The sequence below is a fragment of the Portunus trituberculatus genome, chromosome 6 (genome assembly GCF_017591435.1).
Source record: "Portunus trituberculatus isolate SZX2019 chromosome 6, ASM1759143v1, whole genome shotgun sequence".
Taxonomy (NCBI): Eukaryota; Metazoa; Arthropoda; class Malacostraca; order Decapoda; family Portunidae; genus Portunus; species Portunus trituberculatus.
This window is the reverse complement of record NC_059260.1, coordinates 2,467,954-2,539,384: the sequence shown is the minus strand read 5'-3', so window position 1 is coordinate 2,539,384 and position 71,431 is coordinate 2,467,954. Positions and strand designations below refer to the sequence as shown.

Below are 71,431 nucleotides of genomic sequence, written 5' to 3'. Positions count from 1 at the left end.
TGTGTGTGTGTGTGTGTGTGTGTGTGTGTGTGTGTGTGTGTGTTTCAAGATAGTGTTTCGAATCTAAATCTAAGAAAACAAAACGAAAACAGAGAGAGAGAGAGAAAGAGAGTTTTGATTAAGTGTTTCAAATCTTAAAAAAAAAAAAAAAAAAGCTAACGTAACGAGTGTTGGTGTGTTGCGGTGTGTTGCAGGTACAGCGAGGCGGAGGTGGAGAAGAAGGTTGCCCAGTTTCGCAGCATGTTGATGGAGAGAGAGCAGAACAGCGCCACCACCACCACCACCACACCCAGAGACCAGTTTGGCAGACCCGCGTGAGTGTTGCCTTGTGTTGCCTCCTGTGTTGTGTTGTGTTGTGTTGTGTTGCTAATGCATGTATTATTATTATTATTATTTATGTTATTTTTATCTTTTTTTTCTTTTTCCTTTTGTTTTTCTATTTTCTTGTATTTCTATTTTTATTTATTTTTTATTTATATATTTTTGTCTTTTTTTCGTGTTTTTTATTTCTCTTTCTTTTCTTTTCATTTTTCTACATTTTTTTTTATTTTCTTTCTTGTTTTTTCTTTGTATTTTCTTGTGTTGTTATTATTATTATTATTATTATTATTATTATTATTATTATTATTATTATCATCATCATCATCATCGTTATTGTTGTTATCTGTCTCTGTCCGTCCGTCTGTCTGTCTGTATGTATGTCTGTATGTATGTATGTATTATTGTTTGTTGATTTCCTATTATTGTTTTTCCCCTTTTATTTCTCTTCTATTTTGGATATTTGCTGATTAGTCTCTCTCTCTCTCTCTCTCTCTCTCTCTCTCTCTCTCTCTCTCTCTCTCTCTCTCTCTCTCTCTCTCTCTCTCTCTCTCTGTGTGTGTGTGTGTGTTTACCTGTACGCGTGACATTTAATAATTGAGAGAGAGAGAGGGAAGAATCTCTCTCTCTCTCTCTCTCTCTCTCTCTCTCTCTCTCTCTCTCTCTCTCTAATAATAATGATAATAATGATAATAATAATAATAATAACTCACCGGAATAAAGACAAGAATGGATTAGTTCTTCCTATATTGAGTCAAGAGAAAACGGGTTCGTGTGACATTTTCTATTGACAACAGATGGCGCTGGCTTGTATCTCTCTCTCTCTCTCTCTCTCTCTCTCTCTCTCTCTCTCTCTCTCTCTCTCTCTCTCTCTCTCTCTCTCTCAAATAAAAGTAAAAAACAAAAGAATATATAGATGCGCAGTATCAAAGAAAACGTAAATCTATTAATATCGAGTGTTAATTTTGTCACTTTTTTTTATCTAATTATCTTTTTATTTATTTATTTCTCTTTTTTGTATTGTGTATTTATTTATGTATTGATTCTATTTATTTATTTATTTATTAGTATATTTCGTGATTTAATTCAACATTGCCGTATTATTTCGTTCATTCTACGGAAAACTGTAACCTCGTTTTCTTTTAGCCTACGAGAGAGAGAGAGAGAGAGAGAGAGAGAGAGAGAGAGAGAGAGAGAATGCTAGATCACAAAATTAGACCAAAAAAGGATATAGAAAAAGCAAGCAGAGAGAGAGAGAGAGAGAGAGAGAGAGAGAGAGAGAGAGGGGGGCGTAATCCCACATAAGCAGCTCACGGCAGCTTAGAGTCAGAGACAATCCACTCTCCCTCCTCACCTGCTTCAATTACTCTCTCTCTCTCTCTCTCTCTCTCTCTCTCTCTCTCTCTCTCTCTCTCTCTCTCTCTCTCTCGTTTGGTGGGGTAAACTTTCTGCTTTTCTATCCTTCGTTCACACCAGGTAAGAGAGAGAGAGAGAGAGAGAGAGAGAGAGAGATAAGGAGAAAGTAAGTGAGTGAGTGTGAGAGTGAGAGTGTAAACACAAGGTAATCTGACAGGTAAACTTGTTATCTCTCTCTCTCTCTCTCTCTCTCTCTCTCTCTCTCTCTCTCTCTCTCTCTCTCTCTCTCTCTCTCTCTCTCTCTCTCTCTCTCTCTCTCTCTCTCTCTCTCTCTCTGTGATTCAAGTTTGTGTCAATATAGTTTATGGTTTGATCTTTACCTCCTCCTCCTCCTCCTCCTCCTCCTCCTCCTCCTCCTCCTCCTTCAATCTGTGTAAAGGAAGAAAAATTGCCATGATTCTGCTAGTGATAGGAGAGAGAGAGAGAGAGAGAGAGAGAGAGACTGTGTTCTGGTACTCCTTTCCTCTTCAATCAATACTCTCTCTCTCTCTCTCTCTCTCTCTCTCTCTCTCTCTCTCTCTCTCTCTCTCTCTCTCTCTCTCTCTCTCTCTCCTCAGCAGTGTTGGAGTGGTGTGGACAGGTTTGGAGAAGCTAATAGTTTGTTTTGAAGTCAGTTGGCAGTGTTGGAAGATTAACTAGCAGGTTTGGAGAGGTTCAGAGCAGGTTTGGAGGCGTTTAGAACAGGTTTGGAAGGTTTTAGAGGTTCAGAGCAGGTTTGGAAAGGATTGTGAGTGTATTTGGGATCTCTAACAGTGTTGGAAGAGATAGTAGCAGGTTTGAAGAAATTTAAAACAGGTTTGGAAGTTTTTACGTGTTTTTGAGGTTGCTAGCAGGTTTGGAAGGGCTATAAGGTGTATTTGAGATGCCTAGCAGTGTTGGAAGACTAGCTAGCAGGTTTGGAGAGGTTCAGAGCAGGTTTGGAGGCGTTTAAAGCTGGTTTGGAAGGGTTTTACCTGTTTTAGAAGTTGCTTGCAGGTTTGGAAGTGCTGGCAAATACACTGAAGGATATCTAGCAGTGTTGGAATGGTGTAAGACAGGTTTGGAATTGCTAGTACTCGTCTTAAAGTTAGCTAGCAGGTTTGGAGGAGATGGTAGCAGTGTTGGAAGTGTGTAAAACAGGTTTGGAAGTACTAGTAGATAAATTTGACTAGTTAGCAGGTTTGGAAGAGGTATTAACTGTGTTGGAAGTGTGTAAGACAGGTTTGGAAGTGCTAGTAGATATATTTGACGTAGCTAGCAGGTTTGGAAGAGGTATCAGCAGGTTTGGAAGTGCTATTCGATATATTTGAAGTAGCTAGCAGGTTTGGAAGAGGCATTAGCAGGTTTGGAAGTGCTATTCGATATATTTGACGTAGCTAGCAGGTTTGGAAGAGGTGTTAGCAGGTTTGGAAGTGCTATTCGATATATTTGACGTAGCTAGCAGGTTTGGAAGAGGTGTTAGCAGGTTTGGAAGGTGTAAGAGGAGGTACTTGCAGTGTTGGAGTAAAGGAAACGTCTTGAAGGGCAGGTGTGTGGCCCTAATTATTAATTGGGTCTTCTCACACCTGTCGTCTCCTTGTCTCATGTGTGGAGGAGGAGGAGGAGGAGGAGGAGGATAAGTTGATTGAAAGAAGAGGAGGAGAAGGAGGAGGAGGAGGAGATATGTAAGTTGTGATTGAAAGAAGAGGTGGAGGAGGAGGAAGAAGAAGAGGAGGAGGAGGAGGAGGAGGAGGAGATGAGTTGTGATTGAAAGAAGAGAAAGAGGAAGAAGAAGAGGAGGAGGAGGAGGAGGAGAAGATGAGTTGTGATTGAAAGAAGAAAAAGAAGAATAGGAGGAGGAGGAGGAAGAGGAGGAAAGATTTGACTGGAGGAAGAGGAGGAGGAAGAAAAAGAAAAGGGAATATTTGAGAAACGAAAAAAAATAATGGAAAAAAAATAAATAAAAACAAAAAATGAAGGAAAAAAGGAAACAAAGGAAATGAAATAAAAGAAATAAACCATAAAAGAAAATGGGAAAAAGAAAATGGAAAAAGGAAGAAAGAAAATGAGAGGAAGATTAAAACAGAAAATGGAAGAAAGATTGATGGAGAAAGTGTGAAGAGCAAGGATGATAATAAGAAGGAGGAAGAGGAAGAAGAGGAGGAGGAAGAGGAAGAAGAGGAAGAGGAAGAAGAGGAGGAGGAGGAGGAGGAGGAGAAGACGAAAAATTCCTTCCTTTTTATCTTTGGAGAAATTATGTCAAAACTTCACGATTAATGAGAGAGAGAGAGAGAGAGAGAGAGAGAGAGAGAGAGAGAGAGAGAGAGAGAGAGAGAGAGAGAGACGGAAAAAAAATATCTAGACGAAATTGGGAAACAAAACGAGAGAGAGAGAGAGAGAGAGAGAGAGAGAGAGAGAGAGAGAGAGAGAGAGACAAATGTGTGGGCTTATCCGGGCTTACCTCCCCGCCCGACCACAGGAGGTCACAAGAAGAGGAGGAGGAGGAGGGAAACAGAGGAAAGAAAAGAGAGAAAGAGAAAGAAGGAAAAGAAACGGAGGAGAGAAGGAATAAGAAACACACACACACACACACACACACACACAAAATGGTTTGGACACACTTGCGGAGAGAGAGAGAGAGAGAGAGAGAGAGAGAGAGAGAGAGAGAGAGAGAGAGAGAGAGAGAGAAGGGGGGGTGAGAGTCCCGCTGTTGCTGCCACTATTGATTATAAAGCAGCAGGAGGGAGAGAGAGAGAGAGAGAGAGAGAGTGTGTGTGTGTGTGTGTGAGTGAGAGAGAGGAAGGGAGGGCGGGAGGTCTGCAAGGAGGCTCCAGCAAGCTCTCTCCAGTGCTACCCTCGTCACCACACCCTAAACACACCCTGGACCTACACACACCACCATAGCACCCTGATGAAGTGACCAGCACCCCTCAGCACCCATCAGCACCCATCAGCATCCCTCAGCACCCCTCAGCACCAAGGAACAATGAGGGGAGGCGAGGAGACAGGTGCTGGTGTTGGCTTCAGAACCCCACACTCCTCCAGCACTGTGTATTTAGGGTGTATGGGTGCCCTGGTTGTGTGGTAGAGAGGTAGTGTGGTGGACAGATCCCCACGCTACACCCTCGCTCAACCATGTAGCCCCTAACTTCCCTGCTATTCCAAGCAACCAAGTCTTCCAATGGTGTGATGTAATTTTTAAGGACCAGCAACCAAGTCTTCCAAATTTGGGCCTTCGTATCTAAGTGCGTGTTTGAAGTGAGAAAAAGTGTGAAGTGTGACGTGTTTTGTGTACCCGTGCGCCAGCCAATCCTACAGTACTGTGTGTATGTGTGTGTGTATGTGTGTTTGTGTAGGGAGGTGCCCCTGTGTGTACCGTGCCTCGTGCTGTTATTGATCCGTGGCACTGGGCATTGATTTGGCACTCCCTGCTACTTCTGTTGACACTGAACTGCTGGCATTGGCACGGTATTGGTAACTGTTAGTATTTATTCTCCTTGTGCACTCATTCTGGCACTGTTGACATTGATTAGTGGCACTCCAAGCATTGATCTGACACGCCCTTGGCACTGGTCATTGAGTGTGGCATTGATCCTTCTTGGCACCCTTGGCATTGACCTGGTGGCACTATAAGTTCAGCATTGACCCTCGTGGCACGCTTCTTAGAGCAGTGGCATTGAAGCGTGACACTATAGCATTGATCTGTGGGCATTGCTCGTGGCACCGGCATTGATTAGAGCAGCATTGACTCGCTCCTTGGGCATCAACTGGCACCTCTTGGCATTGATTGGCACTGAGGCGAGGCACTGAGTTGGCATTGACGCCACTCATACCCTGAAGGAGAACGTGGCACTAGCCTGAGAAGCAGTGCCCTGAGATCTGGCACTGAGGGACGTCTTTGGCACTGCATACTTGAGTGCCACTAACAGAAGAAGAGAGAATCGTGGTTCTTAAACCAAAAATAAAGGAAATAAAGAAATAAGACAAAGATATAGAAGTAATAAAAAAAATAAAGAAGAAAGAAAAAAAAAAAAAATTAAGGAATATTTTGGCAGAATCCAGGAAATAATTTCATTAGGGTACAGTTTCCCTGACCACTGACCCCATAGCATTGACCTGTATCATTATACCCAGTTAACACGGTACAGAGCAGCTCCCTTGTATCCCGTGGGCGTGGAGGTGTCGCTGGCGTGTCCTCGCGTCTATGAGCCAGCCAGCGGGACAGCCAGAGGGCGGAGGGCCGTGGGAGCAGCTAGTAGCGAGCCTGCTAGCACAACACACAGCCCTCCTTCATAAGTTAGCAGCCGTCGCCCCTCCCTCAGCTGTCCTCCCGTGTACCCCCGCCTTGCAACACGCCCTCACGCCCTCACGCTCCCCCGCGCTCAGCCTAGGCCACCACGCACGTAGAAACTGGAGGAATAGAAGGAACAGACAGAGAAAGAAGCTAAGACGTTTGTACCACCACGCCAATCTCGAGGCGGGACCCTGGAGACGCCAAGACAGATTCCACTCTGCCGCGCCCTCCACCACGCCCGCGCTTCCCACACCGCCCCTGCCGCCTACTGATGACTCCCCTGCTTCCCCCTGCACCTCCACCACAACCACTACTACCACTACCACGCACTTCCGCCGTACCCTGCGCTCCGTTGTAAGGTACATGCGGTGCGCTTACTGATGGGGTTTTGTTTTTGTGGCGGGAGGTTAGTTGGTCGGGTTTTTTGGGCTATTTGGGGCTTTATTTTTTAGGGGGGGGTTGCGTTTGTTGGAGAATGAAAGGAAATTATTGTTATAATTTTGTTATTATTATTATTATTATTATTGTTGTTGTTATTGTTGTTATTATCATTATTATTTGTTATAGTTATTGTTTTTATTTTCTCTTTATTGTTGTTCCTTTTATCGTAATGGTTTGGATACTACTACTACTACTACTACTACTACTTTAATAGATTTTTATTTTCTCCTCCTCCTCCTCCTCCTATCTTAGTGCTTATTATTGTTGTTGTGATTATTATTGTTGCTTATCTGATGTTTAATTTCTTCAGACAAACTCTCTCTCTCTCTCTCTCTCTCTCTCTCTCTCTCTCTCTCTCTCTCTCTCTGGTAATCACGCAAAAATCAGCTGTTTAAGGGAATGTATCTTGCTACTAACACACCCCGCGTTCTCCCACTCACAGCGTCCGGGAGACACACGCACTAGCAGAAGCCCAACAGGAGAAGAACTCACGGCTGAAGGAAGCTTTTGGCATATCAGAGTACTTTGTCGAAGGTTCCTCTCTTGACCCGAACCGGAAGGCGAAGGAGGAGCTAGCGAGGGCGGCGGCGGAGGGGGCAGCGGCTAATCCTCCTGCCGGGGGAGAGAAGAAGAAGTACGGCTGGGTGAATACTCCCTCGCCGTCACCGGAGCGCACACCGTCAGCTGCTCCTCAGGCGAAACGCGACAAGAAGGATAAGAAGAAGAAGAAGAAGCGGTCGCGTGATAGGTGAGTGTTCAGGAGAGAGAGAGAGAGTATAATGAGAACTGTAAGGAATTGAGATTTATATTGAAAGAAGAGAAGAATTAGAATGGAGAGAGAGAGAGAGAGAGAGAGAGAGAGAGAGAGAGCGTAGGAAAGAAAAATAATGAAAATTAAGGAATTAAGATTTATATTGAGAGAAAACATGAAATAAAGAGAGAGAGAGAGAGAGACACTCCATCAGCCTTCCATTTTCTTTCACTTTCCCCTTTCTTTCCCCTCAGATCCTCCAGTGCTGAATCATCCAGGAAAAAACAACATAAAGGAAAAAAGGGAAAGCATAGCAGGTAGGTTCATTTATTTCCCCTCTCCTTCTCCCTCTCCCTCTCCCTCTCTCTTTTTTTCTCCCTCCCAAGAATATCCTTTAATTAAAACTTGCATTAATATTAGTTTGTAATCCTCCCATTCTCTCTCTCTCTCTCTCTCTCTCTCTCTCTCTCTCTCTCTCTTTCTCTTTCTCTTTCTTTCTTTGTTGAACTTTTTTATCTCTACTACTACTACTACTACTACTACTACTACTACTACTACTACTACTACTACTTTCCTTGCCTAATAATAGTTTTTCCAGCTCATATATCACTTCTGCTTGTTTGTGTCTGACTGACAATATATAATAATAAGGTAACTATGTGTATCATATAGCCAAAAGATAATAATAATAATAATAATAATAATAACTAATGCTTATGATGTATTATATTTCTCATGTTTATTATTATTATATACGATTTTCTCTGTGTCCACTACCACTACTGCTGCTGCTGCTACTACCACTACTACTACTACTACTACTACTGTTTTTATTAATGTGTATTTGCTAACAGTGTGTCTTTTATTGTATGTATTTTAAAAGAGAGATTCATTGATTCGCCAACCTCCCTTCCAAGTGCCAATGAGCTAATGATTTATATATTCCTTTTATTTTTTTCCTTACCAAGTCTTTCCTTTGCCAGAGTAAACCCAAAGGTAAACTTAACTCACACCTCACCTGCCTATACCACCATCAGTGTTTGAAAGTTTACTCTCTCTCTCTCTCTCTCTCTCTCTCTCTCTCTCTCTCTCTCTCTCTCTCTCTCTCTCTCTCTCTCTCTCTCTCTCTCTCTCTCTCTCTCTCTCTCTCTCTCTCTCTCTCTCTATTACTATTTATCTATTTATTCATCTCTATCTCTCTATCTCTTTCTTTTCCAACTATTTTTTTTTTTTTTACTTTACTATGATTCTCTTAACTTTTTCTCTAAACTTTGATTACGTAACTCTCTCTCTCTCTCTCTCTCTCTCTCTCTCTCTCTCTCTCTCTCTCTCTCTCTCTCTCTCTCTCTCTCTCTCTCTCTCTCTCTCTCTCTCTCTCTCTCTCTCTCTTTCTATATACCTCTTAATAATATTTTATGCTCAGCTAATCTTTTTATATATATATTTACTATTAGGTATTCATATATATATTGATATACACATTATTGGCCTGTGACGTGCAAGTATTCATTTATTATACATGGATTATGCTCACACACACACACACACACACACACACACACACACACACACACACACACACACACACACACACACACACACACTTTGATCTGAAAGACTAAAGACATGCATAATATTTTCCTTCTTATCTCTCTCTCTCTCTCTCTCTCTCTCTCTCTCTCTCTCTCTCTCTCTCTCTCTCTCTCTCTCTCTCTCTCTCTCTCTCTCTCTCTCTCTCTCTCTCTCTCTCTCTCTCTCTCTCTCTCTCTCTCTCTCTCTCTTTATATAAGTTTGCAGATGAGTTATGACTACTACTACTACTACTACTACTACTACTACTACTACTATGCTACCATTATTTCTACTACTACTACTACTACTACTACTACTACTACTACTACTACTTTTGCACATATAACATAATTCTGTGCACCAGGGAAAGTAGGCAACAGAATTATGAATGTAACAATAATAATGATAATAATAATAATGATGATGATGATGATAATGATTTATGTGCGTCAAATCCTTCGCTGGTGTTCCTGTGTGTACATCTGTGTGTGTGTGCATGTACGCGTTCCATCACACACATACACACACATACACACACACAGCCCTCTCTAATCTAACCTTTTTAGTATATATGTGCGTGTGTGTGTGTGTGTGTTTGCATGCCGTTGTGTGTACGTGTGCATGTGTGTGTACGTAGTAAGTTTTTCCGAGTGCCGTGTGCGTGTGTGTGCGTTTCCCGAGAGTGACATGTACATACTTACACACAGGAGTGACTCGCCCAAGAGGAAGAAGAGAGACACCAAGAAGAAGAAGAAGGAGAAGGCAAAGAGGCGTCATCGTTCCTCCTCCACCTCCTCCTCTTCCTCCTCCTCCTCTTCCTCGTCCTCTTCCAGCTCCTCCTCCTCCTCCTCCAGCTCTGAGTCGGACAGGTAAGATGTGTGTGTGTGTGTGTGTGTGTGTGTGTTGCTTAAATGAACAAAACTGTTTCCTAATTTGATATAACAATTTTTTTTTATTTTTTTATTTTTTTCATTATTTTCGTTTTTTTTATTTATTTTTATTTTATTTTTTTCACTTATAAGACTTTTTCATCCTTCATGTTTTATTCAGTTTTTTCAGTGACAGCCTAACCTAATTTTTAAGGTATTTTCTTGTATCTTTTTAAGCTACAACTCTTTAATTCTAGCTCTATTATTTATTTATTCTATTTTGTTCTATTCTATTTTATTTATTGATTTTTTTAAGATCTAGAGCAGGGATTCTGAACGTTTCCTTTGTTATTAACCCTCTGAGTCCTAAGACCATCTCCCTGAACCTCCAGTAATCTGCCACTGAACACAGTATTAACATAGTGACCCACTGACTCAATGTACAAAGGCACTGCTAAGGATGTTATTAGCTCAGCCATCTAAGGACCAATGGAAGTCTTGTGAACACCTGGAGACTCATGAACTGCAGGTTGAGAATCCGTAATTGAGCATAAACAAACCTAACCTAACCTATCCTAACCGAACAAACCTAACCTAACCTTAAAAAAAATAATAAATAAATAAATAAAAAAAAAACTTACCTAACCTAATAAACGTAACCTAAAAAAAAGAATGAAAAAATAAATAATAATAATAATAATAATGTAATCTAACCTAACCTAACCTAATTATCTCATTTTTCATTTTATTTATTTATTTATTTATTTATTATTATTATTATTTTTCTATTTATTTATTTATTTTATTTTTATTTATTTATTTATTTATTTTATTTTTTTCATTTGTTAGATGTCTACCCTTACTGTATTATATATTAGCTATTCTAATGGCCCTTGTTTTATTTATTTTTATCTATTATTATTTTTTTTACCCCTTGACAATTCTCTATCTTACACCTAAAGAAAATTGAATAACCTAACCTAACTGTTTTAATCCTTACATTTATTTATTTATCTTCTTTTCATTCAGTTTATTTTTCTTATCATTATATTTCATTTATTTTATTTATATTTATTTATTAATGACCTAACCTAACCTAACCATCCCAAACAGTGGAGTGAGAGCAGCGAAGGGCAGCAAGAGGCGCCGATCAGACAGCCCCGCCACCTCAGACACCCGCAGGAAGGTAGGTGGCAGTGGGCGGGGGGGGGAGCGGGATGGCGGCTCCCAGAGTAGGGCCGCAGGGGGGTTGCCAAGTGGGTGTGTGGGTGGTGGTGTCTGTGTCATGGTGGTGTGTGTAAGGGTGGCAGGGCAGTGCTGGGTGCTGGCCCTGTGCCCGCCCACCACACACAGCTCTCTCTCTATAGTGATGTGTTTAGGGTTACAGTGTTTGTAGGGGGGGTGTGGCCTTGTGTGTGTGTGTGTGTGTGTGTGTGTGTGTCTTATGTGCACATACAGGCACACGCACACACAAAAAAAGAAAGAAAGAAAGAAAAAAAAAAGGATTTAGTAAAACGTGAAATAAAGAAAAAAATATGACAAAACGAAAATAAAACAACAACACACACACACACACACACACACACACACACACACACACACACACACACACACACACACACACACACACACACACACACACACACACACCATTACCAAACAAAGCCCTTGACCTTTGACTTTCTACATGGGGACAGAATTAGACACAACAAGGGACACACACACACACACACACACACACACACACACACACACACACACACACACACACACACACACACACACACACACACACACACACACACACACACACACTACACACACACACACACTTTTTCTCTGCTTACCTCTCTCTCTCTCTCTCTCTCTCTCTCTCTCTCTCTCTCTCTCTCTCTCTCTCTCTCTCTCTCTCTCTCTCTCTCTCTCTCTCTCTCTCTCTCTCTCTCTCTGGTTGCTTTGAGAGAGAGAGAGAATGAGAATGTAAGAGAAAACTTGTATTTGTCCATGTAGGTCTTAAATAATGTTAGAGAGAGAGAGAGAGAGAGAGAGAGAGAGAGAAGCCACCACCTGCCCTACCAACACCTGTTAATCTTGCCCTATCAACATTAACACCTTTCAATCAAATACTAACGAACTGTGCCAAAAATCTCATCCACATATAAAAGAAACGAATATTGGCCTCAAAAAACACCCTATTATTTATTTATTTACTTATCTATTGATTTATTTATTTGTTCTCCGGGTAGCTTGAAAATTTTTAGTGTTGTATTTGTGTTGCCAGTGTTACCAAGTCAAAGTAATGAAGGTTTACTGTGGAACTCCCTGCCTTGCCTGCTTCTGTATTTCCAGCTTCCTATGACTTGAGTTCTTTTAAGCTGAGGTGGAGATATTTGTCCCTCTTATTTTGGATTACTCATGTGGCTTTTAAGGGAACTGGCATAACAGTGGGCCTTTTTTTTATATTTATTAGTTTATTTTATTTTATTTTATTATTAGCTATTATTATTTTTTATTTATTTATTTATTTGTTTATTTATTTTTCCTCTTGGCCAGTTGTTCCTCGTGCATGAAGGTAAATAAATAAGTAAATTGAATGAGTAAATAGGTGAGATATATGTAATGAGCCTCAGAAAAACCTAAAGATGACATCAGTGAAAACTCAAAATGTTAATGATAAGATAAATAATAATAAATAAATGAATTAAATAAGTGAATAGTGAAATAAATAATAATTAAATAATATCTACATAGTTACCTTCACAGATTACATGACAAAAACAGATAATCCAAATAAAGGTAATTGAATTAACTCATATACCATTAAATACAAGTAACCAGTTCAGAATCCCTTTGTAATCTTATATAATTAGATTCAAACCCTATTTAACTTCACTAAAAGAGGATCAGATTACATTAGTCTTAAGATAGGAATAAATTACTTTTTTTTATGAGTTAGCAGCAGCAGCAGTATATGCAAAGGAGAAAGAGAGAGAGCTGGTGTGTGTGTGTGTGTGTGTGTGTGTGTGTGTGTGTGTGTGTGTGTGTGTGTGTGTGTGTGTGTTTTGACCCATTTAGCAATCCTTATCTTGAGAATTATGCAATGAAGTACCTCTCTCTCTCTCTCTCTCTCTCTCTCTCTCTCTCTCTCTCTCTCTCTCTCTCTCTCTCTCTCTCTCTCTCTCTCTCTCTCTCTCTCTCTCTCTAACCCCCTTCTCAAAATACAGTAATGAAAGCAAGTATGGAGAAGTGGATGAGTGAGAGTGTACGAGACTGAGTGCTGTTGTTGTTGTTGTTGTTGTTGTTGTTGTTGTTGTTGAGTGAGAGGTTTACAATTAAGGTGATACATTTGACTTGATAATGACGGTTTACTTATCAAAAATGCTCTTTATGGCGGCCAGGTAAGGGAATTTAATTTTTTTCTCCTCTCAGATGACATATATTGATTGATTGATTGATTGATTGAATTATATTACTGCTTTTTGTTTGTCTACTAATTCCTCTTTCTCTCTCTCTCTCTTTTTTTCTCTTTCTCTCTCTCTTTCTCTCTTCTTTTCTTCTGAATTTTAATATTTTTGTTTGTCTGCTAATTCCTTTTCTCTCTCTCTCTCTCTCTCTCTCTCTCTCTCTCTCTCTCTCTCTCTCTCTCTCTCTCTCTCTCTCTCTCTCTCTCTCTCTCTCTCTCTCTCTCTCTCTCTCTCTCTCTCTCTCTCTCTATTTGTTTTACTTTCTCTTGTTTTTCTTTTCTCTTAGTTTTATTCTATTTTTTTGTTCTTGATCTTTTCTTCTTTTTCCATTTTCTTCTTATTCCTTTTATTTATATTTTTTCTTTTCTGTTTCTGTTTTTGTTTTTGTTTTTCTTGTGTTTTTCTTTGTTTTATTGTCTTAAATCTCTCTCTCTCTCTCTCTCTCTCTCTCTCTCTCTCTCTCTCTCTCTCTCTCTCTCTCTCTCTCTCTCTCTCTCTCTCTCTCTCTCTCTCTCTCTCTCTCTCTCTCTCTCTCTCTCTCTCTACAGTGTATCCATAAATTTGATACAGGATTGTGTCATTAATTTCTCGCAAGGTTGTATATACAGATTGCATTTTGTATTATGCCACTAAAGAATGCATACTTTCATACATACATACATACACACAGGTATATATGTATAACAGTATGCATTGGTCAGGTGTGTATCAAGTGTAGCCCCACCTTGAAGCATTATAAGTGTTTTTTGAAGTGTAGTGTGTCTCTGTAAGTAAGCAAGAGTGTGGTTTATGATGATTTAGTAATGTAATTTGATCAATATTTCTTGTTCCAATATTCTAAGTAATGATTCAGTGCTCAATATTTAAGTATGTTCATTTCTTTCTCAATTGTCTATAGAAACTTAGAATTTGATATCAATTTCATGTTTTTTGTATATTTTTTTCTTACTTTTTTGTAATCTTAAGTCAATTGTCTAATATTGTAGTGAAGAGAGAAAGTCACATTTGAAAAGTTGATCATTTAATTTTACCTCTTAAAAAAAAAAAAACTTGTTATATATTTTAAACTTATTCAGAACTTGTCATATCAAACCTTTAAATTATTGAAGACACAGAAAGTCCAACTATTTACCTTACAACTCAAAGCAATTCACAAACCAAAACTTTTCACAATGTATCAAACTTTGCATTGATAAAACCAAAGTAAAGAATAGAAAAAAGTCAAATGAGATACAAAAAAAATAAGACTAACTACTTTTAACCACATCAAAATAAGTAACAATTGTTAAAAAGCACAATGAGACAAAATAGAACCAGAGAGAGAGAGAGAGAGAGAGAGAGAGAGAGAGAGACATACTAATTATCGAGAGTGTTGGTTAGATTTACTGTTAGCGTAGCAATGGTTAAAATTTTGTTATTACCATGCCATGCACCCTATTAGGACCGAGAGGCGCGAAGTAAGTATGTTAGGGTCAAGTTGGTGCCAAGGCTGCCTCCCCCACGCCGCTGCTGAGGCGGGGCGGGGCGGGGCTCAGGCGGGGCGGGGGGTATAAGGGCCTCTGTGGGGTACACTTTGCTAGTTTTGTCACTACCACTCACTGTTACCACCACTGTCTGTCTGTCTGTCTGTCTGTTTCTCCTCACTGTTCTTGTTATATACTACTACTGTTGCTACTACTACTGTCTGTTGCTCACGGCTTTTTGTTCATCACCACCACTGCCACCTCCACTACCACAACTACTACTACTACTACTACTACTGTTACTTTTATTGTCATTAGTATATCATCACTTGAGTGTACTACTACTACTACTACTACTACTACTAACTACACTTTAGAGCACTCAACACACACACACACACACACACACACACACACACACACACACACACACACACACACACACACACACACACACACACACATTTATGTATTGTTTGTAGAGAGCAGCAAATTCTACTTTAGTGATTTATTTGTTATTTATCATCATCACCATCATCATCATCATCACCATTATTCTCATTACTCCTTCTAATACTGCTAGTTTCTTATCACTCTGTCAAATGTGTATATATATATTTCATGGGGTTTGTAGTATTAACATTTAAGATTCTACTCTTATTATTATTATCATTATTATTATTATTATTATTATTATTATTATTATTATTATTATTGTTTTTATTGTTACTATTATTGTTATTATTAAGGGTTGGTGAGTCATAGTCCCTTCCCATTCACCATTACCACACTAACGTCATTGATATATTGCCTCATTCATTGCTGTCCTGTATTTCCTAAGTCCTCCATCCACCTTTCACTGTTCAACTCCCTACTGGTCCACTATCCACTTGTCCCCCTCCACATCCTCCCCACTCAGTGCTATCCACCATTACTTCATTGTATTTGTTTTCCTTTCCTTCTTGATTTATTTTCATTTTTGCTTTTATTTTTATTTTATTTTATTTATTTTTATTTTTTTTTTCTCTGGCAACCATCTTCCTCTTCATAACTTTAGATCAATTCCTTTTCTTTTTTTTTTTTTTTCTTTTCATTCTTTTTTTTTCTTTGTCTTTGGTTTGTTTTATTGTGAATCTTACTTTAAATACCTTACTTTTTTTTTTTTTTTTTTTTTTTTTTTTTTTTCTTTGTGTTTTGTTTTGTATTGTGTATTTTAGTGTATTTTTGTCTATCCTTGTCTATTATCTATTTATTTATTTTATTTATTTATTCATTCATTCATTCATTCATTCATTCATTCATTTTACATATCAAAACCCATTTTAATCCCTACATCCATACAACCATTACTATTATTATTACTACCACCATTATTATTATTATTATTATTATTATTATTATTATTATTATTATTATTTTGTCTGTCCCTTTCAATCTTGTTCATTTCCTCACCTACCTCCCAGACCCTAGTGTTCTCCCTCCCTCCCTCCCTTCCCTCCCTCAAATTACATATAGATTACATTATATATCTTTATTATATATCTATAGTACCAGGGAACAGTCTAACCTTGTTTATTATTATTATTATTATTATTATTATTATTATTATTATGATGAGAGCTCACTTGTTGATGTTGCTACTACTACTGCTACTACCACTACTACTACTACCACCATTGTTGTTGTTGTTATTGTTGTTATTACTACCCCGTGGCCTGTGTTTGTTTGGTATCAACTCGTTTATAACATTAACGACCCCAAGCTCTCGTAATGACCCCCTCTCGCTAACTACCCTCCCGTCTGGTGCCCTAACAGAGAAACGACAGCCACCACCGTCACTCCCATAAGAGGCCGCACCACCACCACCACCACCACCACCGCCGCACCACTGCAGCCCACCACCGCCACCACCATGCTGAGAGGTGAGCTTCAGTGTGCGAGCCACCAACATCACCACCGCCACCGCTGCTGATGATTACTTGCCGCTGCCTGTGTTTTTTTGGGTTGTGGTAGATTAGGTGTTTGTGTGTGTGTGTGTGCAAGAATTTTTTTTTTTTTTTTTTTTTTTTTTCTAGTTTATTTTGGTGCGTGTTTGTGAGAGAGAGAGAGAGAGAGAGAAAGTGTGTGTGTGTGTGTGTGTGTGTGTGTGTGTGTGTGTGTGTGTGTGTGTGTGTGTGTGTGTGTGCGCGCATGCGTGTGTGTGTGTACGTATGTATGTATGTATGTATGAATTAAGTATAGTCACTAGATTTAGACACCTCTCTATTTTGTATACCTTAGCTAGATTAGTGTATTAGTGTTTGCAAATCTTTGAAACTCAGTGTATGTGTATTTTGTTGAGTTGAGAGCATGAGTATTGGCGAAGAGCTGATAGACTGTAGCCGTGAGAGAAGTACAATAACCTCTTAGACACGTACGATGCTTTGTGTACTTATTATCATTATTATCATTGTTCGTGCCACCTTTCCTTAGAGATTAAAACTATTAGTATTTATCAAACATTATTATTTTAGTTGTTTTTTTTTATTATTTTATTGTCATTATTTATTAAACATGATTATTTTGTGGTTACTTTTCCTTATAAACAAAAAAATATTAATATTCATTAAACATTATTAGATTATTACTATTATTATCATTATTCATTAAACATTATCTTGTGGTTACTTTTCCATATAAACAAAAAGCATTACTATTATTATTATTGATATTATTATTATTCATTAAGCATTATTAAATCATTATTTTTGCCTTATGGATGAAATTATTACTATTATTGTCATTATTCATTAAACATTATTATTTTATGCTATCTTTCCTAATAAACAAAAAAAACATTACTATTATTATTGTTATTACTATTCTTTAAATGTTATTATATTATCATTATTCTTGCTTATATATAAAATTATTACTCCTATTCTCTAAACATTATTATTTTGTGGCTACCTTTCCTTATAAACAAAATGCATTATTATTATTATTATTATTATTATTATTATTATTATTATTATTATTATTCATTAAATACTATTATATTATCATCATTTTTTCATTGTAGACAAAAACCCATTACTGTTATTATTTTCAAACATTATTATCTTCAAATGACAAAACTGACAGAGAAAGTACAACAATATTAGCTGAGGTACGACACTTTCCTGCCTCACCACTGCACCACTGCTATTGTTGACCTTGGCTGCCTTGTATGGACGCATCATTATTACCATTATTACTCCTTACCCTTATTTTGTTGAAATTTATGTATATTTAGTTCATGCTTGCTTCTCTCTCTCTCTCTCTCTCTCTCTCTCTCTCTCTCTCTCTCTCTCTCTCTCTCTCTCTCTCTCTCTCTCTCTCTCTGTTATTCTTGTTTATTTTCCCATTTTTTCCTTTTTTGTATTCTATTTCTGTCATTTCTCTCTCTCTCTCTCTCTCTCTCGTTTCTTTTGCCAGTTTTTCCTTATTTTTTTGTATTTTTCCTTGTTTTTTTGTATTTATCTTGTATTTCCTTCATTCTTTTTCTTATTTTTATTTATTGTATTTCCTGCAGTAGTGACTATAGGAAGTAGAGAGTGGTGGTGCCTCCCTGTACCCACCACCACCACCACCACCACCACCATCATCGTTCTGTACTCTGACCTCACTCCAATAAACATGTTCTCTATGCTTCAGTTTTTGTTTTTATTAATTCTTTCTTTATTTTGCTGCGTTTTGGTGTGGTTTGAAAGTTATTTATTTATTTATTTTCTCTATTTTACTTATCTATTTATTTATTTATATTTTATTTGACATGTTAGCTTTTTTACTTGTTTATTTATTTGTTTGTGTGTAAAAGTTTGAGTATATTTGATCTTTTCTGCTTCTTTTTGTCTTTTCTTTTTTTCTTTTAGTTTGAGAAAGCAAATAAACCCTTTTTTTTCATTTTTCTCCAATTTCAGTAGTTTTTTAAGTCTTGACCGTGAATAAATTAATCTCTCTCTCTCTCTCTCTCTCTCTCTCTCTCTCTCTCTCTCTCTCTCTCTCTCTCACTTTTTCCTTTCACATTTTCTACTTCTTTAGTGTGAGAACAAATACATCACTTTTCATCATAATTCCCATTTTCTCTTCATTACCTTCAAGTCACTGTACTGCTTGAGATTCACCAGTGTGTGTGTGTTTATGTGTGTGTTACCCCATGCCTCCCTGACTGACTGCCCCCTCCCCACAGCTCCCCAGAAGCCCCACGGCCCCGCACCAAGCGCCACACATCCCCAAGCCCCGAGGCAGCCCTGCAGGATAGCCCCAGACCCAAGAGAACAGGGCAGGATGCAGAGAAGGAGGAGAAGGATGACTGGCCGAAGGAGGAGGCGAATGTGGAGGAAAGAGGCAGCACCGGTGACCTGAGCCCTCCCACCCCACACCTTCCCCCACAGAAAGCCCCAAAGGTCACCCCAAGCCAGCCACCTGCGGATAAACCCAGCAAAGCCACTATCATCCCTTGTGGCTCCATTCCCCTGCCTAAGCCGGCCACCAAGCCACCGCCACAGGATAAGACAAGCCCCCAAGCCGCCCAGACCCCAGTGGCAGCCCCGCCCCGTCCCCCGGACCCGACACGCCCCTTGGAGCTCCCCCGCCCGCCTCAGAATGGACAGCACTTAGCAAGAAATCCTGCTGTGAAAGTTAGCAGTCCAAGATATCGAAGGTGTGTGTGTGTGTGTGTGTGTGTGTGTGTGTGTGTGTGTGTGTGTGTGGACATGTATGCATTCACATTCATGTACGCATAGATATACTCATGTAGGTTTTTGTTACTAAATTCTCTCTCTCTCTCTCTCTCTCTCTCTCTCTCTCTCTCTCTCTCTCTCTCTCTCTCTCTCTCTCTCTCTCTCTCTCTCTCTCTCTCTCTCTCTCTCTCTCTCTCTCTCCTCTCTCTCTCTCTCCCAGCAGGCCCCTCTCCAGCACTACCCTCTCTCCCGCCCACAGTCCAGACTCCCGCAGCTCAGGCTCTCCCAGGCGCTCCTCCCGCTCCTCCTCCTCCTCCCGCTCCTCCGCCTCCTCCCGCTCACCCTCCCGCTCAAGATCAAGGTCACGCTCCAGATCCCAGACCAGGTCACGCTCTCATTCAAGGTCACTCAGGTAAGGGGAGAGGGAAGGGATGAGAGAGAGAGAGAGAGAGAGAGAGAGAATGTTTGTGTAAGAAATTCAGAGTGAGGGAAAGAAAGTGAGAGAGAGAGAGAGAGAGAGAGAGAGTGAGAGTATATGTAAAGAAAAATATGCAAATTAAAGGAAAAAGTGTAGAGAAAGTAAAAGAGAGAGAGAGAGAGAGAGATTAAAGAAAAAAAGTTATGAGAAAAAATGAGTGAGTTAAAGAAAAGATACAAATTAAAGATAAATGTGTAGAGAAAGTGAAAGAGAGAGAGAGAGAGAGAGAGAGAGAGAGAATGAAAAAATACAAACTAAAGAAAATAAAATTGAAAAAGAGAAAGAAAATAAAAAAGGCAGACAGACAGACAAACAGACACCCCAACCCACCCCCAATAACCCCCTCCTCCCCAACAGATCAGGGTCAAGGTCAGCCTCCAGGTCACCCTCAAGGTCACGCTCCAAGTCCTACTCAAGGTCACACTCCCGCAGCAGGTCAAGAGGTCGCTCCAGGTCACGCTCCAGGTCGTATGGAGGCCGGTACAGTAGGTCAGCCTCTAGGTCAAGGTCGCGGACGAGGTCAAGATCGCTGTCCATACCCAGGAGGAGGGGGTCACCTTCTTTCCTGGACAAGAGGAGGATAACAAGGTAGGTCAGGTCAGGTTAGGTTTGGCTAGGTTAGGTTATAGTCTTCCAAATATAAATGTTTTTTGGGTGTGGCCTTTTAGTGGACTCCCAGCCTTCCAGCAGTGCCAAGTCCTTGTGAACCAGCCAGTCAGAGCTTCCTGTGTGTGAGTGAGAGGGATGTAGAATGCTTTAACGGAAATCCAGCATCATCAAATCCAAGAAAAATGATAATTAAAAGAAAGGTTAACATTCCACGCTTACGTTATTCACATGACAGTAACAAATATCGGCATCTGTGTGTGTCTGTGTGACTGTTGCTGTTAAAATGTTAAATCTTTTTCACCATTCACCATCGTCCTTAGTAAGACAATTGGTGCAATACTGTGTTCCAAATACAATAGAAAATAAATATATCAATGAAATGAAGTATTTTGTGTAGAAGGTGAAATATTGTTAACTCCATTCACGCGGCAACACTCATTACCGTCCAGCCTTGGCCGCACCGCCAGACACAGTGAGGGACAGTGCCACGTGTCACACTGGTGTACTGAAGCTGTTCCAGACACAATATGAAAGACTCTGATAATACAATGAGCAGCTTCTTCCATTAAAGTGGCTGTCATAAATACAGAACTCATTCAAATGGCAACACTGATTGACACGAGGCACACAGGTGAGGCCACTGCCCACCCTCAGGTCAGGTCAGGTTAGGTACTGCTGGAAGACTGATTGATTGATTGACTGACTGACTGACTGACTGACTGACTAACTAACTGACTGAACAGAAAACCTCCTTTAGATTTGGAAGACTGTAGGTTCGGTTAGGTTAATTATTATTATTTATTTTTTTCACATTTGTTTGTTGTCTTCCATAATGATGTATTTATTCATTTATTGTTGTTATTATTGATTTGCTTTGTTATTCCTGCATCGTGCTTATCAGTTATTTGTTCCATTTCCTCATTATTCCTATTTTTTTGTAGCTATTATTATCATTACCATCATTATTGCTGTTATTATTGCAGTCTTTTTATTTACTATGCATTCCAGCACCTTATATTTCAGTAACTGTGTAGCTTTGTTTGTTAATGCACTGCCAAATGTACCAAAGCATGTAGAAGTATACCTATTATTATTACTATTACTATTATTATTATTATTATTATTATTATTATTATTATTATTATTATTATTACTATTATTGTCGTTATTATTGCACTGTCGATCATTTGGCTTGCCTTATTATTGTACAATGCCTGCTGCACACACACACACACACACACACACACACACACACACACACACACACACACACACACACACACACACACACACACTCAGCTTGTTTTATTATGTATGTTTGTGTATCTCTTTATTTTATTTCTTATTTTGCAGCATCAGACACCTTGTAAAGAAGAGATGAACCTCCTCCTCCTCCTCCTCCTCCTCCTCCTCCTCCTCCTCCTCCTCCTCCTCTTCCTCCTCCTCCTCCTCCTCCTCCTCCTCCTCCTGTATTCTTTTTTAGCATGTATGTACGTATATGTGCGTGTACATGACTCAGAAACGCACATGGTGAGTCTGCTATTGTTGTTGTTGTTGTTGTTGTTGTGCACAGTAGTAATGAATGCATAGTGCTTGTGTTGTTGTTGTTGTTGTTTGTTGTTTTATTGTCATTGTTGTGTTCTTCAGATCAATATTAAGTGATTTAATGGTATAATTTGTTCAGTCATTATTATTATTATTATTATTATTATTATTATTATTCATTTATTTATAATTTTTTTTTTTATTTATTTATTTATTTTGTGTGTGTGTGTTTGTGTCAATATTTTTAGTTGTTATTTATTATTATTGTTATTTTTATTGTTTGTGCTAATGTTACTAACTGTTTATTAATATTTTACTTGCTATATTAAGTTTTGCCATAATGTTCTAAGTCAGCATAGAGACAAATGTGATAATAATAATATTCTTCTAATAACTAATGTGAAAGAAAAGGAAAATTATTATTACTATCACTTTTCTACTATTACTACTATTACTATTACAATTTTCTACTAATTACTAATGTGACTATAGTTTGTGTGATGAAGTCTACTTAAGAGCACAATTTTAATCACTAACATTGAAAAGGAAAAAAGAAAAACTAGGTACTCATTTTAACATTTATTTATTGTTAACCCCTTCAGTACTGGGACACGTTTTTACCTTGAGATTTGTGCACCATTAGACCATTTTATTGACATTAGGAAGGGTCTATGGAGGTCACAAGATTAATGGCCACAGTCTTCACTATTTTAATCCCCCACATGAGTTTCTGAAGCTGTATAGAGTCACCAAATAGTCACCAGAATGAATATGGAAATGCGTCATGGTACAGAAGGGGTTAATGCGTATATACTGACATCTCCATTGTGTGTGTATGTATGTATGTACTAAACACACACACACACACTACTACTACTACTACTACTACTACTACTACTACTACTACTACTACTACTACTACTACTACTACTACTACTACTACTACTACTACTACTACTACTACTTTTTCATTCTTCCTTTTGTTCTTTCTTTTCTTTTTCTTTCTTTAGCTTTCTTTCCTTCTTAATCTTCTTCTTCTTCTTCTTCTTCTTCTTCTTCTTCTTCTTCTTCTTCTCCTTCTCCTTCTCCTTCTCCTTCTCCTCCTCCTCCTCCTCCTCCTCCTCCAACCAACACCACCACCACCACCACCACCACCACCACAATTACTAACAATACTAACCCTCCCTCCTCCTCCTCTCTCCCTCTCCCTCTCCCCTCTCCCCTCTTCCCTCTTCCCTCTCCTTCCCCCCCACACATATAGTGCCCGGAAAAGACCAGTGCCCTACCATCGGCCTACCCCTCCCCCCTCCCCCTCCTCCTCCGAGTCCTCCTGGTGGTCACGGAGCCACACCAGGTCTCGGAGCAGGTCATGGAGCCGCACCAGGTCACCCTCCTACAGCAGGTAGTAAATGAGGTCAAAGGAAGGTCAGTGGAAGGTCAATTGCTGAGGTCAAGGTCATGTGAGACTCAAGTTTGTTAATTTGTGGAGTTTAATTAATTTATTTTATTTATTATTTTTTTTTTATTTGGTTTTATAATATTTTTTCTATTTTTATTTTTCATTTTTTGTTTTCGTTTTTTTATTTCATTTCTATTTTTTTTTTTTTCTTCTATTTTATTATGATTTCTTTTCCTTCTTTTATTTTTTCTCGTTTCTTTTTATTATTTTCGCTATTTTTTTACTTCCTTTTCTTCGTTTTCTGTTTTCTTTTCTTTATTTTCTTTTTGTTTTTTTTTCATTTTCTTTTTTTTTCTATTAATTTTATTCATTTATCATTTTATTTATTTTGCTTCGTTTCTATTTATTTATTTATTCATTTATATGTCTCCATCTTTTATTTAATTTTCTTTTATTTGTGAAACGTATCGGAAAAAAAAATCCTGCCTTGAAATAGAAAAGAAATGAAAAGAAAAAAAAATGCGATATGACCAAATTGAAAAAAAAAAAAGAAAAAGAAAAACCTCGTGACACTTTCTTTTAAAATTGAGAAGAAAGGAAACGAAGAAAAGGAGAGAAAGAGAGAGAGAAAAAGAAAAGGAAAAATAACTAGTGGCGCCATTACTTCATTTATTAAGTTATACTCTTCTTGATGATAAAACAAGTGCAATATTTGATCTAGTTCACAGAGAGAGAGAGAGAGAGAGAGAGAGAATATATACAATAACTATTAATTGATGCAAACATTCTACTCATTATCTAGTCATTCATTGAGAGAGAGTGTGTGTGTGTGTGTGTGTGTGTGTGTGTGTGTGTGTGTGAGAGAGAGAGAGAGAATACAATACTTTTAAATGATGCAAACAGTCTATTCATCAATCTAGTCCTTCATTGTTGTCTGTGTTAAATAAAATACAAAGAAATATAATGAACGGCGATTTGTCAAGTGAAGAGAACGAAAATAAACGGAAATAAATTAATCCCAAAGGAAGCTGATAGGAACGAAAAATAAAGAAAAATAATTAGTGTTTGTAGAAATTAAATAGAAAGATATATATAAAAGAGATAATTAGGCTTGTAAATAGAAAGAAAATGGGAATATAAATACTAGTAGTTGATTTTAGATACTTTTTAAAAACCCGAAGGAAAATAGTAGTGAATATAGAGACTGATGAGATTAAGTATTAGTGAAAGAATGTGTATTTATTGTGAGGTGGATGGAGAGCTCTTTGCAATGGTTCCCCGGTGGTTAGAAAATAATAATAATAACAATAGAATAGAAACAAAAAGTGGTGGTGTGGAAAATTTGCTCAGAAAAAAAATACTAGAAATTAAAACCAAAGTGTTATATATGTAAGATTTTCAAGTTACTTATTTATTTGGTAATTTTAAGTGTAATTATTAGGAAGGTGACGAAAGGGAGTTGTGAGAGATGTAATAATGGTTTAAGCTCTTATCTCCTATACTTAAAGGTGAATGTGTATGTGTGGCGTTTATGTTCATTGTTCATACTAATGTTAAGTGCAATTATGTAATACCGGAAAGTAAGCAGACGAAAGGAAAATAAATGTTCATATCTTTTATGTACTTAAACGAAAACCAACAAGCCAAAAAATATCTTGTATAGTATTTTATTTTATTTATTGTAACATTAGGTGAAGTTGTAAACAAGAATGCAAAAATGAATTGAAATATTTCAAATTTTACATGTACTTAACTCAAAGACAAAAGAAAGATGACATATCACAAAATTTAACGTTCATTATTATTTTATCATTAACGAAAAAAAAGAAGAAAAAAAAAGTGAAATATTTTAAGCTCGTGGTGTCTGTTTACAAACTTCACCTTGTCACGTGGTATTCTCGTCAAACCGTGAGTATTTCCTTATTTTGTGACGTAATGAGAGTATAACAAGGGAGTCAGAGGGTGGGAAGTCTTCAAAACACCCTCATCCTTCAGTAAATACTCTATGTACCCTTAATGTGCAGCGATGGACGGAGAAAAGGAGAGAAATGTGTGAATCTGTTTGTCTAGAGTGTTTGATGTCATGGTGGTTTATTTGTTGTGTTGTATTTTCTGTCTTTTTTTCGTGTTTTCTTTCCTTTATTCTCTCTCTCTCTCTCTCTCTCTCTCTCTCTCTCTCTCTCTCTCTCTCTCTCTCTCTCTCTCTCTCTCTCTCTCTCTCTCTCTCCAATCTTGTTTCTATGCTTTATTTCTCTCTCTCTCTCTCTCTCTCTCTCTCTCTCTCTCTCTCTCTCTCTCTCTCTCTCTCTCTCTCTCTCTCTCTCTCCAATCTTGTTTCTATGCTTTATTTTCTCTCTCTCTCTCTCTCTCTCTCTCTCTCTCTCTCTCTCTCTCTCTCTCTCTCTCTCTCTCTCTCTCTCTCTCTCTCTCTCTCCAATCTTGTTTCTATGCTTTATTCTCTCTCTCTCTCTCTCTCTCTCTCTCTCTCTCTCTCTCTCTCTCTCTCTCTCTCTCTCTCTCTCTCTCTCCAATCTTGTTTCTATGCTTTATTTCTCTCTCTCTCTCTCTCTCTCTCTCTCTCTCTCTCTCTCTCTCTCTCTCTCTCTCTCTCTCTCTCTCTCTCTCTCTCTCTCTCTCTCTCTCTCTCTCATTTCCCCCTCTTCATTGTACTTAATTACTCACCCACGAATACTTAAACTTACTTAACAGAAACAAAAGTAACATTGTACTTAATTGATTTACTTTAAAATAATTCTATACTTTAAGAAGCCTACTTTATGTAATTATTGCTATTTATTACTATTTATTACCATTATTTATTACTAGCATTAAGTTACCCGTATTTATTTCGATATTAATACATTTACTTAATATATTTAGCGTTTTTATTTTATTTATTTATTTATATATTTATTGTGAACGCTAATTTAAAGAGAAAAGAAAACGGGAATGTAATAAATGAGACTTTTTTTTTTTTTTCATTATATGGTGTACTGTTTCAAATTTCAACGTTAGGAAGGAAGAGGAGTTAGGAGGAAAGGAAGGTTAGGAAGGTTATCGTATTTAGTGTTAATCATCGTACATCACAGGAACAGAAGAACAAAAGGCGTCGTGTATTATCTTCAGAGAGTCATTGTCGTACGTCAGAGAGCAAGTCACTTAAAAGGTTATTGTATTTAGTGATTATCGTACACCGGAGAAGAAGAAGAAGAAGAAGGTTATCGTACTAGTGTTCAGAGTAATTATCGTACACCAGAGAAGAAGGTTATCGTACTAGTGTTCAGAGTGATTATCGTACACCAGAGAAGAAGAAGGTTAAGGTTATCGTACTAATGTTAAGAGTGATTATCGTACACCAGAAAGCAAGAGTCTTAAAATGTTATCGTACATAGTATTAAGAGTGATTATCGTACATGTTTCCCCACGTTCTTGTGTTGATACGATACACGATTCACGATACAACCTCCTGCGTGCCGCCGTACTTAATTAATATATTGTTTAACTTATTTAACTTATTGGCATGAGAGAGAGAGAGAGATAGAGAGAGAGTTTAAACATTAGCTAGTCAAATCTTTACCAGAAGTGATTCATAATACTAGTCAAGATTATTTATTAAAGAAAAAAAAAAGAAAATACATTGAAATAAATTAAGATTCACTGGTATGAAAGAATGTATAGACACGAAACGAATAAATAAATAAATGAATGAATAACGAAAAGATAAAAAGAACTGATTAATAATGATAAAAAGTTGTGTATTCTGTAAAAAAAAATTGTAATGATAATAATAATAGTGTGAATAAATTTTGTTAGACCAATAAATTAATAGATAAATAATTAGAATGCTGAATTATGTGTTTATTTAATTGATTTTAGTCAGGAAAAAAAAAGAAAATGGGAAATTATAGTTAGAGCAAAAAAGAAAACGGGAAATTATAAATATCCGGCTGTTCTTATTTATCGTCTACTTAAATGAATGAATGGTAACTGTAGTGAGACTTTAGAGTGTAAGTGAAGAGACAAAGTTAATATTACAATGTTGGTTACTATTATTATTATTATTATTATTATTATTATTATTATTATTATTATTATTATTGTCATCGTCGCCATTATTACTATTATTATTATCATTATTATTCTTATTCTTGAGTGAAATAAAACAGAATGTCATGTTAAGAGTGTGTTTATACCCCCTTTGTCTCTCTCTCTCTCTCTCTCTCTCTCTCTCTCTCTCTCTCTCTCTCTCTCTCTCTCTCTCTGTGTGTGTGTGTCTTCCTCTTCCTCTTCCTCTTCCTCTCTCTCTCTCTCTCTTTTTTTTTTTTTTTTTATTTAAACATAACTTTATACAAAAGAACATGTACCCAAAGGCGCACTGTCGTGTGCTACCTATTCTAAGGGTACTACAATCTATTTCTCTACAATATTTACAAGACTTGAAAATAGATAATATACAAGATGGTCAGCATGTAAATGGAGCATTATTCGTTTCACTTCACTACACTGAGTGTCACGTCACAAAGAGTGTCAGAGGAGTTGGCAGTGTCTGTCTCCACTTATGTGCCATCAGTTTGACACTGTGAGTGTTCATCTCCTGGACGTGAGGTACCGCGGCCGTGAACAAGTTCCACATCCTGGAGACGCGTCCTGCGAAGGTGCGTTGATGCTGACACCCGTGGGATCGCGGCACCTCTACGGCGTCACCACCATTGAGCACCGTTCTCGTGCTCCGTGCGGTGACTCTCAGAGGATGACGCAGCCCTGCCAGATGTGGCACTCTTTGCACCTGTGCCTTATGGAACACTACGATCGCCGCCACTCTCTCTCTCTCTCTCTCTCTCTCTCTCTCTCTCTCTCTCTCTCTCTCTCTCTCTCTCTCTCTCTCACTGGTATTTCTCTCTATCTTTCTATTTGCCAGTCTTCCTTTTTGTGTGTCTGTCTGTTCGTGTGTCAGTGTATCTATCAGTCTGTCTGTCTGTCTGTCTTCACAATGGTAGGAAAGAACTCCCCACAGGAAACTAACACCTTGTAAGACTAAATAATGGAAAATACTCTTATCATGACAAAGAGTTACTAATTATTCCGTGCCTAGCAAATATTACCAATTAATAGAAATAATGATAAATAAATAGATAACGTATAGAGAAAAGGATGATTCTCCGTTTTCTGTTGCCCTTTGTTAATTTGTTGGGTATATTAAACTATTTTCACAAACTAATTTACAACAACAATAATAATAATGAATAAGTAAATAGATAGATAAAAGAAAAATATAGCTAATTTTCTGTTTTCTGTTGTTAATTTGTTAGGTGTACTAAACTATTTTCACAAACTAATTTACAACAACAAAAATAATAATGATAAATAAATAGATAGATAAAATAAAAGAAAAATAAAGTTAATTCTTCGTATTCTGTTGGCCCTATCTTTCTTAATAGCGTAAACTTAATTATTTTCACTCCAAACAAATATAAAACACTATAAAAAATAATAAATGAATGAAATAAGAAAAATAAACAGATAATTTGCCAGTAATATAATATCCCACAAATATTAGCAGGATTTAACCTCATGAAATACGTGAGTGTTCGAGATGGGGAGAATTTTTTTTTTTCTTTTTACTTTATTTGATTTATTTAATACAAAGGGATCATTATATTTAAAGGAACGTTCATTATATCATTAAAATTCTAGATCCAATGTTTTTTTTATATATATATAATGTAATACTATCGTGGCCATGGATAAGATGTTAATGGAATGGTGAAAATAAAGGACATCATCATTATTTTTATTATTATTATTATTATTATTATTATTGTTATTGTTATTATTATTATTATTATTATTATTATTATTATTATTATTATTATTATTATTATTATTGCATTTTGTGATAATTTGTACGTAATGTTTTGTTTTGAAATTAATTATATCTATGGAGACTTGTAGAAGATGCATGAGAGAGAGAGAGAGAGAGAGAGAGAGAGAGAGAGAGAGAGAGAGAGAGAGAGAGATAACCCAATGAAAGATTGAAGTGAAGAAATAAAATAAAGATAGATGGATGGAGAAAGAAAGAAAAGAGAGAAAGAAAATGAACTGAAGAAAATCCGATAAATAGAAAAATAAGAGAAATAAAAAAACAATGAAGAGACGAGAGAGAGAGAGAGAGAGACTTAACTCAAAGGAAGGTAGATGGATAGATAGATAGAGAAGACAGATAGATAAATAAATAGATAGATAGAGAGAGAGAAGAAAAGAAAGAAGGATTAGAAAGAAAATTAGAAGATAAATAAGGAGAGAGAGAGAGAGAGAGAGAGAGAGAGAGAGAGAGAGAGAGAGAGAGAGAGGAAGGCTGGGAATGGCGGGGAGAGGCTTGAGAAATATGGAGGGGTGGGGAGGGGCAGAGAATGGGGCGGTTAGGGCGGGGTGGGGGGTGGGGGCGTGGCTGGTCAGGTTAGGTCAGGTCTGGTCAAGGGGAGGGGGGAGGAGGCGCTAAGCTGATAATAAACCGCCTCACAGTCAGTAGGGTGGCAGGTGGATGGAAATAAACTCCACGTGGTCTGCCGAGGTGGATAGATGGATAGAGAAATTAATGTGGATTGGTGGATAGAAGTGGATTGGGTCGTGGAGAGAAGCACATGTGGATAAATGAATAGATAAATTAATGTAGATGAGTGGATAAGCGTGATATGTGATAAATGAATGGATAAATGAATGTGGATAGGTGGATATAAGTGGATTGACTCTTAAAGGAATGATATGTGGATTCAAACACAAAGTCCACTAACTCATAGAAGTGGATTTGACTCGTAAGGGAATCACATGTGGATAGAAACATTAATATAAGCTCCACTAACCCATCCACTCATCCACATATCCACACAGTAACACCACTAACCCATCCACTCATCCACATATCCATACGGTAACACCACTAACCCATCCACTCATCCACATATCCACACAGTTACCCATCCACCCATCCACATATCCACACAGTAACTCCACTAACCCATAGGGAGGGAAAAATGAGAAAAAGGAATTCACTACACAAAAATGAGTAAATAAACTTAAAACAAATGAATAAGCTAATCTAACTTTCCCAGAATTCAAATAGGCGCGTTAAATAGAGAAAAAATACGAGAAAAGAAAGAAAAATATGCTTGATTGATAACTTTATTGCTGTAAGTGTAAATTGATAAACCTCAATACAAATGAATAAGCTAATCTAACCCTCCCATAATTCAAGATGGGCGCTCTTCTCCCTAGTGAGTCTTGATGGGAGGAAAAGATGAGGAAAAGGAATGCAAAGGACACAAATAATGAGCGAATAATCCTCAAAGCAAATGAATAAGCTAATCTAACCTTCCCAGAATTCAAAATAAGCGTGTTAAATTGAGAGAAATCAGAGAAAAGGAGGGAAAAATAAAAGAACAAACTCCAAGACAGTCTTTCTAAATACACTTATCTTGAAAAAAAAAGATAAAATACAGATAAAAGAGAGAAAGAGAGAAAAATGAGTGAATAAACCCCAAGGCAAATAAATAAACCTTTGTTACACTTCCAGGACTCAAAAATAGCTTTAAAAAAATAGAAGGGAATCAGAGAAATATAAATAGAAAATAAAAGAACAAACCACAAGACAAATAGCCTTTCTAAATACTCATCGAACTCTCCCATAATTCAAAATAGGCGCGTATCTCCCAAATGAGTCTTGACGGGGACAAAAAATGAGAAAAAGAATAAAAAGGAGAAAAAATAATGAGTGAATAAACCTTTCTAACTTTCCCATAAGTCAAAATAAGCAAATTAAATGGAGGTAAATCAGGGAAAAATAAAGAAAATAAATTAATAAACCCCAAGACAAAATAAATTGATTGATTGATACATTTATTGCTGCATTAATAAATAAATACAAAAAAAGGAGGAAGATGGACGTTGCCACACACCCCCCTGGACAAAGACTTAAGGTTAAAGTATCAAAAATATAACAATAGACAGTATACATAGCAAGAATACACGTACTTCAATAAATAGATACAGATATTGCACACGGTCATTGCATAAACATCCTACAGTCTGGGAGCGAACTGAGGATATCCCCGGAGTGTATCCCTGAGAGTGGCTGGGTAAAGGAGATGGTCAATGAGGCTAACCTAATCTAACCTAACCTAACCTTAACCCCTAGACAAACAATCTAAATCAGCTAACCAAACCCTCCCATAAGCGCGTTTCTCCCTACTGAGTCTCGATCGCTTGGAAAAAGAAGGAAAAAAAAAAAAAAAAAAAGAAAAATTAATGAAACCCCAAGACAAATAGATAAACCTTTGTAACACTGTCAGAACTCAAGATAAGCTCCTTAAATAGAGAGAAATCAGATAAAATGAATAAAAATAAATTAATAAACCCGAAGACAAATAAATAAACCTTTGTAAACTTCCTTAATTAAAAATAGCGCAAGATAAATGAGAGAAACATAGATAAGTAGAAAATAAACCCCAAGACAAACAGCCTTACTAAATAAAACAACAAAACCCTCTCATAATTCAAAATAAGCGCGTATCTCCCTAGTGAGTCTCGATCACTTGAAAAAAAAAAAAAATACAGATAAAAGAGAGAAAGAGGGAAAAATGAATGAATAAACCCCAAGACAAGTAGATAAACCTTTGTAACACTCCCAGAACTCAAGATAAGCGCCTTAAATAGAGAAAAATCAGAGGGAAATGAATAAAGATAAATTGATAAACCCAAAGATGAATAAATAAACCTTTGCAACCAAAAAATAGCGCTTTAAATAGAAATAAAACAGAGAAACATAAATAAATAAACCCCAAGACAAACAACCTTACTAAATAACCCAACCAAATTCCTCGCATAATTCAAAATAAGCGCGTATCTCCCTAGTGAGTCTCGTCACCAAAATGCCTCAGAGCCTCAGACCGCATGGCGACATTTTGGTGCCGAGAGTGACAGACGCTTGCCGCCATTACGCCTCCAGCGGCCACACCAAGCACCACATCTCCACGCAACCCGCCACACCGCCCGTATTACACCTCACACCTCGCTTCTGCCGGTAACCAGGTAAAGTTAAGACCCCGCCGGAGGATTGTGGGTAGGAATTAATGGCGTGGCTTTGGAATTAATGGCGTGAGAAGCTTAACAAGTGGCCGGTGTGTGTGGTGAGGGATACTGTGTTGGTAGTGACTTGTTTCTTTGTGAGTTTGTGGTGTTTTTTCTTCCCTTTCCCTTCGCCTCACGTGGTTCAGATTCCGTGTGCCTATTCGCCATTAATGGGTCTACTTCTCACCCCATTTTGGTATTAATGGGTGTGGTAGTTTAGGAGTTATAGAGGGTAATGGGTAAACTCGTGTTGTTTAGTTTGTTCATCTTATTCTTCTTCTTCCTATCATTATTTACTCCTTATTCTCTATTCTTCTAGTTCCTCGTGTTCTTCTTCCCATTTCCTCTATTCCCCATTCTTTTCTATTTATTCTCCTCTTCTTTATCTCATTCTCTCATCATTCTCTTTCTTCCTGTTATTATTCTTTATTCTCTATTTTTCTAGTTCCTCTTGTTCTTTTTCCCATTATTCCTATTCCCCATTCTTCTTTATTCTTTTCTCTTTTTCATTCTCATTATTCTCTTTCTTCATGTTATTATTCATTCTTTATTCTCTATTCTTCTAGTTCCTGTTATTCTTCCTGTTTCTTCTATTCCCCATTCTTCTCTATTCTTTATCCTCCTTTCTCTTCTCTTCCTCATTCTTTCATCATTCTCTTTCTTCTTATTATTTACTCTTGCTGATTCTCTCCATTTCCTTTCATTCTTCTTCCTCTTCTTCCTATTTCTCTTTATTTCTTATTCTTCTACTCTCAATTATTCTCCTTCATTATTCTCCTTCTCCATTATTCTCTTTTTCCTCCTAGTTCCCTTTATTCGTCTTCCCATTTCTCTTATTTCCCATTATTCTGTATTCTTCCCCATTATTCTCCTTCCCCATTTCTCTCTCTCTTTCTCTTTCTCTTTCTCTTTCTCTTTCTCTCTCTCTCATTATTCTCGTTTTTACCCCATTATTCTCTCCTACTCAGTTCTTTCATTCTTCTTCTTCCCCATTATTCTCCTCCTCCCCATTAACACATGCCTCTCAGTTGGTGTACCCATTCCCCATCCACCACCACCACCACCACCAACCCGCCCCCTTTAGTTATGGAGTTGATATACTTAAAAATAACCAAAAAAAAAAAAAAATGCTTTCTTTTATATTTTCTGCCTCACATGATCAAAAGAGAGAGAGAGAGAGAGAGAGAGCTGTATTTTATCTCATTTTCTTTGTGCTTCACCAAATCTTTGTCTTCACTTCATAACGTTTGAGAGATAGCCATTTCCTTCACACCCTCACCACCCCCATATCTCTCTCTCTCTCTCTCTCTCTCTCTCTCTCTCTCTCTCTCTCTCTCTCTCTCTCTCTCTCATCACCCCTACACACTTCCCTATCTCCTTTTTCACCCCCACCCCATCCTCTCTCCCCTCACCCCATCACTTCTACACACCCCCATCCTGTTTTCTCTCCTACACTACCCCCATCTCTTTCCCTCCCTTCACCCCATCACCCTTACACACTTCCCCTCCACCACCACCACCACCACCACCATCATCATATCAGCAGTTAGTACGTGGAGGAGAGGCTGAGACGCGTTCTGTACTAGTAGTGGTAGTAGTAGTAGTGGTTAATTTTGTGGGTTTGTTAGTGTAGTGGATGGGTTAAGTGTTAGTTAAGAGGTGAATTGTAATAGTAGAGAGAGAGAGAGAGAGAGAGAGAGATAGAGATAGAGATAGATAGAATGGTGAAATGATTTGCATTTTATAAGTGAAGCAGGAAAGAAATTTGTGTTTGTGTGTGTGTGTGTGTGTGTTTTGCAAGCATATATATATTCAAATTTAATATATAGGTTTGTCTTTGTTTGTCATTGTCTTTTGTTGCAAGAGAGAGAGAGAGAGAGAGAGAGCAACATGAATGAGACAGGAAAGAAACGTGATTTGCTCTTATTGAGTTACCAAATTTGTACTTTTCTTGTTATTTATCTTTGTGTTGTGTGTTTTTCTTTGTTTATCGGTCAAAATGTGTCAGTAGAAGAGAGGAAAGTGAACAAGAAACATGAAAGTGCTGAAAAGTAAAGAAAATAATGAATAGAGAATAGAAGAAGAAATGAAGAATATAAATAAAGAACAGAACACTAAAATAAAGAAAGAATAAAAAAATGAAAAAGTAAAGAATAGAATAAAGAAAGAATGAAAAAAAAAAAGAAAAGAAAAAAAATGAAAAATAAAGAATAAATGAAAATAAAGAACAGAATAAAAAAAGAAAAAGAAAAAATATAGAAAAATAAAACAAAATAGCATTAATTATTACCTTTTGCTTTGCTAGTTTTTGTGACGTTGATGACTTTTTCTCTGTTGTGTTTGGTGTTTGTGTCTCGGTGGTGCAGCAGTGAAGGAAGCAGGAAGGCGACATGATAGAGGCTGACAGTGTTAATTTCAGAATACAGCCAGTTTTCATATTTGTAAGATTAGGTACAATTTTTCCCTTCATCTTTCTGTTATCTGAGTTTTGGTGGTATAGCAGGGAAGGAAACAGGAAGGAAAGTGATGAAGGGTGACGATCTTTTAATTTTGGAGTTAGTACAGCAAGTATATTTTTTTTTTCCCTTTGTCTTTCATTAATTTCCTTCTTTATCTTACATTTATTCATGTCTTGTTGGTGCAGTGGGGAAGGGGAAGGAAGGAAACGTAATGGGGACTGCTAATATTGTGTTCATTTTTAAGTTAGTGCAGTCAATTTTCACATCCATAAGTTAGGTACATTTTTTCCTTTATTTCATTATTTTTTTAGTTGTTTTTCATTCATTTTTTAATTCTTTCATTAAGTTTTTCATTCTTTCATTCATTTTTTCATTCTTGCATTCATTTTTTCTTTGTCTTTCATTAAATTTTTCCACTGTCTTTCATTTATGTGTCTCAACGCTGCAATAGGAAAGGAAACATGAGGGAGTGGTGCAAATATTGTGTTCCTTTGGCAGCTTGTACAGTCAGTATTCCTACGAGGGAGTTTAGATACATTATTTCCTTTGTCTTTCATTAATTGTTCCCTTGTCTTTCGTGTATCTCTGTCTTGGTGGTGCAGTAGGAGGGAAACCTGATGGAGGAATGCTAATATTGTACTAATTTCTGAGTTAGTACAGCCAGTTTTCATATTTGTAAGGTTACGATACACTTTTTCCATTGTCTTGTTAATTTTTGCATTGCGTATCATCTGTGTGTCTCGGTGGTGCAGTATGGAAGGAAGCAGGAAGGTGACATGATGGCAGCTGACAATATTATTAATTTCCGAGTTAGTACTGCTTGTTTTCATGTCTGTAAGATTAGATACATTTTTTTCATTGTCTTTCATTAATTGTTCCATTGTGTATCTCCAATAAGGCAAACGATAAGAGAAACATTAGCAGCTTAAGGGATACATAGAAGAATATTGATGAATGTTTTGTGTTAGTACAGCCAGTATTCATGTCTGGAAAGTTACACACATTGGCAACATTACAGTATATTCCCCTTTAAAACCGTAATTAACTTTGCAAACCATCTAATCCTTTAAGTGGGCCGTCGTGGTACAGTGGAACCATGCGTGCTTTGGGGTCCGAGGGGTCTCCAAGCACACAGGTTCAAATCCTGTCCACGGTCTGAGTGTATGTTGGGCTTCCTCACTCAGGGCAACAGTTTCCTAGCGGGTGGGCTTTGAGATAAGAGTTACCCTTAAAAAGTATCCCTTTAGCCCAGAAATTCTCATGAAAAGCTCACATGGTATAAAAAGAGAAAATAAGAAAAAAGAGAAAGGGATGGCATTATAAAGGCAGTGCTAATGACAACAACCTGAAGTGAACCTGGACAACATTGGATTAAGTTCATTTTTTTTTCTTTCTTTTTGTCATTTTGTCTTTCTTTCAATTGTTCTTTGGGTTATGTCATTCCTTTCTCTCATCACACACACACACACACACACACACAAACACACACACCCACACACCACTTCTGTATCTTATCAAGCTTAGTAATACCAGTTCCCAGTAATCATCAGTGCAGGAGATAGTGATGTGTGTGTGTGTGTGTAGTGTTTGGTGAAGTGTGGTGATGGTATGTGGTGTGGTGGTGTGTGTGTTGTGGTGGAGTGTGTGATGTGGTGGAGTGTGGTGATGTGGTGTGGTGTGGTGTGGTGTGGTGCTTCTCTCTTGTGTCTCTAGATCAGTTACAAGAGAGAGAGAGTGTTTTTGAGGTGATGTTGGCTGTTTGTTTGTTTGTTTGTTTAATGTAAGAATTTGTTTACCTTCCTATGTTACTTATTTATTTATTTATTTATTTATTTATTTATTTTGTTTTTGTGTTTGTTTATCTGTTAACAGGAGAGAGGGTGAGATAAACTGATTTGTAGAGAGAGAGAGAGAGGGTGGGAGAGGGAGAGAGATGGGTGTAAACTGGGATTCTGAGAGAGAGAGAGAGAGAGAGAGAGAGAGAGAGAGAGAGAGAGAGTCATTAATGTTTGGTTTTTAGTGTGAGGTTTGTTAGTCTTCATATCTCTATTTTTTATCAAACTTTTCTCTAGATATGTTGCAAGAGAGAGAGAGAGAGAGAGAGACGTGAATGGAACAGGAAAGAAACACAAATCACTCTTAATATTACCTTCATTTCTTGTATTCCTTAATATTTTAGTAAGGTAACTTCTGTAATGACATCCACACTTAAGCCACTCCAAATACCCACAATTCTAGACATAAAAAAACATAAATAAATAAATAAATAAAACTCGACTTGGATGTCCCTTAAAACACTGACTGACCTTTGTGTGTGTGTGTGTGTGTGTGTTCAGGATGTGAGTAAGGGTGCTTATCCACTCTCTCTCTATCTGTCTTCAACTCAACGGATGCTACTTGGATTTTCTTTCCACGACTTCATCTCTCTTCCGCTTGTTGCTTCCTGTGGTGGTGGCGGTGGCAGTGGTGGTGTGTGTGTGTTTGAGTGATAGTAAGTTGTATGTGTGTGTGTGTGTGTGTGTATCCCAGGGTTTGAGTGTGGCTCCAAGTGACCTTTCTCCATATCTACATTTATCCAGCTTTTCCTTCAATTTGTGCACACTTTCTGCTGCTACAATCTCTTCACTTAATCCGTTCAAGACCTTACCATACCATAATTTACCTTACCCTACCCCAAAAACTAACCCAAATCCTCACCTCACCCAACCACACCTAACCACACCACACCTAACCAAACCTCACCTCACCTAACACCTTATCTATGCCAACAGGAGGCGTGTCAGAGGATGGTCATGGAAACTCCAACCCCGCAGTGCGTTGGCCTTGAGTTTGTGCGCCAGTATTACACGGTGCTCAACAAGGCCCCCCTGCACCTCCACCGGTAAGCTGGGGGAGGGGAGAAAGGAGGAGAGCTGGGAGAGGGGGAAAGAGAGGAGAGCTGGGAGAGGGAGAAAGAGAGCTGGGAGAGAAGGAAAGGGAGAAGGAGAGCTGGGAGAGGGGGAAGGAAGGAGAGCTTAGAGAGGGGGAAAGGGAGAAGGAGAGCTAAGAGAAGGGAAAAGGAGGAGAGCTGGGAGAGGGGGAAGGAAGGAGAGCTAAGAGAGGGGGAAAGGGAGGAGAGCTGGGAGGGAAAGAGTGAGGAAGGTTGGGATGTTGAGTGCGATTTTTTTTTAGTGTGTTTTGAGAGAGAGAGAGAGAGTGTCACATACATCTTTTCTTCAATCTAGTTTAGCCAATTAAATCAAAACTGTCTTAAATACCACAAAATAGAAAACGGTGATAAAAAACAACAATTACCTTTCATTACTAGTTCCATTGTCTTTTATTAGCTTCCATGTCTTTTCATCTGTGTCTGTGTCATAGGGAAGGAAAACAGGAAGGTGACATGAAGGGGCTGCTCATGTGTTAATTTCACTCTCTAACCTGACCTTACCTTCACTAGTTTGCCAGTCACTCACTCTAATGACCTTATCTGACCTTACCTTTACTACTTTGCCATAATTTCAGTGTCTAACTTAACCATGACCATGATGCATTTCCCTATTCATTCTGGTGACTGTTTGGTGATTCTATACAGCTCAGAAACTCGTGTTGGGGGATTGAAATAGTGAAGACTGTGGCCATTAATCTTCTGACCTCCATAGACCTTTCTTAGTGTCAATAAAATGGTCTAATTGTACACAAATCTCTAGGTAAAAATGTGTCCCAGTACTGAAGGGATTAAAATAGTGAAGACTGTGGCCATTAATATTTTGACTTCCATAGACCCTTCCTAATGTCAATAAAATGGTCTAATGGTGTATAAATCTCAAGGTAAAAACATGCCCTAGTACCGAAGGGGTTTACCTGACCTAACCTAGCCTAACCTTCAGTAGTTTGCCTGTCACTCTCTTGTCAGGGAGTCAGAGGAAGGGAGAGAGATTAGATTGTCTCACTGTTGTAACCTGAACTGGTGTTGTGGTGGTGGTGGTAGTGGCAGTGGCAGTGGATTGGTGTCTGTGTGTGTGTGTGTGTGTGCTTGAGGGAAGAGGAGGAGTAAGAGGAGGTGGTGGTGGTGGTGGTGGATTGCTTGAGGGAAGAGGAGGAGGAGGAGGAGGAGGTGGAGGTGTCTATGATATCATTTTGCCTTGAAGGAAGAATTAGAGACCCAAGTGAAGAGAAGAGAAAGACAGAGACAGACAGAAAAACAGACTAACTGACAGACAGAAAGATAGACAGACAGACATGCAGGCAGATAGACAGAGATGGACAGACACACAGACAGACAGACACATAGGGGCATTACCTAACCTACCATATTTTTCCTTCATTAATTCACTGCACTTTTCCTTCACTTCCCCCCATCCCCCCTCCAACTTAGCCTAACCATTATTTTCTCCCTTCTAACCTAACTTAACCTAACCTTATTATTTTCCATTACTAATTTAATAATAATAATTTTCTAACATAACATAACAGCATATTTTTTTTTTTTTTTCTAGTTCAGCCTAACCTAACTATTTTTTCTCCACAACGTAACTTACCCAAATGATTTTCTAACATAGCGTAACATAATTCTTTCCTAACCTAACCTAACCTAACATTTTTCACCCTGATGTATCCTATATTAATAATTTTCTAACATAATTATTTCCTAACCTAACCTAATATTACATCAAACCTAGCCTAACATAATTATTTCCCTAACTTAACCTAACATAACAAACTTTTTTTCACCCTAACCTGTCATAACATCATTATTTCCTAACCTCACCTAACCTGATGTGACCTAAACTGACCTGACCCCCACAGATTCTTCAGTCACAACTCATCGTTCCTGCATGGGGGCCACACGTCGATGAGTGAGCCAATCGTTGGCCAGGCGGACATCCACAAGGTCATCATGGGGCTGAACTTTCGTGACTGCCATGCCAAGATTCGGATGGTGGACGCGCAGGCAACGCTGGGTGATGGGGTGGTCATCCAGGTGAGTCTGGGGGAGGAGTTAAGGGAAGGAAGGAAGAGAGGAGGAGGAGGAAGAAGTGGGACAGCTATGTGAAAAAAGGGAGAGGAGAAAGGTGAAAGAAAGAGATGAAGAGGTGGCCAAGTATGTGAAAAAGTGAGAGGAGAAAGGTGAAGGAGGGATAAGAGGAGGACAGACAGAAGAAAAAGAAGAGAAGGGGACAGCAAAGTGAAGGGAGAAAGAGAGAGAGAGAGGGGGGCAGACACCTAAACGATTCTTAACCAATAATGTCATCATGGTAAGTTGCATTTTTTTTTTTATTTATTTAGTTTTTATTTTATTTTATTTTATTATTTTCTTTCTTTATTTTTTTCCAACCCCAAAATAAATGTAAAGGTTCATTTCTAACTTTTTATAAACTTGCATATTACTGTTAGAGAAAAAATCTAACATATACAAACGAAATTCAAGGACATACGAAAGGCTCTAAGAGAACATTCACATTTCATAGTACTAAACACTTTTCAGGGAGGTATATATATATGTATGTTCTAAACACTACTGGGTAAACAAACTAACACTCAAACGTCCTTCCACAGGTGACCGGCGAGCTGTCCAACAACGGAAACCCCATGCGTCGCTTCATGCAGACCTTCGTTTTGGCCCCACAGACACCCAAAAAGTACTATGTTCACAACGACATCTTCCGCTACCAGGACGAGGTAAGTCTGGGGGCTGTCGGGTGTTGGCGAGGTGTAGGAGGGGTGTCTTGGGTGGGTCTGGGTGTAATGAGTGTGCAGGGGTATTTGAGTGTGTGTGGCAGTATGTAATAAGTGTATGAGTGTGTTTGGGGGTGTATGTAGGGGTGTTTGAGTGTGTCTGGGTGTGTTTTGGGGTGTATAGTAAGCGTATAGGGGTGTTTGAGTGTGTCTTGGTGTGTTTGCAGGTGTATAATGGGTGTATGTAGATGTCTGAGGGTGTATGGGTGTGTGTGTGGATGTATAATGGGTGTTAGAGGGTGTATCATGAGTGTATATAGGTGTTTGAGGAGGTGTGGGTGTATAATGTGTGTATGTAGGTGTTGGAGGGTGTCTGGGTGTGTTTGAGGGCTGATAAGTGTATGAGAGAGGGGTATAGTGGGTGAGTCTGGGGTGTGTGGGTGTGTGTTGTGGTTTGAGTTTGTCTGAGTGTGTCTGGGACCTACTGGGGTGTAGTTCAGAGGTTTGGGGGCTTTTGGCGGTAGTAGGTGGGTCTTGGGGGTGCTGGGTGTGGGTGGGGAGATTTGTAGGGGGATGTTTGAGGGTGTCTGGGTGTCTTGGAAGGTTTTGGGTGTGTAGTGGTGGGTTTGGGTGCTGGTGTGTGTGTGTGTAGGGAGAAAAGTTTTGTGTGTGTGATTAAGAGGCTTCGTGGGGTGTTTGTGGTTTTTTGTTGGGGTATGTGTGTGTGTGTGTTTGTGTTTGTGTTTGAGTTTGAGTATCTTATAAAAGGCTTGTCATTTTATCTGTGTGTGTGTGTGTGTGTGTGTGTGCGAGTGAGTGAGTGAGTGAGTAAATGAGTTAGTGAGTGAATGAATGAGTGAGTGAGTGAGTGATGCGGATGTAACACACTGTAGAGATATCTATCTTATTTGTGTCTATTTATTCTGTTTCCATCACTTTCGTCTGTCTGTGCGTGTGTCAGTCAGCCAGTCAGTCAGTCAGTTACTTGATAATTCAGTAAAACAGTCGGTCATTTAGTTACTCAGTCTTCAGTTAGTTGCTTTAAATACAATTAGAGAAAGAATGTACATAATAAGGGCTAATTCACACACACACACACACACACACACACACACACACACACACACACACACACACACACACACACACACACACACACACACACACACACACACAGGAACACCCAACCTAACCAGCTGCCCCCTAATTACCTGTGTGTTCTCAGGTGTTCAGCGACGAGGAGGGCGGAGAGGAGGCCGGCAGCGATGGAGAGGAGGAGCTGGAGCCCCCTCTTCCTACCCAGGGCTTCACTTCCCCTCCGGCATCCACCACCCCTAGTGTCACCACCCTCAACGGGGCACCCCATCCCCCGGAACCTGAGCCAACCCCCCCGGCACCTGCCCCGGCCCCATCATCTGCCCCGGCCCCCCCACAGGTCCCTACACCAGTTCCTGTGAGTGAAAATATGCTTAAAAACTCGTATCATTTATTTAGGTCAGGTCGAGTTGGGTTGGGTTGGGTTGGGTTAGGCTTGATTACATTTGGTTTCGATATTCAGAAATGCATTTATTTTTCACTGCAAGTTTTCCAAGATCACAAAAATAATTAGCTAAGTTCTCAGGAGTGCTTTTGATGTTAGTAATTGCTGAAATCTTGTTAATCTGTCTCTAGAACCATAAAAACACCCTTAAAATCATTGTCACCACCACGTAGATGATAAACTGTTTTCTCAAGAGTATTTCTCCTTTTAATAATGTAGAAATCTTGTTAATCTGTCACTAGAGCCACAAAAACACCTCTGAATAATGTAGAAATCTTGTTAATCTGTTACTAGAGCCACAAAAACACCTCTTAATAATGTAGAAGTCTTGTTAATCTGTTACTAGACCCACAGAAAGACCTCTTAATGTACAAATCTTGTTAATCTCTTATTAGAGCCACAAAAACACCCTTAAAACCCTCATCACTTATTAAAAAGACTCGTATTAAAGTGTTTTGCTCTCCCACCACCAGGTAACTCCCGTAGTGGCTGCTGGTCCAGGAGCCTCTCCACCCACGGCTGCCACCGCCCCCCTTGTGCCCCCACCCCTCTCCCCCACACCCCCGGCATCCACCGTCCCCGAGACCGCCGCCCCTGAGAGACCAACCACTCCGGAGAAGGTAAAGGGAGGAGGAGGAGGTGGTGGTGGTGGTGTGGTGATAGTAGTTGTAGTAGTAGTAGAAGTAGTAATGAAATTGAGGAAAACTTATACTTATTAGAAGAGAAAGAAAGAAAGAGAGAGAGAGAGAGAAGTTTGTTGTTGCAGCCTTCTAGCCTAGCTTTGCAATTTCTTTCCTTTGTTTTCTCTTCTCTTCTTCCCTTCCCTTCCCTTCCCTTCCCTTCCCTTCCCTCCTGTCCTCTCCTCTCCTCTCCTCTCCTCTCCTCTCTGCCTCTTTCTTCTCTCCTCCTCTCTCCTCTCCTCTCCTCTCCTCTCCTCTCCTCCTGTCTCCTCTCTGCCTCTTCTCTCCTCCTCTCTCCTCTCTCTCCTCTCTTCTCTTCTCTTCTCCTTTCTTAACTTTACCCAACCCTTCCCTCCCCTCACCTCACCACCCGCACCTCTCCCCTGCCAGGATCAGGACGGGTGGTCGCGTGTTGCCCCGAGCACAGACAGCTGGGGTGCCGAGACCCAATCCCCATCCTGGGATGACATCGCAGCCCCGCCCAAGGAGGCCCCGGAACCAGACCCACCCCAGCCAGACCCCATCCAGCAGCAGCCTGTTTCCAGCGAGCCCAAGACCTATGCCAACCTCTTCAAAAACCAAGGCTTCCCCCCAGCCCCTCCATCTATCCCCACAGCCTCCCAGCCCCAGTCTGTAGCCCCCCCAGCACCCTCCGCAGTCCCTCACCAGACCCCTGCCATGGTGAGTGTTTGTTGTTGTTGTTGGGATGGTTTGGTTGTATTGTGGTGGTGGTTGTGTTTAGGCAGTCAGTCAGGCAGTCATTTAGTCATTCAGTGAGGCAGTTGGTTAATTCATTCATCCATTCAGTAGTTTGTTTCATGCTGTCATTTGGTTAATTTTCATCAATTATTGAGGCCTTCGGTAAACTCTGGATCTCCCTGCCTGCTTCTGTATTTTCGTCTTCCTACAACTTGACTTTTAAGAGGGAAGTTTCAAGACATTTGTCCCTTGTTTTTATTATGTAAGGGAGGAGGACTGGCCAAGGGTAGGGTAGGGTAGGTTAAAAAAAGGCCCACTCAGTTACTAGTATCCCTATTGAGCTGATAGAATGTAACCTAACCTAATCAATAGATAGAATGTAACCTGACATTACCAAACCATTTTCCAGAACCGTGTGGAGATCAACAATCGGCCTCCACCCACTTCAGCGGCGGCGGCGGCGGCCTCCACCCCAACAGTGGCAGTGAGCGGCGGCATGGGCAGCCAGGCCCCCACCCAGCCCGGTGGCGGCACTTTCACCCAGCGCAACCCACGCACCATGCAGGGTGGCCGAGGACCCCAGGGACCGCCCCTACCGCCCCAACAGTGAGGAGAACACGGAACTGGGTGAGTGGTGGCGGTGGTGGTGAGGAGGGCAGGTCAAGACATTGTTTGGGTTTGTTTCCATTCTTACACACATGAAAAGACACATCTTTCTTAAGTTTGAGGTGTGATATCACTTCATTTTACTCCCTTCTCATCAGCATTCCTTTCTGCCGCCTGTGTATCATGAATTAGACATGTATTGTTATCTCTACACCACTTAACACAGGGCCACACCGACCCATACAGACCCACACACTGCTCAGCCTTTGTTTGGTCCATATTTGACCTGCATTCCTGAAAACACACAAGGAGTCACAAGCTGAATGTCACACCCTTACTTATCCTAACATGCTTTACATAACACACACCCTTTTCAACCTTCATTGTAACTGTAGCTTCCCTCACTTTCTTTTATTCCTGTGTCCCTATCTGCCCTGCGTTCCTTCCTGTGACACACACAGACTTAGCTCAATACACACCCTTACTTTACCTAACACCCCAACACAACCACACACCCTTTAGAACCTCCATTTTGTCCTTATTTGACCTGTGTTTCTTTCTGCGGCCAATATACAGGGAGTTGGAAGCTGAATACACACCCTTACTTTACCTAACACACCTCAACACAACCTCCATTTTGTCCCTATCTGGCCTGTGTTCCTTCCTGCAACACACAAAAGAAATTAGAAGCTGAATACACACCCTTACACATCCTATTCAGCCTCCTTTTTGTCCCTATCTGACCTGTGTTCCTTCCTACGACAAAAAGAAATCAGAAGCTGAATACACATCCTTACTTTACCTAACACACCCTTACACACCTGCACACACCCTATACAACTCCTATTTTATCCCTATGTAACCTATGATCCTTCCTGTGGCCAACACACAGAGTTAGAAGCTAAATAAACACCCTTACTAACTTATCTACTACCTTACTAACACACCTTGACACAACCACACACCCTATACAACCTCTATTTTGTCCCTATCTAACCTGTGTTCCTTCCTGCGGCCAACAGACAGCCTGGGAGGGGAGGAGAAGAGAAGACCACTTGTGCCTGACAGCCAACAGATCTTTGTGGGGAACCTGCCTCACACTGCAGGGGAGGAGGAGCTCAAGGTAACAACAACACAGGCTGTCAGCGTAGTGTGTTGTGTAGAGGTGCTAGTGTTGGTTAGACTGTTGGTATTATTCTATTTTGTGTTTTTTTGTAGTTGAAGTGTATTTTTTATTGTTTGTGTAGTGTGTTCAGTTTTGTCAGTCTGTTAGCTGTGTTGTGTTGAGGTGGTTGTGTTCGTCAGACTGTTGAGTTTTTTCTATTTTCTGTTTTAAGTTTTTCTAATTAAGTGTATTTTTTAGTTTCATTTTTGTGTGTTTAAATTTTTTGTGTTGTGTGTGTTTTTTAGTGTCAGTTTATTGTGTTTGTAGTTCTTCGGTTAGTCATTTAGGTATTTCTACTCTTGCTATCCAGTCAGACAGTCAATTGTGTATTTAATCAGTCAGATGTTTATTTTTTCACTTAGTCACTTGTTTCTATTTTCCATTTCATGTTGCTCAGTCACTCTGTCAGTCAGGTGTTCATTTTTTCACTCACTCAGTCACTTATGTATATTTTCAATTTTGTCATCAATCAGTCACTCAGTCAGTCATTTATTTGGTCTGTCAGTCTCAAACCTATGTAACACCACCACCACCACCATCTTTCTTACTCTTACTCTCTGCCACAGTCTGAGTTTTCGCGGTTCGGCAAGATCATGGACATCAGGATAAACACTGCCAAGAGCAAGACCGGACCCAAGGGACAGGTGCCCAACTTTGGCTTCATCACCTTTGAGGAGGAGAGCACCGTCACCAGAGTGTTGGACAGTAGGGTGAGTCCAGGAAGGAAGGAGGGAAGATTATTGACAAAGCTGCACTTAATGGTCTCATTCATGTAATTTAACCTTACCACACTGCACCACATCACACATGAGGAAGCTAATCATACCTAACCACACCATAACACACCTCACCACAACACACCACACCACACCTTGCTTTAACTAACTTAAACATACCATACCTCACTTCACTTCACCTCACCTCACCTCTCCTCACTTCTCACCTAACTTAACCACACCATACCATACCACACCACACCACACCCAAACCACAAAAAATGAAAACCAGAATTAACCTTAGCTTACCTAACCTAACTTAACCTAGCACCTTACCTAACCACGCCTTGCACTCACAGCCCATCCACCTGAACGGAGAGCACCGCCTCAATGTGGAAGAGAAGAAGGCCCGTCTGCGCGTGGAGGGAGGCATGGGGCGCCCCACCAGTGGCCGAGGGGGCATGGGGGGTGGCTTCCGGCAGGGACCCCCGGGAGGACTGCAAGGGCGGGGGGGTAGCCGGCCTAACTACAATCGTGACAACAACCGAGGTGGACCCAGGGGGGGGTTTATGCCCCGCCGCTAGGTTTTCCCATACCCCCCTTCTGTCTGGCCTCCCCCCCACCGCCCCGGAGGGATGTCAAGTGGTGCTTGCCGTGGTGATGATGATGATGACAAAACAGGAATAAGTGATAACACAACCGTATAATTAAGAGAAAATGATGATGATGATGAAGATGATGATGATGAATGATGTTAATTAAGAAAGGAAAGGAAACAAAAAAATACGTTTAAAAATTTATTATTATGATGACAAAAAAAAGTTAACTTCACACCGTTAATTATAAGTAGCTTCTTTTGTAAATTTTAATTGCCTTTCTCTCTCTCTCTCTCTCTCTCTCTCTCTCTCTCTCTCTCTCTCTCTCTCTCTCTCTCTCTCTCTCTCTCTCTCTCTCTCTCTCTCTCTCTCTCTCTCTCTCTCTCTCTCTCTCGAAAATTTTTCCCATACAAACTTCATCCTAAGTAAAAAAAAATCCTACATGTTTTATATTCCCAGCCTACACACGACCTTCCCCATCCTTCCCCTACCATTCCCATTCTGTAGTCATCAGTACCCCCACACATTAAACCACCCCCAACACCCACCACACCTTAAAAACATACTAAATCTTTCATCCTGTCTCCTTGTGCACCCCACCACACACCACCACCACCACTACCACTACCACTACCACTACCACAACCCCTTCACCACATCCCCTACCACACCTTATCCTTCCCCCATACTCCCCATACCACACTGCACCTCCCATCCTGTCCCCCTCGCTCCCTTCTCGTTTTTTTTTTTTTTTTTTTTTAGGAAGTTGCCAAGTGTTATTGAAGTGTTGAAAAGTGAGGTAATTAATTGAAGAGGTAAAGATTTGATGATGGTGAATGAGGGAAAGAAAAATTGTATGTTGGTTCTTTATGCTTAAGTTATTATTATTATTGTTATTGTTATGATTATTACTTTCCTTTATCATTATTTTTGTGTCTTGTTCTATTTTTTTTTTGTGAAGTTTTTATTTTTTATTTATTATTATTATTATTATTATTATTATTATTATTATTATTATTATTATTATTATTTAGGTACGCATTACTATTATTAGTGTTTTACGTGTTATGTATACAATAATTTTTTTTTGTGTGTACTCTATACTGTAAATTATGGCCATTTTTTATTATTTTTTTATTTTTATCTCCTCAGTCTCTGCTACTCATTGTCTTATTCTATCTCTCTCTCTCTCTCTCTCTCTCTCTCTCTCTCTCTCTCTCTCTCTCTCTCTCTCTCTCTCTCTCTCTCTCTCTCTCTCTCTCTCTCTCTCTCTCTCTCTCTCTCTCTCTCTCTCTCTCTCTCTCCACACTATCTCCATTGTTATTACTACTTCTGTTACCTCTATCTTACATTATCTTACTCTGCACACTCACTATCTTTATTATCTATTATCTCTTTATCTATGCTGACTTAGTATTTATTATTGCTATTATTATTTATTTATTTTTTTTTTCTAGAAGGAAGGAAGCAGGAATCGTTTGGAATGATGATGTGTTTGTTACTGGAAATTTTACAATATTCGCGTAATTTTTATGAAGACAATTGTAAGACCTTATTTGTATGGAACCGGATGCCACTACAGCCTTTTTTAATGTGAACTATCTGTCTGTCTGTCATCTTTTTCCTTACTTTTCCTTTCTTTTCTTGTTTTTCTCTCCCTCTGTCTGCCATTTTTCTTTCTTTTACTTTTTGTTTTTTTTCTCCATTTTTTTGTTTTGAACTATATCTGTCTCATCTTTTTCCTTTCTTTTCTTGTTTTTTCTCTTTATCAATGTTTTAACTGCCTGTCTGTCTATCTGTTTGTCATCTTTTCCTTTCTTTTCTTGTTTTTCTCCTTTCTACAGGTTTCTCCATTTTTCATTTTATCTTCAGTGAACTTATTAATTATCTCTTCTTTTCATTATTCGTTCTTTATCATGTTTCTTTTTTCTCCAATAGATGTTTACTAATCTTCCTCATTCTCCTCTTTCATCTTTACCCACCTTTTTTTTCTCTCTTATTCTGCAGTGGAATTATAAATCATCTTCGGAATTTGTCATCTCTTCCTGTCCTCCTTTTCTGCTGTCACTCTTGTATGTTAATATTTTCTCCTATCTTTTCCTGTATTACCTAATCTTCCTTGTCCTCCTTTCTAAGTCTTTATATCTTATCCTTTTATCTTTATTGTTGCCTCTTGAAAAACTACATCTCTTTCTCTTCTCCTTTCTCCCTCTCCTCTTTCTATTTCTCCTTCTTTTCCTTTTCCTTTTTCTTCCCCATCTCCTCCTCTTTATCCTCTCTATAGTCTTCATGTTTCACTGAACCACACCACCACTACCACCACCACCACTATGTATTTCAAGAAAACACACACACACACGTATCAGTCAGTCAGTCAGTCAAAGCATATCCGCAAATTTTGAAGGTAACAACAATAGCAAGAGTAATATAAAACACGCTATTTATATACAACTTTTCGTAGCTTTCCACGCTGTTTGTTTTTATTTATTTTTTTATTGAGGGAAATGAAAGTTAAGATCAAGTTTTGAGTTTTGTTTTTCTTATGCGTGTTTTTCTTAGTTTTTCTTATCTTTACATTAGTTTTCTTAATGTTTTTTTGTCCCGGTTTCATTTAATTTTAGTGTAATTATGAGGAAAACTAAACGTAAAAGACCGATTTCTATTTCTGCGTTCTCTGTTTGCGCTTTTCTTCTTTTTTTGTTATTATTATTGTAATTTTTTTTCTTTCACAAGGAAAACAAACGAAAATAAGAAACCGTTTTCAATTCTACGTTTAAATAACCCGCGCCTTTCTCTCCGGCGATACAAGCAAGTGGAGTCTGCTTCCCTTCATTCCATTACGTCAGTCAGTGGTCCCGGCGCCGCCACACACCAAGCCACGCCCGCCACCCCACCCACACCCACCCATCCACCCACCCACCTCCTCTGTTAAATCCACGTATCTTTATGTATTTCTTGTATTACGTATTCAATATTTACGTACGTTTGTATTCACGACGCTTTGTTTTTTATCACTCGTACACGCGCGCGCACACTCATAGCATAACGTGTACATGGTTCCACACACACACATACGTACACACACACACACACACGCGCGGACTGTAATAATACCGTAACAAGAATAGTAATACGATTTTTTTTTGTATGGTTACTATTATTCGTTATTACTACTATGTATTGTAACTACTACGACTACTATAACTACTACTACTACTACTACTACTCTCTTACCTATCTCTGGTTGTGCTTTGTTGACAAGTTAATTAAGAGGATATTCTTTCACACACTCTAACCTAACCTAACCGAACCCAACCCGATCCGTAACCTTCGTTGGATTTGCAGAATGTGATATTAGTTTAGGTCAATGAACTGAGGCAGGGGAGGTGAGGTGGGTTGCGCGTTTTCTATCGGCCAAGTGTGTGCGTTTGTGTGTTAGCGCGTCACAGCCCTGGCGGTGGTCACTGGGGACCTGACAAAAGTAATTAGGTGCTCCACTTGTTTGGCTTCATTTTCATTTTTTTTTTTTCTTTATCTTAACTTTCTTCTGCCTTATTATTTTTTTTTCTCGTCCCCTTCATCTTCTCATCCCCCACATGACACAATTCACACAACATACATAGATACATAAATACATACGCGTTTCTTTGTATCGTATAGACGTTTTACAAGGTCTAGTTAAAGTTTGTCTGGTCTCCGCTAAATTTTCACGTTTTCTGAAATGTACGTTGGTGTTCAAGAGATGTGAGGCAGTTTTTTGTTGGTGAGGTGAACGTTTATATATGGCAAAGGTGACAGTTTGGTGTTAGTCCATGATTCAATTGTTAGTTTTGTTGTTAAGGTGCATTATAGAGTATGTGATGATTTGGTGAGTGCAAGTTTTCGCTTTTTCTTCACTAAGGAAAAAGTTTGACGTTGCAATTAAAACTGAATTATCATAGTTTTTCTCAAATTGTAGACTTAAAAATATGCAATCTTAGACAAAAAGGAGAACAAAACTGGAGAAATTAGTGAGAGATGAGACATAAGCTTGAATGTACCCTGTAAACACACACACACACACACACACACACACACGAGATCATAACGCTCACATACCAATAATAAAACAAAATATCGTTAATCCTTCAAGACAAACGGGCCATTGCTTCACACGAGGGCCGCCGCTTGGGGTCACACAGATGCTGGGCGTGTTTTCAAATAGCCTGGGTTCACTTTGACACCCCCTCGCATTATCACAAACGACCCTGGTGGTGGTTAGCGCGAGAAGTAATGGCTCCCCGCAAGGATGTATCGTAATCTTGATAAAAAATAGTAAAGATGAAAAAAAAACAGGCAGTGTGTTCTGAAATGTTTTGTTCCTTCCTCTTGGTTCTTAAGGCTCTGGTGGAAGGTGTTTATTGGTGTTTTGAGGGTGTTTTTCTTGTGGTTTAATTAAGGTTTGTCTAAGTAATTATACAGATGGAGAAGAAAAACAACCATGAACACCAATCTAAGTGTTTCTGCCCTTCTAAAACCAATTGTAAGGTTTCCAAGGCTCTTTATGGTGTATTGAATAGGGGAGGTTAAAAGGTACAGCTGAAATTTGCGGTGAAAAATGAAAAATTATGCATGTCTCAAAACAGTTCTAAGGGTTTTGAAGAATTAGTTTTGGTTTTCTCATGTTTAATCAATAGGGGAAGGTTAAAACACGTTCCTCGGTATAAATTTGCGATGAACACTTGAAAACGACCATTCATCGATCCCTTGCCTGAACACTTGTGGTGGAAAGAGCGCGCCATTTCAGAACACAATCCCTGGCTGGTAACACTTTTTTTTTTCTTTTTTTTATTTGTCTTCACAGTCAGTCTCGTTTGTTCGTTATATATATAAAAAAATGAATAAAAACATAACTCCGGGAAACTTTCACACAAGAGTTTTCACACCTGGAAATTTCCGTTGTAGTGAGGTTTTCAGTCAATCCTTTATAATGTTAATAATGATGAATGATGATGATAAATAAATAACAATAATGTCTGAGAGTATCGTGCTTTTTGCTACCACTGTACACAGTTACTACTACCGAGGGTCCTGCTACAACCAACAGAACAACAACTACAGCAGCAACAGCAACAAGAAGCAGCAGCAGCAGCAGCAGGCAGGATCTCCAGCCCTAGTTGTTGTGGTGGAGGACCAGTGAGAATAAAGCCTCTTTTCATCCCGGCCTCTCTGTCCTCCCTGCCAGGCTAAGATAGAAGTGAGTGAGTCTTGTGTTGAGTGTCGAGTGTCTGGCCAGCGCCTCCACATGGGAAAGTTTTCATTACTTATATCAGTTGCCAGATTTCCTTATCTGTAAACTGAAGATGAGATTTCATTAGGGATTTCTTTGAACATATTCTCTTTAGCTTAAATCGCACACACACACGCCACCACTACCTATGCCATATGTCTGTGTGAAGATATATAGATAATCAATTTGAAAGGTACAAATAAGTGGGCAGACAGATAAACAGATACAGATAGATGGAGATAAGCTAACAAATTCATATTGATAGGAAAAAAAAAAAATATATATATATATATATATATATATATATATATATATATATATATATATATATATATGCCTGAAAACAAATGTATATATTCTTTTATCAATAATTTTCTCTGATATATAGTGAAAAATATTCATACATCAAGAAGAGGTGATCGATATGAAGATAATGAAAAGTATCAGTCTCATATTATAATTATCTTGTATTATATAGACCACATGCGAAACAGAATTATATAGACCACATGCGAAAAAAGAATTATATAAACCACATACGAAAGAAAATTATATAGACCACATGCGAAAGAAAATTATATAGACCACATGCGAAAGAGAACTATATAGATTCTTTTCATGTACTTATATCCCCTAAAGATGTAGACTAATACATAATACAATAGTCTGGTTTAGATAGCAAGAAAATAGAGGAAGCAGAGTTTAAAAAGCCCGGCGGTGGCTCGTCAATCGTCATGGCTTCCCGGATGTCAACAAACTAGTCAGGACAGGAGGAGCGACTGCCGAGGGACACTTCCTAATCAAACGCCTCCTGTGCCACACCTGCGGGCCACACCTGCGCCACACACACCTGGGTAAAAGCCGAATGCCACACCTTCCACCTGATAGTACTAAATAGTCAATAGTCACGTTTGTTTAAGAGTTATGGCGTATTAATATTGGAGTAGTTTGAAATTTGAAGTCTTGCCGGTGTACTCTGATTTATTTTGTTCATGATTGGTGTGTGTGAGGGTCGTGTACCTGTATACCTGTCTGTCCAGGTGCACTGCCTTGTTACTAATTACCAGGCAGGTGTAATGGGGCGATGCCAAATACGGTTTGTGAAATTTGAGGTAAAATGTCAAAACTTCGTGACAGGGTGACAGGAACAATGGAAGTCACGAAGGATGGCTGTCTGTTGGTGTCTTTCTTGATTTACTTTGATGTTCTTTGTTTTTTCTGCTTTACATCGGTGATTTTATGTTCTGGTGGTGGTGGTGTATGTGTGTGTGTGTGTGTGTGTGTGCTGATGGCCAGAGTATGGAAGACGAGAGATAGGGAGAAGGTTTTGTACTTGTGTTTCTCTTGGTAAGCTGTGAAGGTAAAAGGGGAATAAATAAATAAATTGTGAAGCTAAATACTAAAGGAAATAAATTATAGCTAAATGTAAATATTGAAGGGAATAAATCATGAAGGAAATAAATAATAAATGGTAAATAATTAAGAAAATACATAACTACTAAACAAACTTTACCTTATCTAACCTAACTCAACCTTACCTAATCTTACCTCACCCCACCCCACCTCACCTCACCTCACCTCACCTCACCTCACCTCACCTCACCTCACCTCACCTCACCTCACCTCACCTCACCTTACCTTACCTTACCCATCACCTAACTTAACCTACCCATACCCCACAGTTCTGCTTGCCCCACCCTGCCCCACCCTGCCCCGCCACCATGAGTCCTGTGGGGGATGTGGGGTCTCCGGCGCCATGGGTAAGGCCAGCGGATGTAATGAGGCAGAGGCTGAAGGCAAGAAAAAGACTCCTGCAGGCACGTATCTCTGCCACTCCCCTGCAGGTTCTGGCCCCTTCCCCAGCCCCTGCCTCCCTCTCCCCCTCCCCTGGCCATGTCGCTGCTGCTGTGGCTGTCAAGCGCAGGAATCCCTTTAAGTATGTGTTGTTTTTGTTGTTTTTATTTGTTTGGGTCATTTTGTGTGGGATTGCTGGCGTGGTAGTAGTAGTAATTGTAAATGTAGTTGTAGTTGTGGTAGTGGTAGTGGTATATTAGTAGTAGTAGTGGTAGTCTCATTATTTTATTTTTACTACTACTACTACTACTACCACTGCCACACATTTTCCTTTTACTTCACTAAGAATCACAAAGAACTGAAGTATTTGAGAGCTGCTAATCTAAACAAACCAAACCTAACCTAACCTAACCTAACGTAACCTAACCCAACCCGACAGGTCATCCCCCAACAAGCGTCAGTGCCAGGGGTCTCATGAAGTTGGTGAGGATGACACGACTGACGCCACACTCTTCCAGCTCCTCAACCCTCACCAGGACCAGGCTCTCACCACCACCACCACCAGCAGGAAGGCCCCCACCTCCTTCACCAATGTGCTGAGGGCTGCTGAGGGTGTACTGGGTGACGAGGAGGCTGAGAAGGAGGTAATGGTGATATATTTCTCTCTATTTGTCACAGGAGGATGTTAAAATAGTGAAGACTGGCCATTAATCTTCTGACCTCCACAGACCCTTCCTAATGTCAATAAAATAGTCTAATAGTACACAAATCTGAAGTTAAAAATGTGTCCTAGTACTGAAGGGGGTGAAGAAAGGTAATATTGATATTTTTGTTTGTCTTTGTGTCTATTTGTCAGAAGGGGAGGTTGAGAAGAAGGTAATGATAATGGTAGTGTGTTTGTCTGTCTGTCTGTATATTTGTCAGAAGGGGAGGCTGAGGAGGAGGTAATAATGATAATGATGATGTATTTGTCTGTCTATTTGTCAGAGGTGGAGGTTAAGAAAGTCAATGATAATATTCTATTTATTTGTTTATTTTATCTATGTAATGATAATAATAGTATGTCTATCTATCTATCAGAGGAGGAGGCTGAGAGAGAAGTGATAATCTTAATGTATCTGATTATCTATTAATTTATCTATCTATCCATCCATCATAGAGAAGACAAAGAAATAACTAATAATGTATCTATCTATGTATCTATCTATCCATACATAAGAACAGGGATTGTCAACCTAAGATTTGCAAACCACCAGGAATTTACAAGAAGACTTCCATGGGTGCTTGTATGGCTGATGTAATGATATCCTTAGCAGTGCCATTGTACATCGAGTCAGTGTGAGTCACTACATTAACACTGTGTTCGATGTCAGATTACTGGAGGTTCGGAGAGATAGTCTTATGACGCGGTTACTAACGAGAAAAAGATTGAGAACCTCTGCATTAGAAGATAGAAAAAGACAAAGAAGATAAAAGAGAAGTAATAATGTCTATCTGTGGAGGCTGAGAGAGGTAATAATAGTACTGATAATAGTAATAATAGTAATAATCTATCTATACCTCATCCTCCCCAGACCAGCAAGACCCACTGGGCAGACCACCTCCCTCTGGACTGGTGTCTGAAATCGCGGCTTCGGTTCAGGAGCAGCAAACCGTTACCATGGAAACACACATTCAAGGTAACCAGGCCTCCAGTTACCTGTTTTTTTTTTTTTTTTTTTTTTTTTTTTTTTTTTGAGGAGGGTTCTGTTTATTTATGTGCATTTTGTTGTTTGGATTGTTTTTTTTTTTTCTTTGTTTTTTTTTTAGTTTTAGTTTGTATTCCTCACTTCTTAATCTTTCTAATTTTTTTTTTTTTTTACATTACAAGGGCACTGGCCAAGGGCAAACAAAGTGTTAGAAAAAAAAATCCCGCTGGTTGCCAGGCCCTGTTAAGAGGAAAGTAGAAAGAGAAAAAACAAAAAAATCTAAAAGGAGGGTCCAGTTAACGTAAGAGGTGTCTTGACACTCCTCTTTTGAAAGAGTTTAAGTCATAGGCAGGTGGAAATACAGACACAGGTAGAGAGTTCCAGAGTTTACCAGTGTAGGGAATGAAGGAGTGAAGATACTGGTTAACTCTTGCATTAGGAAGATGGACAGAATAGGGATGAGAAGAAGTAGAGAGTCTTGTGCAGCGAGGCCGCAGGAGGGGAAGGCATGCAGTTAGCAAGTTCAGAAGAGCAGACAGCATGAAAACAGCGGTAGAAGACAGATAAAGATGCAACATTGCGGCGGTGACTTAAAGAATCAAGACAGTCAGTTAGAGGAGAAGAGTTGATAAGACGAAAAGCTTTAGATTCCACCTTGTTTAGTAAAGCTGTGTGTGGATCCCCCAGACATGAGAGCCATACTCCATACACGGGCGGATAAGGCCCTTGTACAGAGCAAGCAGCTGGGAGGGAGAGAAAATGGACGAAGACGCCATAGGACACCTAACTTCTTGGAAGCTGATTTAGCAAGAGTAGAGATGTGAAATTTCCAGTTTAGATTTTTAGTGAAGGATAGACCGAGTGTGTTTAATGTAGAGGAGAGGGAAGTTGAGTGTTATTGAAGAAGAGAGGATAGTTGTCTGGAAGGTTATGTCGAGTAGATAGTTGTAGAAATTGAGTTTTGAGGCATTGAACAAAACCAGGTTTTCTCTGCCCCAATCAGAAACAAGTGAAAGATCAGAAGTTAGGCGTCCTATAGCATCTCGCCTTGAGTCATTTAATTGTTGTTGGGTTGGGCGTCTGTTGAACGCTGTTGAATAATGCAGGTGGTATCATCAGCATAGGAGTGGATAGGGCATTGAGTCAGATTTAGGAGATCATTGATGAATAATAGAAAGAGAGTGGGTGATAGGACAGAACCCTGTGGAACACCACTGTTGATAGTTTTAGGGAAGAACAGTGACCGTCTACTACAGCAGCAATAGAACGATCGGAAAGGAAACTGGAGATGAAGGTACAGAGAGAAGGATAGAATCCGTAGGAGGGTAGTTTAGAAATTAAAGATTTGTGCCAGACTCTATCGAAGGCTTTCGATATGTCAAGGCCGACAGCAAAGGTTTCACCGAAGTCCCTAAAAGAGGATGACCAAGATTCAGTTAGGAAAGTAAGAAGATCACCAGTAGATCTGCCTTTACGGAAACCATACTGGCAATCAGAGAGAAGGTTGTGAGCTGATAGATGCCTCATTATCTTCCTATTAAGGATAGACTCAAAGGCTTTAGAAAGGCAGGAAATCAAAGCTATAGGGCGGTAGTTAGAAGGATTGGAGTGGTCACCTTTTTAGGGACAGGTTGAATGTGAGCAAACTTCCAGCAAGAAGGATAAATAGAAGTAGAGAGACACAGATGAAAGAGTTTGACCAGGCAGTGAGCGAGTTCGGAAGCACAGTTTTGAGAACAACAGGAGGGACTCCATCCGGACCGTAAGCCTTCCGAGAATCAAGGCCAGAGAGGGCCAGGAAAACGTCTTTATAAAGAATTTTAATTTTAGGGATGAAGTAGTCAGAGGGTGGAGGAGTAGGAGGAATATGCCCAGAATCATCCAAAGTTGAGTTGGTAGCAAAGGTTTGAGCGAAGAGTTCAGCTTTAGAAAAGAAGAGACAGCTGTAGAGCCATCTGGATGAAGTAAAGGAGGGAAAGACGAAGAAGTAAAGTTGTTAGAGATATTATTGGCTAGATGCCAGAAATCTCGAGAGGAGTTAGAATTGGAAAGACTTTGACATTTTCTATTGATGAAAGAGTTTTTAGTAAGTTGGAGAATAGATTTGGCATGATTACGGGCAGAAATATATAGGGCATGAGTTTCAGCAGTTGGATGGCTACGGAACCGTTTGTGAGCCGCCTCTCTATCATTGACAGCACGAGAACAAGCAGAGTTAAACCAAGGCTTTTTAGCTTTAGGGTTAGAGAAAGTATGAGGAATGTATAGCTCCATGCCAGAGATAATCACCTCTGTTATGCGCTCGGCACAAAGAGAAGGATCTCTGACATGAAAACAATAATCATCCCAAGGAAATCAGAATAGTACTGCCTTAGTTCCTCCCACTTAGCAGAGTTAAAATGCCAGAAGCACCTCCGCTTAGGCGGGTCCTGAGGCTGCACTGGAGTGATAGAACTGGTAACACTCTTAAATTTCTTTGTTTGCTGTTCTTTCATTCTCATCTATTCCTCCTCTCTTCTCTCTCCTCTTTCTTCATTCATCTTTCACATACACACCTTTTATTTACCCCTTCAGCACCATAATGTGTTTTCATATCTATTCTGCTTACTATTTGGCGATTTGACACAGCTTCAAAGACTTATGTGGGGGATTAAAATATTGAAGACTCTGACCTTTCATCTTCTGAAATCCATAGACCTTTCCTAATGTAGTTAAAATTGTCTAATCGTACCTAAAACTCAAGGTAGAAATATGTCCCAGTACTGAAGAGCTTAACTTTCTCCTCTCCTCTCCTCTCCTTTTTTTCTTTTCTTTTTCTTACCTTTTTTTTCTCTCCTCTCCTCTCCTCTCCTCTTCTCTCCCTTCCCTTCCCTTCCCTTCCCTTCCCTTCCCTTCCCTTCCCTTCCCTCCCTCCCTCCCTCCTCCCTCCCTCCCTCCCTCCCATCCACCCACCCACACTCATACACACATTCTTCCAGACATCAGAGGAGGCGTCGGGCATCACCGGCTTTGTGCGCTGCTTGGCTGGCGTGGCGGAGGGCGGCTGCAGCGGTGAGGCATACGAACGAACACTAGACACCTCTGCCAATGCTCAGTTCTTCCAGCGGTGCCTCGTCTGGCAGCATCCGGCACTCCCCTGGCTCGGCACTCTCTTCCCCCGCCACCCACACAGAAGGCCAGGTGGAGTGGGTGGAGTGGGTGGTTCCTTATCGCCAAAGGTGGTGGAGGTGCTTAGAGCGGAGTGGTACGTGGAATGAATGTGGAGTGTGTTGTGTTATTTGGTTTTCTTTGTTTTCTCTCTTTCTTTTTCTTTTTCTTTTTCCTTCTCTTTCTGGTAAGGGTGGAGTGAATGTGGAGGAGTGTGTTATTTGGCTTCTATATTACCCCCCCCCTCTCTCCTGACTCTCTCTCTCTCTCTCTCTCTCTCTCTCTCTCTCTCTCTCTCTCTCTCTCTCTCTCTCTCTCTCTCTCTCTCTCTCTCTCTCTCTCTCTCTCTCTCCTCTTTCCTTTCCCACCTCCCTCTCCCTGTCTCACACTCAATCCCCCCCCCACGGCAGGAGTGAGAGCCTGCGGTCCCTCCACCAGCTCCTGAGGGTGCGACAGTGTCCTTACTTCTACGTGTGTGGGGCGGCCTTCACTGTGCTGTTCAGGGCGGCAGGGGTGGCAGGGGTGTCCCAGGCCCATGCCCTCATCACACCCACCACCAGGGGGCTGCGCGAGGCCATGAGGGCTGAAGGTGGGTCTCTCTCTCTGTGTGTGTGTGTGTGTGTGTGTAAAGAAAAAAAATGTCATGTAATTTTGTTTGATAATACTCTCTCTCTCTCCAGACATAGAATTTGAGATGCCTTTTAATCGATCAAGCGGAGACAAGACGAAGGAAGAGGAGGAGGAGGAGGAAGAGCAGGCGGAGGAGGAGGAGGTGGAGCAAGAGGAGGAGGAGGAGGAGGAGGAGGAGGGAGAGGCGACATCCTGGCTGGAGGATCTTGGCTTGGAGACGTCACAGTTCCCTAATTTAAATCCTAATCGTTCTAAAATGTAAGTTCGTTTGTGCGTTTGTTTTTGTTGTTTTATTGATTTATTTGTTTGTGGTGATTTATTTATTTTTTTTATTGATTTGTTTATTTATATTTTTTTCTATATTTGCCACTTTTTTTTTTTTTTTTCTCCCCCGATTCTTGTTTCTTCTGCTCTTTGTTTGTTTATTTTCTTCCTATCTTCATTTATTCTTTTTTTTTTTGTTTTGTTTATTCACTTATTTCATCTGCCTTTTTAATATTTCTTATTTATTTAGGTTATTATATTTCATTTGTCTTTTTATGGTTCCTTTATTTTAAATATTTATTTATTTTTTTTTTAGCTTTGTTAGTGTTGGCAGTGACTGTGCTTTTGATAACTAGGAAAGTAATTGTAGTTATATTTTTTCTTTTCCTTCAGTTTCATGTTTTGAATGAAAGAATATCGAAAACTAGGAAAATAATTGCCTCAGTTTTATTTGTCCATTTATTAACACTTATTAGTCCATTTACTCATTCTATGTCTATTTCATTTACTAACACTTCTTCTATGTCTGTTTCATTTACTAACACTTCTTCTATGTCTGTTTCATTTACTAACACTTCTTCTATGTCTTCATTTATTAACTCAATGCCTTTTTAAAATTTCTGTAACAATTTTTTTTTTTTTCTTGAGTGAGTTTCATGTTTTGGTTGAGAAAGAATATGAAAAACTAGGAAAATAATAATGTTTTTGGTTTTGTTTGTCTTCATTTATTAGTTCTACCTTTTTAAAATTTCTGTGACTTGTTTTATTCATTCAATCCACCCAGTGTTGGGTGGATAGACTTAACTTCCATCCACACACAGGGAGCGGGAACGTCAGGTGGATTCGCGACTGTCCTCGCTGGTGTGTGTGGAGGGAATGGAGACTCAGGCACTCATCAACTTCCTCATCAATAGCAAGAGTTGTGTAGCCCTCACTGGGGAGCTGGCCGGCATCCCCCCAACACTCCTGGCTCCGGTCGCTTTCCAGGGGGCCACGCTACGTCCCCTAAAGGTCCTCTGTGTGTGTGTGTGTGTGTGTGTGTGTAATATGTTTTTCTTTAATATGTTTTTCTTTAGTGTGTGTGTGTGTGTGTGTGGTGGTGTTTTAATTTGTCATTTTATTAACACCTTTATATTTTCTTGTATTCACTTTCTTACTCTGTCTCAATGACCTGTCTTATTTCTTTATACTTGCCTTTTTACCTCCAACATTCTTCTTCCTTCAATCTGTGTACAAGTCTTCCCTCCTTGCTGGTGTCTTCTTCCCTTCATCTCCACCTGTACTCATTTCCTTCACTACCAACACTGCACCATAACATTTTCTTGGCCCTGCAGGTGAAGGGGGGTGTGGTGCGTCAGGGTGGCACCACACACTACAGCATGGAGGTGAGTGGTCCAGTGCTGCCTCACACCGTCCACCAGCTGACCTCTCTTCTTGCCCAGACTGTTGACACCTTCACGCTCTCCCTCGTGCCAGTCCCCTCCAGCCTCCCCTTCACTCTCCACACTCAGCGAGAGGCCACAGCTGTGCCTCAGGTAGGGTGGTGGTGGGACTGGTACCTGTATCCAGTAGTAGTAGTAGTAGTAATAGTATACTCCTTTTGCAGTAAGGTGACAGTTCCCCCCTAAAATAAGCCCAACCCACAACTTTCTGTATTGACAGGTAAAGTACATGAGATCTAACACCAGCCTTTTCTGCCTTTCTCTGACACGCACACACACACACCTGCTGCTTTAGGGAGGTTATGCAATCTCATGCTCAAAATGTAACAATGGTGTGTGTGTGTGTGTGTGTGAGTGTGAGATAATGAAGATTCAATTACATTTTAAATAGGGAAGTAATATAAATATACAATGCAGATATGTACAGTAGCTCACAAAAGTATAGGTGCAAAATTCGTCGAAACATTGTGGAACATGGGGAGAAGCTAACCGAAACTTGACTGTCCGTCTTGTCATATGTTTGTAGACCTGATGCTCCTAGTTATCCCTCCACACACACACACACACACACTCTCTCTCTCTCTCTCTCTCTCTCTCTCTCTCTCTCTCTCTCTCTCTCTCTCTCTCTCTCTCTCTCTCTCTCTCTCTCTCTCTCTCTCTCTCTCTCTCTCTGACCTTTCTTTCTCCTCTTCTTTTCTTTCTGCCCTTTACTACAGATGATGAAAAATCTTAATTATTTAACTGTCTCACTCCAGACATTTCGAAACAGTCCACCGGTTCGATTCTTCCAAACCAGCAACATACAGGCATACCAACCCTCCCCAGAAAACCTGATCGAATATGTCCATAGCTATTGGACCCCTATGCACTGATAGTTTTGTGAGCGACTGTACATAGTTTATAAATGTAAGGGGTGCCAAACAGTGCTACCCCCCCCACCCAGGACAAACAATGCAGGATAGGAAAAAAGCTCAAGTACCGATAGGCAGCACAGTTCATTGTTGGTTTACTCTTACAAGCTCAATATTTAGTGTAGAGTTGGTAGAGATACAGACACGATGGAGGAGCACACCGCTGCTGTCCTTTGAGAGATGGAGTTTAATACAGAGCTTTTTGAGTCCCTTTTGTCTTGCTACCCTGCTGGTCTTTAAGGTGTTGGTGACGCCAGTGGAGCAAGCACTGAATATTGAGCTTGTAAGTGTAAACCAACAATGAACTATGCTGCCTATCAGTACTTGAGCTTTTTTCCTATCCTGCATTGTTTATCCTGGGTGGGGGAACTAGCATTGTTTGGCATCCCTTACATTTATAAACTATGTACATATCTGCATTGTATATTTATTTATATTACTTCCCTATTTAAAATGTAATAGAATCTTCATTCTCACACAAACACATGCACACACACACATCATTGTTACATTTCAGGCATGAGATTGCATAACCTCCCTAAAACAGCAAGTGTGTGTGTGTGCATGTGCATGTGTGTATGACAGGAAAGGATGGTGTTTATTTATACCTGATGTATTTTACCTGCCAATCACAGAAAAGGTGTGGCTGGAGCTTATTTTAAGGGAAGTGGTCACCTTACTGTGAAAACGAGTATACGTAATAGTAGTAGTAGCATTGTCTAGAACTACAGACTGCAGCCCAACAACTGGCCATCATATAGTCTGGGAGGAAACTGCAATTACAATGCAAATTTATGTATTGAAGGCAGCTCATTTCTGTATTCAAGGCAGCTCCTTACACCCCCACAAGTGAATAATTGATTCTCAAACTAATGAAAAATGGTTCCATTTTAGATTCAGCACATAGTAAATCTAAGGTATGTACTGAGAAAGGAAATAAGAGAAACTCAGATTATAGAACTTGAAGATTCCACAAAGATTTATGAAATGACTGAGAAGGAATTGCTTGTGAGCCACACGTAAGCTGAAAGCTGCAGTGTGTAGACGTGCGGCGTCTGGAGGACATCAGGTCAGGTGGAGGCATCAGCAAGGTGGCACTCCCTCGCTCACGTGTCACGTTTAGGATGGCAGGACACTTTCATACAGAAAACGCACCTTAATTTTTACCTCAATGGTGATGTGCAACAAAGTTAGAACAGTTTTGGAAATCCACCAGTTTATATAGAAACCGAGGGAGAGAAAGTAAGACAGACACAGAGGGTAAGGAGAAGGAGCAGGGTTTGAAGTTTCTCTCCGTCTGTTTCTATGTTTCTATGATGTATTTCTGAAACTACTGCAACTTTGTTACACATCAGCGTTCAGGTAAAAATCAAGACGTGTTTTCGTGTAAAAGTCCCTGCCATCGTAAACATGACACAGGAGTGAGGGAGTGCCATCTTGCCAACACCTCCACCTGACTTGACATCTTCCAGATGCCTCATGTCTACACACTGCAGCCTTCAGTGTACGTGCGGCTCACAACCAATTCCTTCTTCAGTCATTTCATAAATCTTTAAGGATTCTGTTCTATAATCTAAGCTTCTTATTTTTCTTTTAATTTCTACTGAATTTAAAATTGAATAATTTTTCATGAATTCAATAGTCAATTATTTGCTGGTGGGGGTGTGGGTGTAAGGAGCTGCCTTCAGTGAGTACATAGATTGTGTGTTTTGCACTTCCAGTCTATATGGCAGCCAGTTGGGCTGCAGTCAGTCCTCCAGTTCCCATAGTAGTAGTAGTAGTAGTAGTAGTAGGGTGGTGGTGGACTCTGGTACCTGTATTGTTTCTGAAAATAAATGAAATGGTATATAGTAGTAGAGGTGATGGTGGTGTGAATGGTACTATTGCTGCAATTACTCTTTTTATTACTGTGTGTGTGTGTGTGTGTGTGTGTATTATGATGCTACTTTTACTTCTACTACTGTTTCTCCTCCTTTTGTTACTACTCTTATCATATTTCTTATGGTTTACTACTAGTGTTATTGTCTACCATAATCTTTTTCCTCTCCTCGCACTTATTAGATATTCCTCTTTATTTATACAGTGGAGACTCAATACTCGAACGTCTAAATAGTCAAACTTTTCAATAGTCAAGATAATTGATAAATACAAGAAAGGAGGAAGAATAACCGATCTTACAGCCGAGTACTATATGGCTAAATCTACAGTAGCCACAGTACTGGAGAAGTAAGCTCATTAAAAGAGATGATGTGGTGATTGGTGTGAAAAGGTAATTTAAGCAACCTGCGGCAATGGAAGAAATGAAGAAATTGTTGATTATGTGGATAAACGAAAAGCAGATGGCTGGTGATTTTTTTTATCAGAGGCCATAATTTGTGTGAAGGCTAGGGTGCTGCATCTTGATTTTTTTCCGATACTACATCTGACTCCAATGAAGATTTTAAACCAAGTAAGGGTGGTTTGGGAATTTCAAGAAAAGAACTGGAATTCATTCTGTTGTGAGGAAGAGAAGTGTTTGCCAGGACACAAGTCCATCAAAGACAGCCTAACCCTGCTTCTGTGCGTCAGTGCTAGCGGCGACTGCAAAATTAAATTGCTACTTTTTTCTTAACTTGGGTTTGGCAATGGCTGGAACAAATTACCTTATTTATAGGTTATCAATAGTCAAACTTTTTAATACTTAAACAGCCATTTGAAACTAATTAAGTTTGAGTATTGAGTCTCCACTGTAATTACAGTTACTACTACTGCTTACTAATTAATTAATTTGTATATTAGTTTCTACTGCTTATGTTTACCTGTCATCTCTCCACACAGGCGTTTGCTCAGGAAGGTTTGGTGGACTGTGGTCTGGACGCCTCCACTAGACAGCTCCTGTGTGCCCCTGCTGCCTCCCATCCTCCCCTGCCACACACCTACAGGGAGGTTACCTATCAGGACGAAAGGTATACTTGGAGTGACAAATGACAACGGTTCTACCTTAGGATCTTGCTTGTGTGAGTGTGTGTGTGTGTGTGTACTGGTGTTATATTTTTTATCTGTGTACTGGTATTATATTTTTATCTCTGACGCAGCTGTTTGTGTGTTTGTCTTGATGGCGTAGACTTGTTTTTATGGTTGTAGTTTTAAGGATTGTGCGTATACGTATTTTAGTTGCAAGGTGTGTAAAATGACGACCTCTTGTGAAATGTGAGCGAGGACTGTTTGTGTTTTAATTGTAAGGTGTGCAAGATGACCTCTAGTGAAAAGTGAGAGTACTTTTTCTGTGTGTGTGTGTGTGTGTGTGTGTGCGTGCACGTGTGTTTTAGAGTCACTGAAGGGCCACCTCTGTACAGACAATCTCAGATTGATTCAGGAATAATGTAGTATTTCTCTTATGTTTGGACCACAAGTCTTCCTCAGAGAAAGACTACAATTCAAGGCTACACAGCTTATGTATAGTTTCTTGCAGCTTAGCTCATGGAACGTCTGAAGGCTTCCCACAGGTTGAGCTGCAAGAAACTGTAAATATGCTGCATATCTTGAGTAGTAGTGTCAGAACTCTAGTCCAAATGTAGAAGCACAGTATTCCCGAGTCAACCTGAGATGTGCCTACCTCCTCCTCTACTCTGCTGTCAATATATATATATATATATATATATATATATATATATATATATATATATATATATATATATATATATATATATATATATATATATATATAGTGACAGCTTAGCTATTTGTATTTATATATGACAGGCAACTAAATATAAACTTTGTATTGTGGCAGGAATAAGTAAAAGCTAGTTGTACTGTGGCAGAAATAAGGTAATTGTATGTAATATGCTGCAGGACTAAGTCACTTGTACTAGCTGCTCTTTGTGTGGTGCTGGAGACTAAGTTGAAAATACTTGACTCTCCGGAGAACATGTACAAAAAATGTGTACATTAAATAAAAGCCTGAAATGCTTTGGTTTGTTTCTTTTAGTAAATAGTCATTTACTTTGTCTCTGGAGAGTCTTTGGAGTATCCTGACTTGGTAGGGATATATTAGGGGTATTTTTCAAATTTTTGGTGCATTTTTCTAGGATTTACATGCATCATTTAAAGCCTTAGTTGCAAATCTGGTGCATTCACAGTAATATAGCCATCTCCAAAATAAATAAAGATTGTGCATAATTTGGATTTCAAGATTTTTTTTTGGGGTGGTTGGCCATTTTATGAAATGCTTTTGCAAAACATCCTGTTAATCCTAGAGAAACTGCATCAAAACAGAAATGCACCCCTTAAGAAAACTGTACTAAATCTATTAAACCAATAAGGAGCACACACCAACTATTTATACATTTATATTGCTCCTCAGAAGACCACAGGATTGTGAATAAAAATATTACACTTCCTTCTTTAGTTTATTAGTTACCCTGACTGACACCATCACATCTTGGATAAGGACACAGCTTGGTGGAAAGATAACTGACAAAAAATTCCTTTAAAATACAATACTGCAATAAAGAACAGAGTGGTTTGGTGAACTTACTGGCAGGTAGATAAATTAATGTGCGCCACCACTATTTGTACTAAATTCCCAGCAACACCTACCCTGACTTCATAAAGGATACCGTTGTTATTACAAGAATTAGGGTGTCAGGCTTTGTCAGCTGGCTAGGGGGGAACAACCCTCCTTATGGACCTCTATCAAGACACCACAAAGCGACTATTGCTTACTCCTCTATTTGATGCACTAGACACACACTACCTTACCTATATAGGATGTAACAAGCTTCATCCAGTTCTAATAAATTCTGAACTCCTTGCCTGTTTCCTGTTTCCTATGTCTGCCTGCTTCCTATCTCTACCTTCCTATGATCTAATGAAATTTTTGAAAACCCTTCTCACTTAATTACCGATTTCGACAAAGTTCAGGAAATGGCCCTTAAGTCGCCTTTTCCTACTCTTGCCCGGCTCTGTTTCTTACAACATAAATATATTCAGTCTGTCTTAGAGGGAAGGACACCGTGTGATCGGACTAACAATCAGCTTAACTCCTCAAGCCTCATTTCTTTCCAGTCCATGGCCGGGCACTGCCACTGTGGCACTGTCTGAGAGGGAAGGAAACCGTGTGATAAGACTACCAATCGGGCTAATTCCTCAAGACTCATTCCCTCACACTCCTCGGTGGCCAAAACGTGAGGAATGGACTGTGAGAGGAAGCTGTGCAACAAACCGGCGCTTCCAACAAATGGTTAGACATGGAGACCGGACAGCAACAAGGAAGCTAGAACGATGTAAATGCAACTTGCTAATACACAATGTCCAAGGACGTCTTCACTGCGACTAACGTGGATTGCCTACTAACTGAGCCGCCTTATGTTGTTACACGTGTCATTTTTCCACTCACCACCACCACCACCTGTGTTAATTTTCCTCGTTCCTTTAGTTTCCTCCTGATCGTCCCCTCGTTTGATTTATCTACCTCTCGCTCGCGGTACACCCTCCTTCAAATAAAATAAATCAATAAATCAATGAAGCAAAACAAGTAAACCGTAATAATTCCCCAAGTATGAACTACGAACACATCTCCCTATATACTTGATCACGAAACACTAGACAGCCTGGCAAAGAAATACCTAGTAATTATTTCCTGGGTATGAACACGGACCTAAATTAAACTACGCACAACCACGAAACCCTAGAAAGCTTGCCAAAGTAATGATAGCTAGTAATTATTTCGTGAGTATGAACACGTATATAAGTTTCACCCTACATACTTAATCACGAAAAACTACTCTACAGCGGCTCTGGGACTGAATGGTGTCCTAGGGGAAGCGTGGTTGTCAGATCTTAAAAAAATCCGTGAGCTGTCCTTGTAATAACTGCGCTGATCAACAGAAAAGTATTACTCACAAAAGATCAATTACGCTATCAATAATTACAATACGTTTTGAATCCAGGAGCCATTTTAGCGTAGACAGACTATAATTAATTCCTGGTTATGAAGACGTATTTAAAATTCACCCTACACACTTAAATCACAAAACACTAGAGTCTGGCAAAGAAATAATGACAAATTGACCGTTCGTGGTGTAGCCTATGAACAGATGGCAGAGTAACCAGTGCGCCAGACCGCCACATTAGTAAACATACCACGCTCCAACAGTTACAGCATCATTCCTAACTGGAGGTCTTGTCGTGTTAGGGATGAGGGTGTGCCGAGCCAGGGGTGCATTTAAATCTCCTATACTTCCTCCATGTCATTGTAGTCAAGATTAAGTTTCGGTGGTTCACCAGTCATTGTGTGGTGAAGACTTGCTGTTAAGGAATTTCACGTAACAGGTGGGCAGGCATTCAGCACGTGATTCTCTCTCTCTCTCTCTCTCTCTCTCTCTCTCACACACACACACACACACCCGGTAGCTCAGTGGTTAGATCGCTGGCTTCAAAAGCCAGAGGACCGGGGTGGAGATATTTGGGTGTGTCTCCTTTGACGTGTAGGTGGTGTTCACCTAGCAGTGAGTAGGTACGGGATGTAAATGGAGGAGTTGTGACCTTGTTGTCCCGGTGTGTGGTGTGTGCCTGGTCTCAGACCTATCCCAAGATAGGAAATAATGAGCTCTGAGCTCGCTCCGTAGGGTAACGTCTGGCTGTCTCGTCAGAGACTGCACCAGATCAAACAGTGAAACACGACCACTTACTTCCACAAGGACGGAGGATGACGGGAGGAGGAAGGAGACAACCACAGCAACAGGAAAGCGGACGGCGGTGGGCGGCGAAGCGGACCACGAACAACGAAGCGGACAGCAAATCACCACCACCACCACCAGCGCTGAAATGGCCGACCCTTCCAGGAAATGCTTCGTCTTGTGTTAGTTTCGAATCAGACTTGAAGTTCGAAGATTTTGATGCGAAATGAGTGAATGTGTTTGTTTTGTTGTTGTTTTATTCACCTACGAGTACATTATGAGGCGTTTATTAGTTAGATGTAGCGTTGAATATAGTACTTTTCATGTATTTATTTATTTATTATATTTATTTATTTTTTTGTTAAAGTTCCAAGTCTGTGCTTCGAAAACTTTAAAACTAAATAAAATAATCTTTGCTGATATTGTTATTCTGATCTTGAGTTGATTATGATAAGTTAGTACGTTAAATATGTCAAAGATTATATCAATGTACTCTTTTCAAGCCAAGTTTTGTAGTTTTAAGACAATAATGATTGACTGATTCAATTCTTGTGAAGCCTCGTGTCAACTGAAGTAATGAATGTAAACTTACTTTCTTCTAAGTGTTCGTAAGATTAACTTGAAATAAACAAATGAACAACAACAATAACAACAACCACAACCACAACCACAACCACCATTACTACTACTACTACCACCATCACCACCACTAACCACATAAATTATCTCAATAAAACAACTTCCTATATAATCAATGGTGTATATTTCTTTACAGCCTTGAATCCATGTCACCCCAATGCAAATATACAGCAGGTCAGGGACACACTACGGGGAACACACCATACAGGGCTAATCCAGGACTAATACAAGGTGAACTACTTAATTAATGGCTGTCTTTCTCCTTCCTTGATACGTTATTGTGCTCATCTTCTTATCTCCTTATCTTTTTACAATCTCTATAAAATCAAAGTCTGTTCTATTTATTCATTTATTTATTTCTATTTGATTTTTTTTGTCATATAATCTTCCACGAAAAAAAATAAGAACTGATTTGTTTTTTTATTTATCTATTTAGTTATCTATTCATTTGTTCCTCCATTCAACTTTATTTTGTTCTATTTCTTTGTTTCCATGTGTTTTATTTATTTGTTTCTTCATTCAAGTCTATTTTCTTCTATTTCTTTCTTTTCCACGCGTTCTATTCATTTTCTTCATTCAATTCTTATTTTATTCATTTTCTTGCACGCCTTATCGACAAAATGAACGCTATAGATCTATTTATTTACTTATTTTATCTATTCATCCATATTTCATTACTTTTATCTCTATGCAGACAACCTCCTTTTAATTCTTCTTTTTTTTTTCACATCAATGTATATCTCTAGAGTATTGCACACGCTCTACACATAAACATCTATTTCTTCACATATAATAAATTTCCATGTGTATATTCTACATAAAATTTGTATATTTCTCATCAAACTAACTTTTTTTTTTTTTTTTGCTTTTATCTAATTTATTTTGTATTTATTTATTATTTGTATATTATGTCGTGTGTGTGTGTGTGTGTGTGTGTGTGTGTGTGTGTGTGTGTGTGTGTGTGTGTGTGTGTGTGTGTGTTAACCACTCGTCCGTTTCTATCTACCGTTCTGTCCTACCTAACACACACACACACACACACACACACACATCATCATCATCATCATCACCACCATCATAACCATTTACAAACACATCACACACAAATGGACGGAACTCGGCAACATGTACAACACCACCGCAACACCACAACACCAACAAGAACACCTTTACAACCTAAGTATCTTTACACCAATTGCCTTTTAACCCCTTCAGTACCATGACGCGTTTCCATATTCACTCTGGTGACTATTTGGTGACTCTATACAGCTTCAGAAACTCATGCGGGGGATTCAAATAGTGAAGACTGTGGCCATTAATCTTCTGACCTCCATAGACCCTTGCTAATGTCAATAAAATGGTCTAATGGTACACAAATCTTAAGGTAAAAATGTGTCCCAGTACTGAAGGGGTTAAAATAGTGAAGACTGTGACCATTAATCTTCTGACATCCATAGACCCTTCCTAATGTCAATAAAATGATCTAATGGTACACAAATCTCAAGGTAAAAATGTGTCCCAGTACTGAAGGGGTTAAAATAGTGAAGACTGTGACCATTAATCTTCTGACATCCATAGACCCTTCCTAATGTCAATAAAATGATCTAATGGTACACAAATCTCAAGGTAAAAATGTGTCCCAATACAGAAGGGGTTAAAATAATGAAGACTGTGTGTGACCATTAATCTTCTGACCTCCATAGACCCTTCCTAATATCAATAATGGTCTAATGGTACACAAAACTCCCGGTAAAAACGTGTCCCAATACTGAAGGGGTTAAAATAATGAAGATTGTGACCATTAATCTTCTGACATCCATAGACCCTTCCTAATATCAATAATGGTCTAATGGTACACAAAACTCCCGGTAAAAAATGCGTCCCAGTACTGAAGGAATTAACTCTTTCTTCCATTTTCTAACTCAATCACTAAACTTCCCACGTCCACTTTAAGACCGTGAGAACCAAATAAACTCATTACAGACCACGACAGTTCAAATACACGAAGCAATACGCGAGAGGTTAATTTGAGACTCACTTCGAAGCTTCAGTCTGGTTCGATGTGGTTCATGGTGGTCTTACTTGTGCTGGGCTGGTTTTTTGAGTGTTTTCAGGAGGAGGAGGAAGAGGAGGAGGAGGAATGGGTAATAACAAAGGAAAGAGGAAGATGTGAGAGTAAGAGGAAGAGGAGAAAGAGAAGGAAGATAGTTTAAGTGTTCGTAGGTGGAGGAAGTGGAAGAGGAGGAGGAGGAGATGGAAGTGTAGGAAGAGAGAAGGAGAGTGGGTGATAATGAAGGAAGGAAGAAGGAAGATGTGGGAGTAAGGGAAGACAAAGAAGTGAAGGAAGAGGTTTTGAGTGTTCATAGGCGGAGAAGGAGATGGAAAAGGAGGAGATGGAAAAGGAGGAGGAGGAGGAGGAAGAGGAGATGCAAAATAGGAAGATAATGAAAAAAAAAGAGGAGG

The 71,431-nt window shown here is 39.5% G+C and overlaps 4 protein-coding genes and 1 long non-coding RNA gene across 8 annotated transcripts in view; 3 read left to right on the top strand and 2 right to left on the bottom strand.

The window, feature by feature from the left end:
* The first annotated feature begins 4,482 nt into the window (after window positions 1-4,482).
* On the top strand, window positions 4,483-23,462 carry LOC123517544 (serine/arginine repetitive matrix protein 2-like). Of its 4 annotated transcripts, none has more exons than XM_045277712.1 (10): window positions 4,483-6,345; window positions 6,870-7,175; window positions 7,433-7,495; window positions 9,458-9,619; window positions 10,733-10,805; window positions 16,362-16,468; window positions 18,757-19,230; window positions 19,470-19,661; window positions 20,085-20,315; window positions 23,143-23,462. In XM_045277712.1, the coding sequence occupies exons 1-10, from the start codon at window positions 5,897-5,899 to the stop codon at window positions 23,285-23,287; spliced, it is 2,202 nt and encodes a 733-aa protein (XP_045133647.1). In that variant the 5' UTR covers window positions 4,483-5,896; the 3' UTR covers window positions 23,288-23,462. The 4 variants fall into 4 exon arrangements, with proteins under 4 accessions (XP_045133647.1, XP_045133657.1, XP_045133678.1 ...); XM_045277722.1 differs by having other exon boundaries at window positions 19,473-19,661; window positions 23,143-23,461; XM_045277743.1 differs by lacking the exon at window positions 23,143-23,462 and adding an exon at window positions 21,690-22,041 and having other exon boundaries at window positions 19,473-19,661.
* Window positions 23,463-35,626: 12,164 nt separating this feature from the next.
* LOC123517963 (ras GTPase-activating protein-binding protein 2-like) lies at window positions 35,627-46,963 on the top strand. The gene is given in 12 exon segments (XM_045278464.1): window positions 35,627-35,671; window positions 37,634-37,743; window positions 39,651-39,825; window positions 40,401-40,523; window positions 41,746-41,973; window positions 42,534-42,680; window positions 43,131-43,421; window positions 43,849-44,015; window positions 44,017-44,066; window positions 45,068-45,168; window positions 45,777-45,920; window positions 46,286-46,963. Coding segments are annotated over 12 exon segments (1,794 nt in total). The 5' UTR covers window positions 35,627-35,638; the 3' UTR covers window positions 46,511-46,963.
* A 5,551-nt stretch (window positions 46,964-52,514) lies between these two features.
* LOC123517970 (protein downstream neighbor of son homolog) lies at window positions 52,515-65,619 on the top strand. Its single transcript, XM_045278475.1, has 10 exons — window positions 52,515-52,645; window positions 53,474-53,727; window positions 54,025-54,229; window positions 55,160-55,264; window positions 58,252-58,517; window positions 58,831-59,009; window positions 59,101-59,308; window positions 60,136-60,325; window positions 60,649-60,849; window positions 64,485-65,619. Exons 2-10 carry the CDS (start codon window positions 53,513-53,515, stop codon window positions 64,632-64,634), a joined length of 1,719 nt encoding a protein of 572 aa, XP_045134410.1. The 5' UTR covers window positions 52,515-52,645; window positions 53,474-53,512; the 3' UTR covers window positions 64,635-65,619.
* Window positions 61,733-70,294, bottom strand: LOC123517995. The gene is made up of 3 exons (XR_006678641.1): window positions 68,342-70,294; window positions 64,466-64,597; window positions 61,733-63,492 (listed from the first exon to the last, which is right to left on the bottom strand). It is a non-coding gene; the product is annotated as an uncharacterized LOC123517995 (long non-coding RNA).
* A 1,023-nt stretch (window positions 70,295-71,317) lies between these two features.
* LOC123517975 (4-hydroxyphenylpyruvate dioxygenase-like) overlaps window positions 71,318-71,431 on the bottom strand; it is a 10,198-nt gene continuing 10,084 nt past the window's right edge. Inside the window, exon 11 of the mRNA XM_045278480.1 lies at window positions 71,318-71,431. This exon is cut by the window's right edge and continues 208 nt beyond it. The gene's annotated coding sequence lies outside the window, so the exon portion shown is untranslated.

Bases quoted from the DNA above. Each gene is read 5' to 3' on its own strand.
- LOC123517544 (XM_045277712.1), top strand. From the start codon at position 5,897: ATGAGCCAGCCAGCGGGACAGCCAGAGGGCGGAGGGCCGTGGGAGCAG. The intron at 6,346-6,869 runs GTACATGCGGTG...TCCCACTCACAG, and splicing joins ACCCTGCGCTCCGTTGTAAG to CGTCCGGGAGACACACGCAC. The intron at 9,620-10,732 runs GTAAGATGTGTG...CATCCCAAACAG, and splicing joins TCCAGCTCTGAGTCGGACAG to TGGAGTGAGAGCAGCGAAGG.
- LOC123517970 (XM_045278475.1), top strand. From the start codon at position 53,513: ATGAGTCCTGTGGGGGATGTGGGGTCTCCGGCGCCATGGGTAAGGCCA. The intron at 53,728-54,024 runs GTATGTGTTGTT...CCAACCCGACAG, and splicing joins AAGCGCAGGAATCCCTTTAA to GTCATCCCCCAACAAGCGTC. The intron at 59,010-59,100 runs GTGGGTCTCTCT...CTCTCTCTCCAG, and splicing joins CGAGGCCATGAGGGCTGAAG to ACATAGAATTTGAGATGCCT.